Below are 72,089 nucleotides of genomic sequence, written 5' to 3'. Positions count from 1 at the left end.
TCTGACAGTGTTTAGTCAGCCCGTGAACCTGTGTGTTTCAGCTGGTAGAAATCTGAATGAAACAAATTATGTGTGTATTTTCTTTTGCTCTAGCCTACTTGTCTCCACTACCTGATAGAATTCTTCTTCATCTTCTTCTCTATATTTTTTTGTTCAAGCTCGAGGGAAGAAACCTCTGGAGAAAACCAAATATACAGGACTGTCTCAGAAAATTAGAATATTGTGATAAAGTTCTTTATTTTCTGTAATGCAATTAAAAAAACAAAAATGTCATGCATTCTGGATTCATTACAAATCAACTGAAATATTGCAAGCCTTTTATTCTTTTAATATTGCTGATTATGGCTTACAGCTTAAGAAAACTCAAAAATCCTATCTCAAAAAATTAGAATATTTCCTCAGACCAAGTAAAAAAAAGATTTATAACAGCAAAACAAAATCAAACATTTGAAAATGTCCATTAATGCACTCAGTACTTGGTTGGGAATCCTTTTGCACGGATTACTGCATCAATGCGGCGGGGCATGGAGGCAATCAGCCTGTGGCATTGCTTAGGGTTTATGGATGCCCAGGATGCTTCAACAGCGGCCTTTAGCTCATTTGCATTGTTGGGTCTGGTGTCTTTCAGCTTCTTCTTCATAATACCCCACAAATTCTCTATGGGGTTCAGGTCAGGGGAATTGGCAGGCCAATCGAGGACAGTAATGCCATGGTCAGTACACCAGTTACTGGTGGTTTTGGCACTGTGGGCAGGTGCCAGATCATGCTGGAAAATGAAATCCTCATCTCCATAGAGCTTTTCAGCAGACGGAAGCATGTAGTGCTCTAAAATCTCTTGGTACACAGCTGCATTTACTCTGGACTTGATGAAACACAGTGGACCAACACCAGCAGCTGACATGGCTCCCCAAACCATCACTGACTATGGTTGTCTTGAGTTCAGAAGTGGCTTGACCATGGGAATACGGCTATTGTAGCCCATTTCCCGGACACGTCTGTGAAAAGTGGCTTTTGATACCTGGACTCCAGCTTCAGTCCACTGTCTTTGAAGCTCCCCCAAATTCTGGAAGCGACCCTTCTTCACAATGCGGTTAAGGCTGCGGTCATCTCTCTTGGTTGTGCAGCGTTTCCTGCCACATTTCCCCCTTCCAACAGACTTTTTGTGGATGTGCTTTGAAACTGCACTCTGTGAACAGCTTGCTCTTTGAGAAATTTATTTTTGTGTCTTACCCTCCTGATGGAGGGTGTCAATGATGGTCCTCTGGACAGCAGTCAGATCAGCAGTCTTCCCCATACTTGTGATTTAGTTTACTGAACCAAGCTGAGTGTTTTTCAAGGCTCAGGAAACCCTTGCAGGTGTTTCGAGTTAATTAGACGATTCAAGTGATTAGTTGAATACCCTACTAGTATACTTTTTCATGATATTCTAATATTTAGAGATAGGATATTTGAGTTTTCTTAAGCTGTAAGCCATAATCAGCAATATTAAAAGAATAAAAGGCTTGCAATATTTCAGTTGATTTGTAATGAATCCAGAATGCATGACATTTTTGTTTTTTTAATTGCATTACAGAAAATAAAGAACTTTATCACAATATTCTAATTTTCTGAGACAGTCCTGTATCTACCTATCGCTTCCCGTTTCAAATTGTAAAAATAATCACGCCTGAGGCTATTAATTAAATTATGCACTTAATCATTTTTGGATGGAATATTTAATAATGTCACTGAGGGTTGCCCCTAGTTTGATCTCTTGTGCTTTTTCACCAAAGAAAAATAAGAATTTGGGCTCCTCCATAGAACATGTCAGGTCAGCTGTGGTGTTTTCTACAGAAACATGTAGCTGATGTCTGCAGTTCTCTATGACAGTGTGGTTGACAGCTCCATATTTAGAGCCACAGCTCTCAGATCGCCTCAGCTTGAGAAGACCATCAGAACCACACTCTAGGTAGCCATCTCTGCAGCGAGTAAAAAGGAAGGAAAAAAAAAACATCACACATCTCACTTCTGCTTTTGCTGCTGACTGTCGTGACGTTCTGCAGAGGAACCGACAGGAGGGGAAGCTGCTCGCTCAGGTCTGTGCTCCTAAACTTAAACACTTCCATCTGTGTAACAAGATAGCAGAGTGAGTGCAGTGAGGCAACAGCTCCACTCAGCTGGAGCAGGACAGTCAAAGACCTTGAGGAGCACAAAATGGTGGATGGCCAATGCCACTGATACTCCGGCGTGATTGGCTGCGTCTCCTTGGCCACAGTGGGGCTGGCTGTGTGAAATGGAGTCCTCTGTGTGGAGCGTTGGCCCAGCCTCAGCTCTGATGCAGAAGATAATTCTGTCAGCCCCCGAGAGAGAAAGAGAGAGGGAGAGAAGGAGAGAGGGGGAGACGAGGGAGCAGCCAAGTGAGGTGACTACACTGAAAGAAGGTTGAGCTTCCAGAGGACTCATGTCATGCATGTCTGCTTCCTTCCAACACTTCTTCTCTCACACAACTGCTTGGTTTCCTGGATTCTGAATATGGTGCTTTTTTTTTAGTTGCATTGAGGACACACACAGTGGCGAGAGAAAAAAAGACCAGTGAAGATGAAAAGGTTCATTTTGGTATTGTTAACAGGAATGAAGAGAGTGATTTTGTATGAGGATTCATTATCTAATCTTCACACCCAGCAGGCTTTAGCTGAGGGATTTAGCAGCCCCCTGTTTTGTTGGTTTGTGAAAATTTCAGGCTTCAAGGTCAAATAACTATCTCTGAAGGCTCGTGATTAAAAAGTAAATGCAGGAGATGTAAAAGAGCGCACACACTCCACTTTGACAGTATTATTCTTTTTCATGTTGAGTTTTCACCATGACAACCTGAAGACAGTGGCCTCACGGAAGATGGCTGTTAATGCTTGTCTCTTCTTCATCTGCTTGTGCAAAAGAGGCCAAATGTCGCTACTCAGTGCTCCCTGTTGCAGCCGTCCCCCTTTCAGGGGGAATCACAAAGGCTACCCTTGGAGCAAGGTTACTTGTGCCATGATGGTCAGTTTCTCTTTCTTTGGCTTTGCAGCTTAAGAGGGAAACATGGAATTAGAAAGTTGGATGTCTTGGAAATGGGAATATCTTTTCTTTTTTCTTTTGCAAGGAAAGAATATAAAGAGGATAGCGAGTGCACTGATATTAAGTATTAAACGCTGTCTGGGTTGGGGGTGATGTCAGGTAACCATCTGTCGGAAAGAGGCAGGCTGACACAGGCACCGTCTGACCATGCAGTTTGGACGACCCAGACGTAAAGTCAAAAATTATCATCTCTTCCAGGGATTAGTATTGCAACTGAAAGTCCTGCTGGTGGCATTCCTCTCTCCCTTTTTTCTCTTGCTCCGTCTCTCTGTTTGATGTGAGGACTTCCTTGAAGGCCTCTGTCAGCAGAATACTTTGAGGTCCAAAGATCAAAATCCTTCGATCCTCTGGGCTCTGCTTGTTGTCCTTTAAAACTGAGGTGGCACATGGTCAGATCTTGTAATGCATTAACTTTGATGTTGAATCACATTATCTCTCAAGCATGATATGTGAAGTAAACCAGTTCTAAGAGCAGGACTTGTGTGTAAACATTCTCTCAGTTATACATTTTAAAAACAAATTCAGTATATCTCGCTGCCTCACTTTTTTACATCAAACCTGCATTTGGTTAATTTAGTAAGAGCTTAGTAAGCCTTCATAAACTTCCTACGGGTCGTCTTGGCCTGCTGGTGTTGGGTGTTTCTTTTTTCTGACCTCTGAATGTGACACTAGTGAAGGTCAGGCTGCAGACAGATCAGCAAAGCTGGCTGGATTGGAGTGTCTGAAAGGCTCTGTACCTGTATTTACCAGTCCTCTGAGACAATGTGGGATTACTGAGCTGGTTTTACCAAAAGAAAAAACGGCGGTTTCTTTTTGTCATTCATTCAGTTAATATAACAAGTAAAAGGAAACGCAACACAAAAGGTTAATGTTTATTCATATTATGTCTGTGCTAAGAATTGGTACAAATTTCTGTTGTGAAATTCACATTCCTAGTTGATGGGGGCTTTTAATTGTGAGATTCAATTAGTTGCATTCAGAATAGTGAATTACACTTAATTTAATTCACTAAAGCTAGATTTTTAGTGAATCTCAATTGCTAATGTTGAAAGTACAATATTTTTTAGATGTTGATTCTGAAAGTCTCTGATTTGGAAAAGACATAAAATCGGACTTAATACATTTACATTTTCCTGGATTCCTGATCCGCTATATTTGCTATTTTGTGATCAAGTTACAACATCGGTTGGCGGGTTCATCTTTGGAAGATCCTGCATCTCATACAAACTGATAGCACAACCATCAGGGTTAATTTAGGGCTCGAACTCCAACCCTCTGTTTAGTGGACAACCTGTCTTTACCTGCTGATGCGTGGCTGTCCCTCAGCATCTTGTGACAAATTAAGCGACTTTTTGGACAAACCTTTGCCACTCCCCATTAAAAAGAGTCGCCAGTACTGCTCTGTGAGTGACAGCCACACTTCTCTCTGCATCTACTCCCTTCAGTCAGTGACGGAGAGGCGGAGTAGCAGTTTGTTACCCAGACGAAGGCTGTGCACTATGTGACGGACAAAATTTGCTCTCAGACATGCACCGCAACCCTGAACTTTTCTAGCCAGCACCGGGAAGAGCTGTCTGAATGCAAATGTCCAAATCATTTGAACTGGACATTAAATGCTCTTTACCCTGCCAGCTCCCTAGTTCAAAGTCTGATTTAGCTGATGTGCAAACAGATTAAGGGCTGAAACCAGCTGAAATTGACATAATGCAAATACAAAGCAATGACATCATGGATGTGTTAATTAGTGGGTTTTAGTTTCCCAATGCCTTTAACAGCCTCCATTTTGCACATTGACCATACAGGGTTTGACCTAGTCTTGTTTCTTGGACATAGTGAGGACAAACTTCAAGGCACCACCCGGACCTTATCTAGACCACGTCATCTTTTTATGATGGATGCTCATGTGAGGAGGAAGCTCTGAAGGAAAAACTACCAAGAGGCCAACAGAAAGCTAAAAATAACTGAAGGATTGTATAAGAGTCAGTCCACAACATACATTTAACAAGACTTGCATGTTCTACATACTTCTACCCTAAGTGATAAGCAGCAACACAAAGGCAAGTTCTTACCAAAGAGCACATGTTCATTTTGCAAGAATGTGGTTGATTCCCATGACAGGAAATGTAACTTGTGATGTGATGAAACCAAGGTAGAACATTTTGATCTCAATTCCTAAATTCAGAGCAATGGCACATGGAGGATACTTCTTCAAATTAAAGATAGTGTTTTCTGTTATGTAAAGCAAAATAGAAGAATTAAGACATTAAATAAATAAATAGAGAAATTATATAGTGGCTGAAAAGTAGATACAATTTTTACAATGGCAAAACATATTCTTTATAGATCTATCAAAGATCAAAAAATGAAAATATGATTCAATAAGCTGATGTTTAATGGGTAAATACCTACACAGGCAGACTTTCCTCACTGTTCGTTGTTCATTCAAAGCAGCCCTCAAGGAGGTGACTCATGATCCAGAGCTTTAAAAGTTCTGCTTCAGAAATGAGAGAACCTACTGGGAGGATGACCACCTCAGCATCACTCCATCAACCAGGCCTGTATAGGGGTCACTAGACAGAAGCCTTGCTGAGTAAAAAACGTTATTACAGGATAAAGTTCTCCAAATGACCTTTTGAAGGACTGACAGCATGAGGAAACAATCCTCTAGTTTGATGTGCCTGCCCTGGGGTGACTTACCAACACAAGAATGACCAATGAAAGCAAACAGCAAACACAACACATCTCAGACCGTCCTTGAGTATCCTGATCAAAGTCCAGATTCAATCTTCACAGAACATCTGCCCAATATAAAACACAATAAAGTGTGTAAAAAGTGTTGAAATACTTTCTGTAGCCACTTTAGATTAGATTAGATAGAAGTAAAGGTCAAGAAGTTGGTGAACTTCTTCAGTCAAATACAGATCGAAATGTTTCTAATGTTTTCATTGGTCACCATAGGCTACTGGTCATGTTAGAACAAGCGAGGCCTCAACACCCAGATTGACTAGAACTAAACTAAGATGAAAATTGTATCAATTGTTATTTAAAAATGTACATAAGCTCACTTCAATACAGTGTTTTGCTTTACACCAGATGTTTCAGATGGACTTGGGGCTTGAGATGAAGGAAGGCTAGAAGAAGGTTTCTAGTCCAGGCTTTAGCTGGTTAGTGGTTGACCTAGTTTTTCGAATGCCATATGCCTCCTGAAACCGATTTGTTGTCAGATTAACACCAGTGTTTTCTAGTCAGGTGGCTGATAATATCTTATGACAGTGTTTTTGTGCACTCTTAGAGACATTTTGGACTTTTGGATGTATATGGTTGATTCATTACTAACATGACTAAGCCTCAGCGTTACCATGACGAGGATCCATGCGTAGCCACATAGCTAGTGATTTAGCTTAACATATGATTAATTTATGTTACTCAATTTTTGTATTGATTAAATGGACCCCAGAGAAGAAACATTGCACAGAATCTATATACATTATAAACAGAGTTGTAAAGTTTGGGTTTATCTTTACCTCAAAATGTATGCCAACAATCTACATGAAGATGTGGACTAGGAGAGCTGTAGTTTTTTCCAATTTTATTTTAGTTTCTTCTTCTGTCCTATACCTGTTTACCATTCACATCCCTTTCATGCAATTCCAGCAGATGTCTGATGAATGTTATGACAAAACGTTCATACTGAACATTATTGATTCCTAGCATCTCCTCTGAAAAGGCCTGGTCCATTGATCGGCCAGGTGGGATTGATGCCTCATCTCAGTGTATTCACTCTTCCTCAAATGAGCAGCACCATGTGATCATTCAAGGAAGCGTCATGCTCTGATCACAGACGAGAGGGGTGAGGTTAGCGTCTAGCTCACTGCTGTTATCACACAAGACCTGCATCACAGTTGCAACGAAACAGATATGCTCATCAAACCTACAGGATATCAGTCTGTCTGTTTCTGGTGGTTAGATTGTGCCATCATCACTTCCTGTGGCAAACTATTGATTAAAGATAGGTTTAAGCGCCTTTAAGGTTTATATGCATGTGCAAGAGTTAAGCCTTATTGTACCATGTACCTGCAGGTCAAAGTGAATTATCTGAACTCATCTTGTTGCACGATGACTCTGTTTACTGTAAACCTGTGTCTTCTTGAGGCAGGAGAGCGAACTCTTCGGTACAAGGGGACATAGTGTTGGAGTGAGTGTATAAATCAATCTGCTTTTCATGAAAAACCATCAGCATTAGTGATACACAGCACCTACATACCTCCACTTTCCGTGCTAACCCAGTCCCATCCAGTGTTGTGGTTGCATCTGTCAATATGTCATTCTTCAGTGAAGGGATGAGGCAGCAGCACAGTATTAGACGATGAAGGTCAGTCAGGTCAGACCAGCTTTTCCCTTTTGTACCACTGTTGTTATCTGCCACGGTGCCGACAGATAAAAGGGTGAGCCAACCAGAGAGGGAGCTGAGCGCAGGCCAAAGAAACGCTGCAGACTAGACAATGTTAATTTGACCGGCTTGTATTTGAGAGGTCCTTTCCTAATCTGAATCAAAATAACTTCCAAAAACATGCATTTAGAAATACTCGGGAGAGGCTTTTTAGGGGCTAATGCTCTGTGACATATTCACACCCGAAGGCTTTAATGTGTGTTCTGAGACCTTTCAGACGACGCTAAGCCACGGAAAAAGTTGACGCCGTACTTGTGTCCTGTGTGTGTGTGTTTGAGATGGTGATGATGCTTGATGACTGTGTATCTGAAATCTGCCTCAAATGAATGTTGTTTTTGTATGGCAGCAAATGTGGGTACATGCACAAATGGCTGGTTGTTAATTAATAGTACAAATGTTAATTACTTATGCTCACTGGTTACCTTTTAGCTGTGGTTTGTGTGTCCTTTTCACCATAAATAATACAAAAGGATATTACCTTACAAATGTGTCTGCCCCAAATCAACAACAGTTTAATCCTATTTGAGTTTTTGTTTATTATTTTATCTATATAAAGGATGAAAAAACAGTAAAATCCGTATCATTTACACTAAATTTGGTCTCCACCAACCCCTGAGAGAAACATCTGCCTCTTTAGCTGCTAAATGCTCCACTATGTTCACCAGCTAATTGCTATATTGTGTCTTTGTGCCGTTTATTGAAGTCAGTGTGAACCGAAGCAGCTAACCTGAAGTTCCGGTCATTGTCCTGAAATTAGCTGTAAGATTAAATAAAGCTCTGGGGAGCAATAATGGCCACCGAGGAAACCACCTTAAGATTAATCAATAATGAAAATAATTGTTCGTTGCCGTGCTAGATGGAATGAACCTGACACAGAGGTAGTGCAGACTTACTTTACTCAACATTACAAAATTTGGTAGGAAACATTATAATATTTGTGAAAACATTTAAAAAAAATACTTCAAGAAACTCAATGCACATTATTTGAATGCTTGCCATATCTTATCAGTTATTCTAGCCATTACTTTCTCAAGTAATCCATTACTTATTTAGCCTGATAATTGTTAGACAATATTGAATAAAGGCAAATAACAAAACTGAATAATAGAATGTGTAAAGTTTATTTCATTAACTTGAAATGGCCCTGCCTTCTGGTAGCAATAACAGCTTAAACTCTTCTTGGGCATGACCATACAAGCTCTCCACACCTGTATTTGGTCAGTTCATCCCTTTCTTCCTGGCAGATCCTCTCAAGCTCCATCAGAGTTGTTGGGAAGCGCCTAAACCGTCATCTTCAGGCCTCTCCATAGTCAGAGATTTGATTTACCACATGACTTCATTGTTTTGCTGAAAGGTGAACCCTCCAAGTGAACTTGTTTGCACCTTGGAGCAGGTTCTCCCTGTATTTTGCTGCGTTCCTCCGCACCTCTGTGCTGCTGAGGAGCACCGCCATAGCACAATGCTGCCAACACCACACTTCACTGTAATGGCGGTATTAGCCAGGTGGTGAGCCGTGCCTGGAGTTCACCAGAATCAATGTTCGCCAATTAGTTCAGTTTACGCAGGCTCATGGTCTGAACCCTTTTGCGAGAGATTCAGTGGCAGACAATTTCTAATAACATTTGAACGTAGAAACAGAAGAGTTTGTCAAAAGTGTGTCATTTTCAGATCCTCAGTTAGTTGCAGTTGTACAGTAAGTTCATAAAATAGAAACAGTGCATTAACATTTAATGAGCTCTCAATTTGTAGTTCAGTCAAATGTCACAGAGGCCCAAAAATGTACCACAGTCAAAGAGAGACTATGAATGTGTTAACGGGTAATAAATAAAAAAAATAAGAAAACAACCGGAGCTGCTTGAACCAGTATTTAATATTAAGACAAAAGACAAAGGTGAAGTATGTATTTGCACTATAGTAATATGACATCAGATACCTTAAGATCAAGGTTACTATTCAATAAAAAGTAATCCACCATTATCAAGGATGATGCTGCCTAGAGTTTTGTTGTGCTCTGTTGCTCCTCTCAGTTTTTACAGCTTTCTTCTGATTTTGTCTCCTTTTTACTTTTTTTTATCTTGTGATGCTAATGTCTCTCTTGCTTCTTCTCCTCGCTCAAACTCCCTCGTTTTGACCAATTTCATTTTACTCTCCAATAGAATATTTGATTACAGGATACTGTTCTAAGTTTTCGAAAGTTGTTCTTTGAAGGAGAAAGTGTCCCAAATAAACTACAATGAGGAGAATCTAGGGTTTGTGTACACTGAGCCTTTAAAAAAAAACTGTCTGATCACATAATGTGAATATTATTGACCCAGAGAGTCAGTGAACCAGCATGTTAACACTGCTACTGGGTGTTATTAAAGTGGCTTTGTCACAGTGGTGTGCACCAGAAACCCTGTCTCATGTGACTGATTCGGGATAAAATAATCAACCTCAATCCATGTGAGTAAACCTCACAGGCACCGGCCTTGTACCAGAGAGATTTAACACTTATTTCCATCAGCGTGGTTCTTCTGAGCCAAAAATAATAATCAAATACTCTGGACTTTCATAATCTCAGTTAGGTGATTGAGCGTTTTTGATGAATATGATCATCATGTGAGCGTCAACTTTTTTTAAATAGTGGTTCTGGTAGAATGTCATTTGTTGTTTCCTCAAAATGTTCTGCTTTGTAATGCGTCTGTTTATTGTGCTGATATTTTAGTCATTCGCACACTCCCACATGATTGGTGAGAGTAGCTCCACAAACATCTGTTTAGAGCAGGTGGGTACGAGTATCCTTCCACTTTATTCAAGCTTTTTGTTCCATATTTGTTGAGGTTGTGTTGTAAAGGTTTTCTGATCAACTCAATGTTATATTTTGTAGTCTCTTCGTAAAAAGATATATACTACAAATACCAGAATTGGAAATACCTCTGATACTGCCAACAAGTACCATATGCAAGACCTCAGTTTCCAGGGGTAGCTAGATAATAAAATAAGTTCCATGGCATTCATTCTCTGTATGCATTTATTTTTCAAAGGGTTTAATTCGAGCCATGTCATCATAGCAATCATCATAAAGGGTTCGGTGTCTGTAAGGGAAACAAGAATTGGGACATCTTTGGATTGCATGTTGGTGTGTGATATTTGTGCAACTGTTAAGCACACTATCAGATCCGGTGTGTTTAGTTCTCCTCGGCTGCAGACATCAGGGGATGGGAGTAGCCATCTTGATCTCCAGCTCTCTCTCTTTCTCTCTCTCTCTCTCTCTCTCTTTCCATCTCATGTTTGTGCAGGAGGCCAAACACTCACTGGTCCATGTGACGCAGCGTTTTTTCTGTTCATCCGCAGACAGGATGAGATCCTCCTCAGGGCTCTCACAGTTTTTTCTTGTGAACCAGCTGAACACATCTGGCTAAAGAGATCATCAGAATTTGGAGTACGATGCTGATACCTTTTCACTTTCCTCTCTCTTTCTCTCGTAACTTTCTTGAAACAAATTTTTTTTATTGATTTTTCCTCATGATGCTGTCATCTCATATCTGCAAAAATCAATGTCCATGGCTCTGGCTTCCCTGCTGTTATTGCCACTGTATTTTTCCTTTAAAAAGCCGCCTGTCATTTTCAATCGATGGGTCATTAATTATTGAGGGAGCGCCGGTTGACAAGATGCATGTCCTGTCCTGTTTGCCAAATAAATGATCTGGAGCCAGGATGCCGGGCCACGCGATATTCGAACACATCCGAGAATTCTTTGTCTCCCAAACGCCATGAGACGGTAGCGCCGACCAACAGTTAAGGACAAAACCTCTGTACTCCTAATCAGCTTAATACTGGCTTATTCAAAGGCCCTCTTTCAGACAGAGCAGCTGCTGTCAGCCAGTTTGAGTAGAGGGTGTGACTGCTGGCAGCGTTCACCGATGCAGAGAGACCGGTTGGTGATTAACAAATGTCAGTAGACTTTGGAATCTGGGGAGCCCAGTCTGATGGCTTTGTCCTCTGTTGCCTACCACTGAAGGTCTTCCAGGTGGCTCTGTCATGCTCCCTCGCTGCCTCCCTTCTCCTCCCACCCTTCCCCTCGAGGCCTGTTCGCTCTCCCTCTGCTTCTCTCCTGCCCCCCCCCTCTCTCGTCTTCTCCTCGTGGCTCAGGGCTGCAGAGCTCTGAGATAAAGAAGTTCAGACATGCCTCACATTTTTCGACCCCCTTGTGGAGAGCGGTTGGCAGGTCCTACAAAACGCAACTGCTGTGCTTCTCTCCACAAAGTGTTGCAGCTCGCTCCGAACCTATTGCGTCTCTCTTTGGAACAGGGTTTCCTGCCATCCTCTGAAAATCTCTTGATGTCAGGGATAATGTCTGTGAGAAATGAGAGGAGTAGGCAAAATCAGGCTGGCGAGAGTTGGAGATGTTTTCTGCTGAGCGGTGTGGGAAGACGGCCTGGGTACAGCACTGTGCATCTGGCAGATACATTTCTGTCAGCAGCTCTCCAGTGACAGGCTGCCTGCCTTTGAGGAACAGGATCAGATCTGTGGGTCCATGTTGTGTGCTGGCTGAACACCTAAGCACACACACACAGTCAGCTCCTAAAATGGCTGCCCTTGAAGCTCAGCTCAGAGGAGGATCTGAGCAGCTCAGCCGCTGCCTGTTAGAGCCCCAGCTGACTAGATGAAAGCAGTGACACAATCTCACCCATTAACTTGGTGTGGTGTAGAGACCGACTGGCTGAAAAGACACAGCCTACTCTAAGGCAGATTATTGTTGTGTAGGAGGCTTTTTTTTCTCTCCTCGGGCATTCTTCTCCCCTCCTTCTCCAAAAGGATTCTCTTGATATCTATGTCAAGGAACCTGGCATTAGGAGACAACTTTGTTCAAAACTGCTGTGAACAGCCAAGAGCGCAGGGTGGGGCCTCGTGGTGAGGCTGTAACCCGACCCTGGACAACAATGGATCCCCTGGTTGCTCGGGGACATACTGGCGGCTTGGCCGGCTCACATGGAGCTTTCCACTGGCAGGACGGTTGGGTGTGGGAAGCAGGGTGGGATACCCAACCGTCTGAGGCTGGATCACGCTTGAACTTTCTTGGTGTCACCATCCAGAGCAGTGGGCTGAATTACATAGTGGTATTAAAGCTACAGTCTGATTAAAAAAAACATCTCCGCTAATTTTCTGACTAATCCTGTTTCTGTTGTGCACAATTTGTCTCATTGGTTTTTCTAGTGGAAATTAATTACCAACAAATTGTTTAATGTTTTCTTGTTCACATGAGGAATTACTCAAGTAAATACAAGTATTGATTGTCTTTTTTAAACAATGGACAACATCTTTATTTTAGCCAGATTTGCATTGCACTAACACCAATGTGGAGCAAAAGCCTTTTCCCCCCAAATTGATGGTTTTATTCCACATATTCCTCTTCCTGGTAAAAACCGAATGCATATATTTCTCAGAATGCAACTTGCCTGCATGTTACGTGTCCAATGTAGCCATTTTCTAATTCTGTTCCACCAGGATTTATTTCAGTTATATTTGTAGCCTTCACTGACTCTTAGTCAAGTGATATCACCTGATGCACATCTGGAGCACTTTAGAACTCTTTTTACTTGTGCAGACCTGACGTTGAGGTTTAAAGTCAGATTCACCCGAAGTTCACGGAAGCAATGTCAGTACATCACATTATAACAACCATCTTTTTTAGACAAACCAAAAAATATATTGGGCTGAAGAGAAATGTAGCCATTACAGGAGGCCTTTATGGTTTTCTATGTTTCCAGTTAAATCAATGCTTATTCACTTGTTTTGATCTAAATCATTGTGTATAATAATTATATGGATTATTTTCCTGTATAAGTTGCCTTGCTGAAAAAGGATGAACAGGAGTCTGTACATTTTTATCAATTTATTTGACAGCTATTGTTCATTGTAAGTTCACATTTAAATTCAGGAAGAATATGAGGCGACCTGTTAGTTCTAGTTGAGTCATTTAGTTAAGATGAGCCAACATGAGTCATGGTGTGTTGTGGTGCAGTTTCTTTTTTGGATGGATTGAAAAAAGGTCATGCTTCCAGTGTGAACCATTAATCCTCTTTGAATACTTACAAAATACGTTGTTGATTTCCTAATGAAATACTCAAATGTGACCTTGTGATAAACAAACATTACTTACCAAAGTGGCTTTTTAATAATAAATTGTTTTTATTTGGAAAATGTTTTATTGAAAAGGCAGCACCTTTAAAAAAAGGAAATGACATTGGAATTTAAAAAGACATATTTGTTTGGCGCAGGTGTGTGGTTGACTGAGTGCTATTGTAGTTGTTTATTTAGTTTTTAATTGTTTGTCTGCACAGAACTTGGGAAGAACATTTTGGTGCAAATCTGGTGAAAGAAGCAGATTTGGGAATTGTTTATGACATTCCTAAATTTCCTAAAATGGGGCATTTTTCAACATGTTCATTCGGAAAGAATGTACTTAATATTAAAGTGTTGAGTTTTTTGGTAGGAAAATCTGGTGCTCCTCACAGATAATAGTCCAGATCTGCTGGAAGAGGAAGAAAATGCTAAATCTACTTAAAACGCAACGTTGTATTATTTATAGTTAAAGTAAAAAAGCGCATGATGCATTTAGAAATGTTCACAAGAGAAATTCATCACACACTGTACATGAAACTAATACAATTACACAATAACAACAGTGGTTTGCTGATAGCCATGTCATTTTTACAAACCTGAAATAGGTGATTGTTTGCCCTTTGCAGTGTAACTCGCTTTCCTGGTTATGGTCTTGTATTTCAATTTCTTTCTTTACCAACTGATAAGTTTTAGTTTTAGTATGAACAAATGGACAAAGTAAAGGAAGCACCTGACAATTCATCAAGGAGATACTGACGAGAAAAGCCTATTGAAGGTTCAAAACAGCTTAAATCCACATTGGGATGTAATATAGATGAACTGACTGATGGTTTACACCCTATGGAACCATTACAAGGGACCTGTGTTTGCAGGGTCCACCTGTAAAAAGGGTCGGTGATGATGTGGTTTTGAAGTGTGAGCTACAAGTTCTTTTTTTCAAGACAAAAACAACAATTGATTAGAAAGCTGTGATGAAAACGCTAAGAAATGATGGGCCACATGATCAGCTTACATTTTTTCCCTCTGGCCAAATCCGAACTGCCGAGGAGCCCAAAGACGCAAAGCCTTCATCTCTGCGTTGATTCATTCAATCTTATTTCAGAGCAGTTGATACAATCTGATGGAATAGTCTGCTCTAAATACTGAGCTGTGGAGCTGCTCTCCAGCTGTTGCTTATCCCAAGGTAATAAAAATGGGACAAATCAGCCCATAATCCCTCCTCAGGCCCGCCATTGTTCTTTGAATGATGCTACACTGAAAAACTGGGACCTTCTTAGTATTCTGAGCAACATCAGCATCAGTCAAATTCTCCTCTTTTGTCATGTTTTGTGGGGCTTTCTATCAGAGTTTGTGGACAGCTCCGAATTGTAAAATCATTTTGATATCAATTTATGACACTCCACACATGTTGTGCATTGTAATGAGAAGACAGACATTTGTGGCAGTTCTGCATAAATATGTATATCTGCATATGAATATTTTTGCAGTGACAGAGTACCTTAGTACACACAATTTCATATTGCTTTTTTGGAAGGTGTTTCGGTGATATTGGATATGGACTTTTAATTTTCTCGGTTTCCTTCCTAATCAGGCATTTATCAGCATGAATGTATTGATGAAAATTAATGCAAATAATGCATTTCTACCCTATCCTCAAAGTACAATAACAGTATTTTCTATATTTCTTTTTTTTGTTTTATTATTATTTAAACATTTTTAACGTTTTGTTTACAAAATATATCTTTTAAACACATAATCATTACCATAAACATTTAAAAGCATTACTTTTTTCACTGGTAATTGTCTTGTTATGTGGAAAAGGCGGGGACTTCATTATTTTTTGGTTCACAGCAGGAATTGCTATTGGTGATTCTCTAAAATCATCACCAGGCTAATTTGTATGGAAGAGCATGATCACGGCACTGAATAATGAATCATAATAGAATAATATTAGTCCTGAAATGACTGAAACAGCCTTAAAGCTTTGTGATAGCTCTGTATATATGAGTCTCCATGCTCTAGTAAATATACCTTCATTTGCATTGTTAATGGGTTTTAGCCAATGGTACATGTAAACACCTTAACAAGATTCTCATAAACTGCTGTTTTCTTTTCATTCACAACCACGTGAATGAGACTTTTATTCCACCGTTGACTCCTTGGAAAATGATGCATGTCCTCATGATTTCTCTCTTTCTCTCTCTCTCTCTCTCTCTTCTTGCTCTGCAGGTTCCCCTGATTTTCCAGGGAGTGCTCCCTCTCTTTAGTGATGGAGGTATTGCAGTGTGATGGCTGTGACTTCCGTGCCGAGTCATATGACGACTTAAAAACCCACATTCAGGAAGTGCACACTGCTTTCCTGCAGCCTGCAGATGCAGATGAGTCTGACTCCCTGAAAGACGAGGATGAAGACGAGGAAGAAGAGGAGGAATTGCAGGATAAGGATGAGAGGGATTATACACCTTCTAAAGCTGGCACGAGTATGTCTACCACATTAATTCAGTTGTTACAGTTCATTTGCAGAGGATTAGGAAACATTTCTTTTTCACAACCACAGTAGAATGATCATATATGTATTATATATGTTGCTACATGTATTTACAGAGACAGCTCTAATAGATTAAATAATGGCATCAAAATGTTATTGTTTCACTATTTAAATGTCATAATTTCTCTTTTTGTAGGCCCCAACTCTGCTGACAGTTTGAATCAAACACCACAGAAGCAGACAGCTGAAACCCATCTGTCGTTTTATCAGTGCAAGCACTGTGTCCGTTACTTCAGATCAAAATCGTTCTTAAGAAATCACACCAAAAAAGTGCATAATCTTGTAGAGGACGATTCAGATGTGAGCGTCTCCTCACAGTCAGCAAAGCCGCCTAGCTACAACCATTCAAAAGTGTATTCCTGTCAGTATTGCTCGTACAAGTCTCCGCGCAGAGCAAGGACAATGAAACACCAACTCATGTATCACAGGAAAGTACCCTCAGAGAGCGCTGGAGATCCCTCAGAATACGCCGAGGCTCCAGAGGAATCTGACACAGCTAGTGCACTCGTGAAGGGAACGTTTGCCTGTGAGTGGTGTGACTATCAAACAGACCAGAAGGCCAGCTGGACTAGTCATGTGGTGAAGGAGCACAGCGACAAGGTCAAGATAGTTTCCTGCACTGGAGAGCCGGAAGGGGAGGCCAGTGGAAGTTCATCAAAACCAGATTCTCCCTCCTCTTCTTCCCATAGCCCAGCTAGAACAAAGATCAGTTTAGCTGATGTTCATGGAAAGGAGGAAGAGGAGACAGAAGGAAAAATGCCAGAGCACACACTGGAAAAGTCAGTCCCAGAGATCTCATCCTTCCAGCTTGCACAGATTAGTGCTGTAACACCAAACAGCACAGGTACATCTATTTTATCCAAGAGGTTTGCTTCATCCGATGTCTCAAACAGCGTCGTAGAGATGGATGCCAACTTACTCATTGAGGAAGACTCCAGGAGCAGCTTAGAGGATGATGATGACGAAGAGTTGGGTGATATAGATGATCCCAGCTACACTGGAACCCTGTCAGCAGACGCAAAGCAGCTTTTAACGGACGAGGATAACAAATTACTGGAGACGAAAGGAATACCTTTCAGAAAGTACATGAACCGCTTTCAGTGCCCCTTCTGCTCCTTCCTGACCATGCACCGGCGCAGCATCTCCCGCCACATTGAAAACATTCACCTCTCTGGCAAAACCACAGTATATAAATGTGATGAATGCCCGTTCATTTGCACCAGCCCTCTAAAACTCGGCACACACAAGCAGAGCCACAATTCCTCAGATTTAGAGACCATGGACCTGACAAACGATAGCCCAGAACCTCAGAATGGCAGTGAAGGGTCATTAAATGGAGGCAATGTTAGCTCAAAAGTCAATGGAAAAAAGATAACCAGCACACCAAACGACCAGCAGAACCCTCATCGCTGCACGCTCTGCAGCTTTTCCACTACCACTCTGAAAGGCCTGAGGGTTCACCAGCAGCATAAGCATTCCTACTGTGATGACCTAGATCCCTCTGCCTTTGAAAGCCAGCTGACTGACCAGCCAGACACTGAAGTGGATGCTTCTCCTATCTTTCTGCAAAAAACCCAGACCTCCATTTTAGGACTTGCAACCAAAAAGCCCCTAGTAACAGGGAAAAGAGCCAGGAAGTCCATTAACGACTTGCCTTTGGACTTATCCTCAGTCAAGAAGAGAACCAGAATTGATGAAATTGCCAGTAACCTTCAAAGCAAGATAAGCCAAAGCCAACAGGACATGATCATAAATCTGGATGACATGGATGATGAAGAAACCGGAGAAAATCACACCGGTGTTGATGAAGAGGGCCGAAATCATGGCGTCAAAACCCCAGTTTTTGCCTTCAACACACAACAGCTTAATGCAAGAGAATCGATGATCTCTCACGAAAGAGTCAGGATAGGCAAAAGAAAAAGCAACCCCAAGTCGAAACCTAGAAATATTCCAATATCAATGACTCTCTCAGATGATAGTGAGAACATCTCTGCTGATCCCAGCGACAGCACAGTGCAAGAGAACGCTGAATTTTCAGAGGAAACCGGAATTGCACGTTTTTACTGCAAACACTGTGATTACCACAACAAGTCCGCTCGTAGCGTCAGCACTCATTACCAGAGGATGCACCCGTATATCAAGTTCAGCTTTAAGTACATCTTGGACCCAGAAGACCAGAGCGCGGTCTTCCGCTGCTTAGAGTGCTACATAGAATACACAAATTACAACGATCTGCACCAACACTACATGGAACATCACCCGGAGGCCAGCAATGTGCTCAACTTTAACCAACCACATCTGTTATACTTGTGCCGCTTTTGTTCGTATACAAGCCCAAATGTCAGGAGCCTGATGCCCCACTACCAAAGAATGCACCCCACAGTGAAAATCAACAACGCCATGATCTTCTCTAGCTATATGGTGGAGCAGCCACACAAAACGAGTGAATCGCAAACTCTGAGGGAAATATTGAACTCTGGCCCCAAGACGTTCAACTCAGCCACTTCAACGCCCAGGTCCTCCTCCAGCCCGGTGCCGAAAACTGTTTCCAAGACACCTGAAACTAGCACAGAAGCTGACCCCCTTAAAGAAGCAATGAGTGGTAATGTTGTTGTGTACGATTGTGACGTGTGTTCCTTTGCTAGCCCCAACATGCACTCTGTTTTGGTCCACTATCAGAAGAAACACCCGGAGCAGAAGGCATCGTATTTCCGTATACAGAAAACTATGAAGGTCGTGTCAGTCGATCAGTCACAACCTGCAGCCAACTCATCGTTTAACCTCAGCATGTCCACATCTCAAAAACAGTCCAGCGCAGCACTATATGGGTCAGATGAAGAAATGTTCTACTGTAAACATTGTGTGTACAGCAACAAATCTGTTGTTGGTGTGTTAGTCCATTATCAAAAAAGACACCCGGAAGTGAAGGTGACGTCAAAATATATCAAACATGGCCCTCCCACTCCTGCTTTGATGAAATTAATGGATGAATTACAAATAGCGACTCCCAAACAATTTTTGAAGCAGTTTCAAAATAACGGTCACGATGGATCCAACAATTCAAGCCCTAAACCTGGAAGTTGTGATAAAGGTGAGGATGAGCTGTTCTTTTGTCAGCACTGTGATTATGGCAACCGCACAGTGAAAGGAGTACTTATTCATTACCAGAAGAAGCACAAAGAAACCAAGGCCAATGCTGACCTTGTACGTCGCCACACTGCAGTTGTCCGGAGTGAGCGTGAGCGTGCACAGATGGTTCAGTCAGGCAGTGTCTCTACTGCTGCCATTCCAGCACCTCCTGACCCTGAAACTACTACAACCCTGCGATCCCTCAAGTGCAGACACTGTACCTACACATCCCCCTACGTATATGCCCTGAAGAAGCATCTGAAGAGGGAGCACCCCACTGTGAAAGCCACGGCCATGACAATTTTACACTGGGCTTACCAAGATGGCATCCTGGAGGCTGGCTATCACTGTGAATGGTGCATTTACTCCCATGCTGAACCCCAGGGCCTGCTGCTCCATTACCAAAGACGCCATCCTGAGCACAATGTTGATTACACGTACATGGCCAGCAAGCTATGGGCCGGGCCAGAAACCTCCCAGCAACCAGGGGGCAATATGGAAACTAAACATTACAAATGCAGAGACTGTGCCTTTGAGGCCTGTACAATATGGGATATCACCAGTCACTACCAGGCGGTCCATCCCTGGGCCGTCAAAGGGGATGAATCTGTGCTCTTGGATATCATCAAAGGGGATGACTCAGCTGAAAAGATCCACCTGCAGGTTGCCGAAGAACACGCGTCTTTCATTTGTGAGTCTGTAGAGGATGATGGAGCGCTGGCCATTGCCACACAACATCAAGAAAGCAGTCCCCATCCTCCCCACCCACGTCTTAACATCTCAAACAATACTTATCAGTGTACTGTATGTCTGTCAGAGTACAACAGTCTCCATGGCCTCCTCACTCATTATGGAAAGAAGCACCCAGGCATGAAAGTAAAAGCTGCCGATTTTGCACAGGAGGCTGACATCAACCCTAGTTCTGTGTATAAATGTCGCCACTGTCCTTATGTGAACTCTCGCATCCATGGTGTCCTAACTCACTATCAGAAAAGACACCCTTTAGTGAAAGTCACTGCAGAAGATTTTGCAGATGACATAGAGCAACTAACGGACGGAACTGAAGGAGAGGACAAGTGCAAAACCCAAAGGCAGGGCTACGGCGCGTACAGATGCAAAATGTGTCCGTACACGCACGGTACACTGGAGAAACTTAAAATTCATTACGAGAAGTATCACAATCAGTCGGCCTCTAATATGTTCACGCCGTCGCTGACACACTTCTCTTCTGGTAAGGACACAGAGCCAGTAGCAGAATGCAGCGCTAGTAATATATCAAGTTCTGCAAAAGTCCAGGAGGTCAGTGAATTGGACCTTGCCCTCTCCCAGTTACCCATCAACAAGACAGAAAAACATGCTATATTCAAGTGTCAGCTCTGCAAATACTTCTGCTCCACCAGGAAAGGCATTGCTCGACACTACCGAATCAAACACAACAACGTCCGCGCTCAGCCAGAGGGTAAAAACAATGTCTTCAAATGTGCTCTATGTGCATACACAAATCCTATACGCAAAGGCCTGGCAGCACACTATCAGAAGCGCCATGACATTGATGCTTATTACACCCATTGTCTGGCTGCGTCCAAGACCTTAAGTGAAAGCCCTAGCAAAGTGATTGCACCCCCAGTAGCAGAGCCAGAGAATTCAGAAATGAGTGAAGACCTGCGTTTGGCTGTGGAGAGTCGACGGTGTTCTCTTTGTGCCTTCCAGGCCGTCAGCAGGAAGAGCATTGTCTCACATTACATCAAACGCCATCCAGGTGTCTTCCCCAAGAAGCAGCATGCTAGCAAGCTTGGTCGCTACTTCACCGTTATCTATGCCAAAGAACCGGAGAAGATTCCTGACATTGCAGTGGAAGAGGAATACAAGGAGGTGCTGGACGTTCCGCTGGAGCCAGAGCAGGACGAAGACGCTGAATGGCTGCCATTCAAGTGTCTAACATGTTTCCGGCTGTCCTTCAGCACGGGCCAGCTGCTCTCTATGCACTACAACGACCACCACAGCACAGACCTTAAGAGGGACTTTATGATGTCACCGGGCCCTGGGGACGAGGACTCTGAGTTGTACCAATGTTCTCACTGCGAGCTGAAGTTCCTGGCTCTCCCGGCCCTGGCCAGACATCTGCTGGATCACAACGAGGACTTTCATAAGAGGGCCATGAGGATGGAGAGGAGGAAGCAGCTTGTCTGCAAACAGAAGAGCACAGATCTACCTGACACCAAACCTGAGAAGGTGAGTGAAGATACCACTCTCAACATTCATGTCTGTGAAAGCAGACATGAGGTTGTCACATGCTACTAAAGTCTGTTCCTTTTTCCCTCGAGGTCAAACGTGGACATGTTTATAAATCTGAATCAGCTCATAGACATAATACATCTCTTAAAGAATAGGTTCAAATTATCTCAACTTGAAATTGTAAACATGTAGTTGTATATGTACCAAACACTGTTCACTAATACCAAAGTGAAGAATCCATTAAAGACAACATTTGATATTTTCATTTGCCTCTTCGCAGTCACCAGGAGTGCATAATAATGAGTTGTGATATTACTTTCATAATTATTTTATTAAAACTGCTATTGATCTCATTTAATATTTTGTATATTTTGGAACATTTGAAGTTTATAAAATCAAGGAGTCAGGGAGAGAAGTTGTGTTGTCTTACTGTATGAAGATGTTAAAGGTTAAACAAAAATCACCTTCAAGTACAAGCTGTCAATCAAAAAGAAAATAGTATCTGTGACTTTAACTGATTTTTTATTTATTTTTTTTGAACAGGAGAGTCCTGTAAATAAAGCCCCTGTAGGATTCAGGTGTAACTTCTGCGTTGAAGTGCACTCCACCCTCCGAGCCATCTGCAACCACCTTAGGAAGCACGTGCAGTATGGAGAGGTCAAAGAAGGACACTTCAAGGTAAATGGAGTTGGATTTCGTTTTTAAATTTTGTAATATGTGACTGTATAGTAGCCTCTGTGACCTGTAGGATTTTAAATGTCTAAAGGCATGTCTACTTGCATGTAAGAAGTATTAAAGTAAAAGTAGGGATGATAGAAGATGATTTTTGAAACACTGATTAGATTTTTTGCTGAGAGTTAATAATAATAACTTTGATTTATGTAGCACCTTTCATGGGACCCAAGACTGCTTCACAGGGTTAGGAAATAAGGATAGAATTAAAAAATAAAATACAAATTACGAGAACAACCACAGAAAAGTAATAGTTGAAATGCTAGTTGAGGATAAAAAAAACTTGTGGTCAAAAGCTTTTATCAACAGGTAGGTTTTAAGTTATTTTTAAAAGTGTCCAGACAGAAAACCAACAGACAGCAAGAAAATAACTCCTCATTGTTATCTGTAAACACTAAACAAGTAGTGACTTAAATGTGTACCTTACTGCATCAAGAGCTGTGCACTGATGTTAGACATGTGATTTGCCCCCTAGTGGCCCTTGATTTAGAGAAATACTAGATTCGCCATTGCATGACTGTGGTGTCTATCTCCTCATCTCTCTCTCAGCAAGTAGGAAAATAAGCATGTTTCCCAAAAATGTAGAACCAATTATTTTCCTAATCATGTAGCTGCTTCATTGAGGATCAAACAAATGCTCAGTATCTATTATTCACTCCCGTTTTAACATTAACGCTCTGAAAGATCCACTATTTGGAGCCCAGTGTCCTACAAGCCAACTCCTCCGAGCTCTGCAGCGACGTGTTTTACTGAGCTCGGGCTCTGTTTCCCATTTTGTTTATTACTGACAGAGGCTTCTGGGTAGACAGTCTGTCAGCTCCCCCCCCCCAGGGAAAACAAGCAACGCTGTCCCATTGCAGCAGAGTATCAGAGGGGGTGGTGAGCCATAACTTTTAGGGCAGCGGCGGGTAACCATTCGAACATTAGTATTCCGCTGAGGCTGCCAGCGAGGGGAACAAGCCAAGGGATCCAACGCCTCACCCCAGCGGAGGCCTGCTCCTTCCCTCAGACACTCACTCTGTTTTTTATGTATTTAAGATGAGCCCCTGAGAGTGAAGACTTACTTAACTCATTGTGGCAACTGAGATCTGCCAATAAAATTTTACTCAAAGTTTTCAGAATGGTAACCCTGTGAAGATTTGTGTTACCTGTGAGCAGTTATGGCCTATGACATAATGACCACATACAACATCTTCATCAGATACAAATATATCATTTGTTTTACACATTTGCAGAGGATAAAAATAAACGTTGCTTATTATAGCATCACAAGCACAGTTTGAATTCTGGAGCTGCTATGGGTTCTGATGGAGCTCTTTAAAGAACAAGCCCACGGTGGAGTCAGGGCAGACTGGGAGGCAAGGTTGGGTCTGTGGATGCCACATCTTATTTATGGCTTACGCAAAGTGCAGGGTCAGGTCCCTCTGCAGAAAGAATGATCTTCCTCTGGGCAATAAAAAAGTCACGGGTGATCCGTCTGTCTGCTCGGGACGACTGCAGGAGCCGCTCTGAACTCCAGCACATGGACAGGAAGAGATGGTCGAGTTTGGTTTTGCAGTCGGCTCGTGTCGCTGTTGGCAGATATTAAGGTGTTCTACTCTGTAGCTTTTTTTATGTTGTTTGACTTGAAGCCTTGATTTTATTACCATCATCGGGTGTAGCAGTTAAAGAAATTGTATTAGTCACTCAGAATAAATGCTTGTGGTTTGGTATACAGATTTATTATGATTATTATTCGTAGTAGTAGTAAGAGTCATATGGCTTGAGAGAACTATGTGCGGGCCACTAGAAAAGCTTGTGCTTGTGTTTCACTTCTCTTCCGAGAGGCTTCTTCAGTTCCAACTGCCTGCTTCCAGGTATTCAACCTCTGTGGGACGCTCCCTATTTTGACAGTTGTTATGTAAAACATGCAGGTCGTTGTGGTGAGTGAAGGTTTGAATGGCTGTTGAAACCTATACGTCATAAACCCACTTTTCAGTGGTTCCTCTTTCACAACAAAATGAATGGATATACTGTACATGAGTTTTCTAAACGTAGGTAAACGTGATTGACTCCTTTCCCATTGTCAGTAGACGAGCATTGTTTTGACCAGTGGGAAATGGGCTCTAGATACCATGATGACTAAGAATCATCAAAGATGGGCTGAGAGATATATGAGAAGATATGAATAGATTTAGATTTAATATGTACAAATGCTCCTGGTCAGATTTAAAGATTTGGGTTTGAATCTTCTCGTCCCAATCTTTTGTATAAAACAATCAAATCATTATTATCAAGTAAGTAAGGTGTATCCGGAAATACTGTCAGAACACTGTCGTGTTGGCTAACTCTACAATTTAGTCTTGTCCGTTCCGCTCATGTTTATCATCCCATTATTTGTTCATTGACGAGAGACACTTCATCCAAGCATTTCAGAAAAATGTCTTTCATATGAAGGTCCTGTTGAAAGAGAGGCGTAACTAAAATTTAAAAGAGAACCATTTTGCCAATACAGTAGAGATAGAGCCATACTGCAGGTGTGGTTAAATGTGTCAGACTCAAAATAATATTTAAGTCATCTGTGTCCTACTATCAAGATCAAATATTTACTCCTTACAATCTTTCTCTTTGTGTTATTGTAGAAAAAGACTTACTGAGACTTGTGCTCTTTGTTTTTCAGCAGGAGGTCGCTGACGTCCCCCTGACCCTGCCCACAGAGAGCCTAACTAATGGCGACCTGGAGGCCGATGAAGCCGCTGAAGCGGACGACCTCGAGAGACCCGAGGCTGCGACGATGAGCCCATCTTTGATTTCCGCTGCCTGTGGTGGTGTTGCTGCTACCACGGAGATGGTTGATCCGGAAACAGATGCCGTTGAAGGAAGCGAGGCGGCAGCCCTCGCTGCCGTGGTGACTGAGGACCAACTGAAGCAGCAGTTGACAGCGGGGGTGGGTCACCCGTGTTCCCAGTGCGACCGAGTCTTCATGTCCATGCAGGGACTGAGGTCCCACGAGAGGAGCCACTCAGCCATGGCAATGTTCAGCAGAGAGGACAAATACACCTGCCAGTACTGCCAGTTCGTCTCCCCCTTCAGGCACAAGTAAGTAGAGAGGAGCAGTGAATGACCACTGTTTATATTTTAGGAAATAATTACACAATAAATGGACTTTATCCAAAAATGGGTTTTTCAGTCTTATGCACCACTCAAAAGGCTTTACAGCACCCATTCACATAAAGCCCCTCAACTGTCACACACCATTTACACGCTGTTGGCAAAACCGTCAGGGACAATTTAGGTTTCAGTGTCTTGCCCAAGGACACTTCAAAATGCAGACGTATTCATCTTTTCTGTCTTTCTTATATTCTTTTCCTGGTTGAGTTGGTGACACCCAAACACGTTTTTGTTGTTTTAACAAAAAACGTCCAGGTAAATTTTTGACTGTTGTCAGAATTATTTTTGCCCAAGGGACGATAAACTCTCCGCTGCTGCTGTTCAGCCGACTGTGCTGCTCCTTGCAGACATAAAAAATGATCCACTGATGGAAAAACATTTAACAAACAGTGTGGCTATTTATTACTAACTTTATTACATCACCTCATCCCTGAACATGATTTTCACCTAAAAAATACTCGTCAAAACAAAAACTCCCATGATCCCACGCTGCCTAACAATGTCAACAAACTCGGTCATTATTATTTTACAGATAAAACAGCTGATTGAAGCTGAGGATGTGTCTGTTCCTGCCTGATTTAGATCCAGATTAAAATAGTGTAATGTATTGGCAGCACAAAGATAAACATAAACTATGTAGTTTTTTCATTAGTGCTAGATCTTTATACCCACACTCTTACAATATGTGATTTTGAGCAGTTTTACACCTTGTTCTGTTTACCCTGTTGCATTCGCTTCTTTAATCTCCTCGAAGATTTCCTGCCTCCGAGGAGAACAAGACAAACATTAGAAGCAGAAGACATGTAGGACGCGTGATTTGTTTTATCCATCACACAGACTCAGACCAAAAAGAGAAAGAGAGAGAGAGAGAGAGAGTCCTCATCACCTTTGAGCTCCCAGGTGTAATCCTTCTCTACTGTATGTGCCCTGACCCAGAAAGGAGCCGAATTCCCATGCCACCGAGGAGACCCGGCATTAAAAACCACAGCCACCGTCCCCACAGGCACTCGCACACTCACTCCCACCAGGGGATTGTGGGTAGATGAGTTCACCCCATGGCTCCCTTGTTCAGTAGTCATTGGAAATGTGCAGCTGTTGTTTGTGAGCCAAACAGAATGAAGAGCTTCAGACGCCGCAGAAAATATGCACTTTTGAAAATCATCAAAGTGGATGCTGCGGAGTAGAACTCCCTCCTATACCCTATTCTTATCAGTTTCTCTCTATCTGCTATCTCTTAGTCCTGATTTCATTTATTTCTTTTGATTCCATCCTCTTATCTCGTATCCTTCCCTCTTTTTTCCCGCAGTCTGGACAGACATGTGCAGTCTCACCACGGCCACCACAAGCCCTTCAAGTGCAAACTCTGCCCCTTTAAATCTGCCTACGTGAGTCGCTTGAAGAGCCACCTGCATAAGGCACACACAGGTAAACGCACACACACACACACACACACACACACACACATACATACATATGTTAAATCACATCTTACAGCTGTGTCCATGACGAGAATAGCAGCCTCCTGTTTTTATCATCTTCCACATAACGACGCTGTGCTTGATTTAGCTTCTCCTGCACAATACAACCAGTGGATTAGCTTGAGGAGCAGCTTCACTGCATTCACTGAGTACATTAGACACACCTAATTAAGCCCACCCAAAGGAATCAAATTTATATTCAAAGATTTTAGCACAAAAAGACCACAGATGAGTCTATTGCTAATGTTGTTTGTTTGGGAATGCGATGAGAAATCCTCAGCATGCTCCATGCAGGTGTCTTCAGTCAGACGCAGTTCTCTGCCTGTGGTGTTTCTTGTTTTTGAGCGAGCCAGACGGCAACATTGATCCAAAGACATTCAAGAAATGCTAAAAAGAAAAAGCTGCACCTGAGAGATCAATACACGAGCAAAAGGAACAATCGGGAAACTGGCAAACTAGAAAGACCAATTTTCAATCGGCGTTTGAGTGCTCTCAACACTGTCTGCTCCGAGAGAACAAGCAGCGTTACGAGTTTACAGCTGCTGTGGAAAATTGACACATACCAATTTTTTGTTGCAATTACAATTGAAAAGCAGAGTTGCTTGTAGTTCCAGCTAAACTAAAGAAAGATTTTACTCAAAAGTGACACGTCCACGTCCAGCAGCTGCCAAACCGTTGGTTCTCACTAGGGACAGTTGAACAAAGCAGAAGCTTATTAAAACCCCTTCTGGATAACAACACGTTACAGTCACATCAGATTCACTCTGCAGGACACTGCTTGTATTATGTTGTCGAGCAAACATATTAAAGTAACATGCTGTAAAACACCTGTGGAAAAATTCAAATTTCAAGCCAAGAAACAGACATTAGTCAAAACAGCTCGAGCAAAGTCATACAGGGGAGCAGCATAATAATAATAGTATTTTTGTCCTGTGTTCTCAAACAACCTACACGAAACGCCCTTTAATCTTTAGTATTTGTATCAAATCTCTCAACAACAGCAACTTAGATTCAAGACCTTCCAAATTATTGCAGTAGTTTTCTAACATGCTATTGTTTTTGTTGGAAAATACCAAAAATAAATTTCAGAAATTAGGAAAAATAGCTGATGAAGAATTGTCTTGGCCACTCCTAACTGCTGATAGTAGTATTCTTATTTAATATTTATATATTGGCCGATATATTGGTATCTGAAGGTTTTTACGACCTAATGTTGGTGTCCTCATTGGCTCCCAAAAATCTTTTTCGGTTAGGCTCTATTTACTGCAGTAAAGTTTACATGTGACACCTTAAGATGCTTCGTTTGAGTTTCGATTAAACGTTGATTAAAAGAAAACTATCAAAATGACACTAATTAGTCCGAGGGGAGCACCGGTCCGTACGAGGTGAGTATTTGTGAGAGCTGGATTCAAAGGGGAACTTTGTTTGTGGTGGAGACTGTGTTTATTATCATCATGTTTACTCCTCAGTCTCAACGATTTATAGGTTTCTTTAATCCTCATCTAATACTGCATTTGTGTATTTGATAAAGTTGCTGACTTGTGATTCCTGTTTATATTTGTTTATCTTCCAGGCGAGCAGCACACATACAAATGCCTGTCGTGCCCCTTCTCCTCCATGACCATCAGCCAACTGAAGGAGCACTCTCTGAGAGACCACGGCGAGGCCCTGACCCTCCCCAAACTGAGGGCTGCTACCCAGGCTGCTCATGCCGCCCTCAGGGCCTCCCGGCTGGCCAGTTCCACAGAGCAGACTCCGCTGGCCTCAGATGGTATGAGATCATGTGTAATATGATTTTGATGTAATGTCATACGATGGACTCGTCAGGCCAAATTTTGGGAAATCTAATTCGAGTATTGCAGCAGAATCCACTGTAATGCAGGAGAAACAAACTGTTTGAGGTGAAATGAAGGTACTTTAAAACCTATTTGCCTGATTGCCACAATTTGCATCAAAATACATGCTTGCCCCAAAGCCACATCACACACACATGATGCACACACTCTGTGATTCAGTGCGATTATCTGATCATTTTCTTTGAGGTCCATCACAAATTAAATCCATAAATGCTTTTACATCTATGGAAACCTCAGTAGCAAGGTATTTCTATCCCCCAATCAAAGTAAAACAAAGAAACAGCGACGTGATGTGATGCAGCCGCTGCTTTAGCTCGCAGACTGTTCTTGGCAGCAGCTGTTACCTTGCTGCTGGAGCTGTGGAATCTTCCCTGGAGCTGGAGCAGGGCAACATTCCTCAATGCACCAACCACCACTGTCAGCTGTGCCTCACCAAGACAAATGAAGCATTGAGAGAGAGCGGAGCTGACACATATTGAATGTCTCTCCACCACGCCACAGTCGCTACCTTCAGTTGAATGTCTGAAATTCAGATGTTTGCAGTGGAATGTGTTTGAGGATTAGCATTTGATTGCTTCTCATCACTAGGAAGTTAACTTCAACTTCTTGAAGGTGGTTTGAATATAGTCACTGCAGTTTGTTTTAACATTTACACCCACACCTCCCCCAAACTATTAAAATAATTACTACAAGTCTCATATGGGGTCAATGTGACCATTGACCTTTGACCTTTCAAATGTAATCCGTTAATCTTTGAGTCCAAGTGACAAGTGGGTAAAGTTCGAAGACATTTTCTCAAAGCAGACTTGAGATTTCACGTTCAAGAGGCCAAAAGCATGTTTGGCTTCTTGTCCTTTGACCTTTGACCCCTCTGTGAGTCCAAGTGAACATTGATGCCAAATACAAAAAGATTTTTCAAGGCATTCTTGAAATAACATGACCGCGAGGCCAAACAGGGTTATCTGAGGTCACAGCGACCTTGACATTCCACCACCAAATTTTAATCTCTTCATCTTTGAGTCCAGCTACCAAATTAAAAAAGGAAATCCCCGTGTTCCAGAGATATCGTGTTCACAAGAAAAAGAAATGTATTTTGTGATGTCACAGTGACTTTAATCTTGAACCACCAAATTGAATCAATTCATCCTTTAGTCCAACTGAATGTTTATGCCAAATTTGAAGAAATTCCATCAAAGGATTTCTTGCGATATCGTGTTCACAAGAATGAGACGGATAAGTGGACACGCAAAAAATATGATGCTTCTGGCTGTTGCCAGCGCAGAGGCATGACAACCCCTATAATCTTTGGAATCCATTCCCAATTTTAATACTGCTTCGAGTTTATTCTTAAAAAAATGTTCAGACATTCAGTTCCTCCTCTGTCTTCAATTCCTCATGAAATTTGGTAAATAAACATTAATTAATTTAAGCAGACACATCATTACAATATTTGCTCTCTGGCTGCCATCTCATCTCCTCAATGACAGGGATATTAATTAGTCAACTGTTCCATTGTTGGATCCGTATGAATTCCTCTGTTTCTAATGAAAAAGTGGCAAATCAAATCTCAGGCAAGTCAAACTTATAAAATATATTTCCCCCCTCCATGTTTCCTCATCCTGTGAGTGCTGAATGAAGCATTTTTCACAGATATTCTATTAGTGTCACTGTGCTTTATTTATTAATGTGTTGGAGGCTCAAAGTAGGACGAGAAGATGAGCTGCTTCACCGATATTATAGACTCGTGAGAGGTGGAGGATGAGAAGGGAAAAAGGTGGTGGGCAAATGATGACAGTCTCATTTACACTTCAGTGTCTGGGAGGTGGGGAGGAGACATTGAGTGTGAATGGAACTCAATTCTGGAAAATCATGTCTCCTTTGGAAAGGACAATCTCCTCTGCTGTCTGCTGATAGCGTTCCATAACTATTAAGAACGTGCATTTCATTTTTTCAGGAATATAATAAACAACACCTTTTCTTAATCTCTCAGTCCCTCTCTCAGATCCGTCCTACCTGGAGACGGCCGATGTTCGTCAGCAGCTGAGTCATTACCAGTTGGCCTCTCGCAGTCTCATGTCCTCTGGCTCAACCCCTGGCGGCTCGACGTTTGCCGACAATCGACCAGAGGCCATCCTCACTTGTGAGTTCTGCGAGTTCAGCTCCGGATACATGCAGAGCCTTCGCCGGCACTACAGGGACCGTCACGGCGGCAAGAAGCTCTTCAAGTGCAAAGACTGTTCCTTCTTCACCTGCTACAAGTAAGGAAGGAAACAAGGAAAACAGTGTTTATGAAAATGCGGACGCTGATATCTAAAGCTTAAGAGCGATGCACAATATTTTTCCAAGAATATTCACACATGGCAAAACACTAGACCCTCCTTCTTTCTATCTCAGGAATAACTTCACAATGCACGTGGAGTCTGGACACAACAACATCGTACCTGAAGAGATCCCCAAAGACCTGCGCTGCCCTCTCTGCCTCTACCACACCAAACACAAGAGCAATATGATCGACCACATCGTCCTGCACAGAGGTACGAGTCACACTGGTTAATGAAGGGGATTGACATTTGTGAATTTCTATTATGGAGTCAGATGAGAAGAGTTTTAGGGTTGAAATTGAGAAAATCACAAAAGCCACTGCCACTGGGATCACTTTTTTCTTTATGTGTGTGTTACAAATGACATTCGACATCTCTCCTGCGTCCCAACATCTCTTTTTCCTATTATGTCGTCAGTGTTGGGGAGTAACGGAATACATGTAACGGCGTTACGTATTTAGAATACAAATTATGAGTAACTGTATTCCGTTACAGTTACAAAATAAATAGATGGTATTCAGAATACAGTTACATTGTTGAAATCAGTGGATTACATGATGGTACTTCTCGAGTTTATTCACTCTCTCGTAAATCCACCGGCGGCAAAGCCCCCAGGAAGCAGCTGGAGACCAGGGCTGCCGTAAGAGCGCCCGGGCCCCCGGCGGCGTGAAAGAGCCTCACCGCGACCGGCTCGGGACACAGGCCCGGGACCGAGGCTCTGAGAGAGTTCCGTCGCTACCAGAAATCTACGGAGCTGCTGATCGGCAAGCTGCCCTTCCAGCGCCTGGTGAGAGAAGACCGACCTGCGCTTCCAGAGCTCCGCTGTCATGGCTCTGCAGGAGGCCAGCGAGGCACGCCGGGTTCACGACGGACGCTGAAGCGCCGGGCAGCGCTAATAATATCACCCGTTGACCCAGAAGTATAAAAGCATATGGTCACTTGTTGCTCCAACATTAACTGCAACAGCGTCCCAATTTAATGTCATCTATCTTCAAGAACTTCTCCGCTGTTTGCTCCGTTCAATGTCGGGTGTCGAGGGTAAATTACGTATTCTCCCTGCTTGTGTGTCTGTAGTGGATGGGCAGAGGGGGGCATTTAATAATGTGATCGTTAAAATATTAAAATTAAAACTCAGAAGGGGAATACAAACTATGGGATGCATACTTTATCATTTATATCATATAAAATGTCATCAATATCGTTTAAAATCATTTTTCAGTGTGTTTCCTAGAGCGATACGCTCGCGTCAAGCGCAAAAAATAGACTCGACGCCGAAGCGATCGCCGCATCGGCGGAGAGAGAGAACAACGCCGCAATCATACACTTAAAAAATGCAATACAAACCGGAAGTATTCCAAGTATTCAGAATACGTTACTCAGATTAGTTAATGTAATGGAATACGTTACAGATTACATTTTTGGGCATGTATTCTGTATTCTGTAACGGAATACGTTTTGAAAGTATCCTTCCCAACACTGTATGTCGTTAGCTCTCACTGTTCTTTGCTCCACCATTTTTCCCTTTCCCTCCATTTCCTCCGACCTAATAATCCACATCGCATCTTCTCCTCTCCCTCCGCCAGAGGAGCGCGTGGCTCCGCTGGAGGTCAGCCGCTCCAAGCTGTCGCGCCACCTCCAGGGCCTGGTGTTCCGCTGCCACAAATGCACCTTCACATGCTCCAGTGACCAGGCCCTGCAGCTGCACCTGCAGAAGCACGCTGAGATCAAGCCTTACCAGTGCCAGCTCTGCTATTATGACAGCAGTCGCCGGAGTCTGCTGGAGGAGCATCTCCGCCTCGAGCACAAGGTCAGCTGGGGTCTGGATACGATGCACATGAAGTTGTCTGTAACTAAGTTTGAATTCTTAGAACTTACGTAAAAGTATGAAGTAAGAGGAATGTGGCCAGAAACAGCGGTCAGCGGTTTACTGATAAGATTGGGTTTTAATCATCAGTGTGTTTAATGGCTGTAACCCCAGTTGTTTACAGCTTATGCACTCTGTAGCTTCAAACTGTTCAATTAATCCTAAATGACCTTTGCTTATTTACTGGAGGTAATATTCAAGCCTGCAGCAGTCAACTGTCTGTATTTCCCCTGTGTTGAAAGATCACATAATACAGCATATCCAATGTGAAACCCCTAAATCAAACAAATCCTGAGTAATCAGCTGCAGGAACAGTAACAAAGTCCCGTTGGTGCACGTGCTCGACCAATCAGGAGTCTCAGCTGCCAATCATGACATTGTAAATAAGTAATTAAAACCGAACAGAAGTTTAGCGAAGTTTATGATCTGTACTGCAGCCAGCCACCAGGTGGCGATCAAGACGCTTTTTGCTGCACTTTAGTGGCGTCATCATGTCGTCCATCATAATATAAAGTCTTTGCTTGAATCCAAGACACACAGATCATTTAATAATATAATAGTTTCATCTGTGTCCAACAAACCTACATGAATAAAAGTGTCAAAAGTTTTTATAATCAAATCAAACCTCATCATCCATGTATACTTTTTCTTTTTTCTTGAAGTACATTGATATCAGAGAAATGTAAATAAGCTACACCCAGTAACTCTACCTCGACATTAACATCCCAATCAGAGCGCTTTAAAATTAAGCAGAGAAAACAAAATTAATGAGTTGATTGCTGCACAACATTTTTTGTGTGTGTGTGTGTGGTATTTGTATTTTTAGCATGTGTCATAAAACTTTATTAGGGGGAAAATCATCAGAAGTATCCAATTACAATGGACCATAAAGTCAGTCACGAGAATGAGAGGATATAAACTTTACGCCGTATTTAATTTGACCCAATAACACCTCTGCTCATCCCTGTCTCACTTTTACATTAAACTTCTGTCCTCTTCAAGACACACAAACCAATAACTCCAAAATAACAAAATATCAGTGAAGTGATGCAACAGAATAAGATGAGTGGGTGGAAAAATATCAGATTGTTCAAGCTTCGGTATATACCCATCACATCCAGGAGAGAAAAGACTTCAGAGGGTCATGAGCTCTGCGAAATAGATTGTTAGAAAACCAAAAAAAAGGGACAGACAAAGGAGAAAAGAAAGCATCTTGTAGTAATGCATTCCCTGAACCCTTCTTATTATATTTAGCTTGACACTTTCGAATCAGGTTTTCAGCACCGTCCTCATTGATATCATCATTTTGTAAAGATGCTTGGTAGATGAAGGTCAAACAGCAGCAGCCTTTAGATATTTCTTATCGGCCTTGAGCATGACCGTTAACTTCAAGGAGCCAGGCCATAATTTATAAGCCTTGAATCATTCATCATCCATACACACGGCAATCATTTAACAACTTCTTCAGCCACTCAGCAAGATGTGAGTTTTAATTGCACACGAGGCAGTAAAATCCTTTTATTTTCTTGCCATTGGAATATGATGAATGTATGGCTCCATCGTGGACACTTAAATAGCTGATGTGGACCCTGGGAGTCTGAGTATATGCTTTTAATAGGAAGAATGATGGAGATAGAGGGAAAGAGCTTATTCGTGGCAGGAGAGTTGTGATGATTTATTGACGTGCTTGACCAATTAGAGGAGCAAGATATGTAACAAAACCTTCCATTTATGTTGGTGTTAATAATTTCAGGTCGTTCTGATACACTCATCCCCTCAATATACAAATACACATCTTGTTTGAGAGAAATTCACTTTTTGAAGTTGATTTTATTAAAGGCGAAAACTTTTGTTACTAGGAACATACTTTACCGGTGACAATGGACTGGCCCTCTCACTCAACAGACTGCTGACTCAGTTCTTTTGGTAGTTTGGAGAAATAAAATCATCCAGAAACTTTGAATGCAGTTTCTTTGCCTCAAAATATATAGTTACTGTTGAAGAGTGTGCTTCTGAAAAAAACCTTCACTTATTATTTACTATACTTTAACGTTAAATCAAGTTTTAAAATGTATATAAATTATAAAGCTAATCTGACAGTTGATGTATAAAGAAACAAACAACCAGAGAGAAATCAAGTGTGTCCACCCAGTTGTTAAAATCTGAATTAATCAGCTAAAGAATTTAATATAGTTAATCACAAATCAGGATTTCATTTTTCAGTTTCTCTGGTAATTGTTACGAAGGGTCACGCCAAAGGTCGGGGGTTTGATGCCAGGCTCCTCTAGTCTTCTGCACTCTAGGGTTTGCAGACAGTGTTTGAATGGTGTGTGATAGAAGAATTCCTTCATATTGAAGCGCTCTATGAATGCGTGTGTGTGTGAATGGGTGAATCTGAGTTTATATTATAGTCGACAAGACTTGAAAAACTTACAGACTATATATTATTAATTATTTTTAATTCTTTAACAAGCTGCTTTAGAAAAGAAAAATCCCCAAATGAAATGAAAGCGAGTTCTCAAAGACAGACATGGCTCCAATCACACTGCACCAAACTGATAAATGACCTCCTGTTCCTGATCAGGTTATCCGCAACTTTGAGCTGATGGGCCGCGTCAACCTGGACCAGCTGGAGATGATGAAGGAACAAGGGAGCAGCGCGGAGGAGGACGAGGAGAGAGATATGATGCAGATGGTCGTAGACGGACACTTGGCTGCAGAGGAGGAGTACGAGCTTTATGATGACGAAGGATTGGAAATTATGGAAAACTTTATGGATGAGCAGAGAGTGATGGATGATGACGAGATGGAGGACAACATCAAAGAGGAAGAGGAGGAGAAGGAAGAAGAGGACATTAAGGGGGTGGAGGAAGAAAGGACTGGCCTACAAGGTAAATACTAAAGACAATCAATGCAAATCTTCTATAGATATTATTTCACTTATTATTCACTCATACAGACACGGATCATTTCCAGAACTTCTGTAAATAAAGTTGTACCATTTTATTTAAGAAAAAAAATCTGAAACGTACCATAGACTAGGGCTGCTTAATTAATCGAAATATAATCGTGATTACGATTATTGGGTCAAACGATCTCCAAACTACTATAATCGAGTTGAAACGATTATTTGGCATTTTTTTCTAAAGAGACGCGCATGCGCAATTCAGTCCCTCCCCCGGAGCATTCAGCGCGGCCCCGCTGACTGGCACTCACTCTCATCTGTGAAGTGAAGGAGGCGAGTTGTGTGCGTGGGGACCGGAGGTATTTAAAAAACAGCGCGAGTGGAAAACGGCAGAGAGAGGGCAGCCCCCGTCTGATCGACTCTTCGAATCCGACGAGCAGCACCACACAGTGTAGCGGCCGCGCCGCGTCCACTCTCCAGCGCGCAGCCGCCGGCTGTTCTCACCGGACCAGCGCGGGTCAGCTCGCGATTCTCCGCTTGTTGTTGTATGGAACCCGTTCAATGTCGGGGTTCGGGGGTAAATTATGATGGTCCTCATAGCCCCCCCCCCCCCCCCAACCCTCTCTTTCTCTCTGTCTGTGTGCTTGTAGTGGGGGGGCAGATGGGGACATTTAATATTGAGAGGAAATTTCAAAGTTCTCAGTTACAAAGTGTTTTTATGGAGAGTGTTAATGTTGCCATCATTAAGGGTTTGAATAACCAGGCACCAATATTCTGCATGGTTTCACGGAGGAATGAGACACGCAGCCGTAATCGGTGTTTACCGGAACCGGAAGTGACTTGTACTTCCGGTTAGTCATTTAGAAAAATAAGGGCACCTTTAATAATCGTCTGAATAATCGTGATTTCGTTTTTGTCCAAAATAATCGTGATTATGATTTTTTCCATAATCGAGCAGCCCTACCATAGACTGTACGTAAAGATGGATGACCCACATTAATTTTTAAATTTAACTTTGTGATTTTTGTATTACTTATAATTACATCAAAATGAATAAACTCTACCCATAAGTATGTCTATTGTTTTCAAGTACTGTATGAATAGGAAATAAACAAGTGAGACTAACCAATCATTCAAACTCTGTTTCCCAGACGTCCTTGCCTCTCCCTCCAGCAGCAGCAGCAGCAGCTGTGGGCCGAGCGGTGTCGAGAAGCGTCTTCCCTGTGAGTTCTGTGGCCGTTGTTTCACCGACAGCCTCGAGTGGGAACGACACGTCCTTCGACACGGCATGTTAGTATTTTTCCTCTTTTCTTTTTCCCTGTCTCTCTGCTTTGTTTGGGTGAGAGCTGTGTGTTGGATTGCCATTAGACTTGGCACAGGTGTTCATTCAGTCCCCCTCAGGTTGAAATTTAACAACTTTGGGTCAAGTTTTGGATTTGTACAGAACTTTTAGTATCAACCAAATATCTGCTAAACCAGCCTCTTTCTTATCAGTTTTAGCTGTGCTTTGTTTTTAGCGGAATTTATTAAACCTGAAGATTCTAAAAACGAATCAGCCTAACGTGGTGACCCTGGTAAGCATCATTACATTTAAACATTGTGACTATTTTGGCATGGTCGCTTTAACATTTAGCTCAAAGCACCACTGTGTCTACAGCTTGGTGCTTGCCAGTCACGAGCATGGCGGTAGACTCTTAGTTTTATTTTATTAGTGTATCTGTGTATTCCAAATTTCCGCCATCTCTGTCATTTTATTCATATCTTTACCAATCACTGTAAATACAGATCGATGACGCATGTCCCCTTTCTCCCACTTTGCAAAACTGAAGCCAAAATATCTTGGATATGGGTGCTGCCATCTATGACTGTTGACATCATATGAAGTCTGCGCAACAGAAATCATCTTTGAAAAAGAAAACAAATATATATATACTGCAGCCAGCCATTAGAGAGCGATCAAGAGGATTTGGCTTCACTTTTGGCAACACTTATGTCGTCCTTCCTCTGTCATTGATGTTTCTGTGAGCTATGCAAACTTATTTTTCCTCTGTGTATTTTTAGGACGGTTAACAGTCAGATGGACACCAGCGCCACCTCAGCAATAGAGGCCTCCGCTTCATCTTCCACTGGCTCTTCTGTCCTGATGGACACAGGACTGGACCTTTCCGGCAACAGAACAGAGGAAGGAAACCCTGGTGATCTATCACTGAGAAGTCAAAGCCTGTTTATGGAAGACAATGAAATGCTTGACACCAAAAAGGATCAACAGTTTGCTTGAACAGATTGTGGCCTCTTGGGATATTGTTCTAGAAAATGAAAACGTTGGGGAGGACCAACACTGAGGAAACAAAAAAAGATTGAAATGGAAAAAAAAAGTGACTTCTTATGAGTTGGAGCATTATTAGATCTTAGACGTTGCATATATACGTATTAGGTTGTGCTGCATTAAAATGACTGAGCTCTTTAAGTGAGCGGTCCCCTAGGACAGATCTTAATATATTGGTAACCAATAGTGAACAGAACTCTTTATTGCTGACATTCTGGTCAAATCTACAGTGAACGATCCCACCTAGATAAAAAATCAAGCTATTTATAAATAACTTTGTCAAAAATGATAAAACTAAATTTAAGCATTTTATTATTGAAAGCACCTTTTACACTCCCCCTGCCCATCCAAAACGGGGTTACTGTAAAATTGACCTAGAAAAAACGAACAAGACGATGAAAGCATTTACAGCCGTGGCCCCACTGTCTTTGTTTCTTGTTGAAAATGTTAAACTTATTTCATCTTAGCCTTGTGTTAAATGTGTAGAAGTATTCCTTGAGGAAGAGTCGCACCTTATCTATTTTAGCAAAATGCTTTATTCATTCGTAAAATTATCGACACTTTCCCCTGATGTTTGTAGCAAATTGCTATATTTTCGGTCCCTTAATATTATACTGCGTATAAGCCTTCAGCCTGTGGCACCTTTAGTATGTTTTTGTCTCGTAATTTCACTTAAAACGAAATATTGGAAATACTGTTAATACTGTAAAATGTAATTTTCCTTGTTCGATACCATGTTGTTTGTGATCCAGGATACCGGATGTGTGACTCTGCAGATCAAAATAACGACAGAGATATGTTGTATCATGACTGCAGCCGTATGAGGTATCCGTTATGAGGTGTCCTGGAACATAAACGCAGGTTTAAACAGTAGTGGCATCTTGACCAAGAGACAGAGATTAGCCTTGTCTTTTCAGAGCATAACACTGGATGTGATGGGATGTGCCAGAATCAAGTTCATCTAGTTTATCCACACACTTTTAAAGGTTCAGTGTGTATAATTTAGTGACATCTAGGGGCAAAGGGTCATGTTGCAGCTGAATAACCCTCGCATCCCTCTCCCCCTCCAAACAGGAGGTAGCCTTCATTTGTCCAGTTTGGACCACTGTCAAAAACATGGCGGCCTCTGTAGAGAGGACCCGCTCCCGGTGTAAATGTACAAATACTTAAATATAAAGGGCCCATTCTAGGGTAAAAAAAACCACAATTCGTACAATTTAGATGATCACACACTAGCAAACACATCAGGACTATTTTATATTAAATTTCCGCCCAATACAGTCCTTTCATCTAAATTTTATACACTGAACCTTTAATACATTTTAATGGTTAAGAGCGATCTGAGATCCATATGGTGTATACCTCTGGGTGTGGGATCAGACCATGTCTGAGTGCTGAAGCCAGCATGCAAGTGCCTTAAAATGCAGTTCCACTAATGGCCACATGATGGTTTTATTTGCTTTAAGAAAACTCCCAAATTTTGTCAGGTAACAAGGAAAATACCCATCTTTTCTCTCAAAAATAAAAAGTCAAGATTTATACTCACAAGAATTGATGGCCTCAACAAATGGTTTCTTAAATTAAGATCTGCTCAGATCGGTTAGCTCAGACTTAATTGTATCAACAAAATGTGGTGTCCAATCTACTCAAATCAAAGCAAGAAAATGTGCCGAAAATAACATACATGATATTATGTACATCTAGAGGTAAATACGCGGCATGGTGGTGCAGTGGTTTACACTGGCGCCTCACAGCATGGAGGTTTCGAATCCCAGCTTCCTCTCACTGTCCAAAAAGATGTCGCTTAGGTGAATTGGAGACTTTAAATTGACTGTGGGAGTGAATGGTTGTTTGTCTCTGGAAATTGAGCCTGTGATACACTGGCAACCTGTCCATGGTGTCCCCATCCCCCCCACTCACCCAATGTCGGATGAGATAAGCTCCAGTTCCCCTCCGTCCCTCAAAGAAAAAATGCTAAAGACAATGAATGGATGGATGGTGGAAAAATGTAATGCCAGTGAAAGTGAATAGAAATGAATTTGTTTAACTCCAAAAATGTTAAGATGTATTGACTTTTATTGGAACTCTCTTTTACCAAATGAAAATCCATGTGACAATGAGTTGATGTTTATAGCCATGTTTGCTTCCACAGTCAGCTTTCCAAAAAGTAATGATGCTGCAGACATGGTCACGTTTTTATCCACGAGTGATAGGTTACACTGAAAAGACAAGTCTGACTCGGTCAAAAGGCCAATAAAAGCATTGGTTTCCACATATATTGAGTATATGTGCCACTTGGACACTCTGTTGATGATTGACTTTTCTAAAGGTGTCAAATCCCCCGAACGTAAACCCCTTTTAAATTCTCACCCTGTACTGACACGGGTGTCCCAGCCTGCGTTCTTGTGCACTTCTTTTGAGACAAATGTCATCATGTTAGTGTTAATATTGACAAAAGGCAGAGATTGTATTTGCTGGAATTTGCTGCTTGAACGCCCTTAAGCCTTATAAGAAGTGAAGAGAAATTAAGTCAAATTCATACCCAATTCCAATATGACCAATTAGCCACGTTTAAATGATAGATAGTCTAAAACTTGTAGAGGAGCACGGTTGATCTAGTCGTGTTCTTGGTACCAAAATATTTACCAAGCCTGCTGTGTTTGCTGCTGTGATTGTCTTTCCTGAGCATTAGATGGAAATGGGAAATCTGGGTTTGGGCCATGGAGTTTTAGAATTAGAGTTCTATGCGTGGAACCCAGGTAAACTACATGTTTGCAGCCATGTATAGAAAAACAGAAACTACTCGTTAAGTGTTTGAACTGTGGTGTTTCAGAAAGGATACTTAAACCCTTTTTTTCCTTTAGGTGTTCTTGCTTTTAAAAAAAGAGAAAAAAAAGAAATCTTAAAGATGATAGATAACCCTCCGGGGCTTTTTGAGTCCCCAATCCAACATTATTAAGCTGTTGTACAATGTCTGGTTACAATGAAAAATATCTCCTTTTTTGTACTGTTATGGAAATGAGCAGATGGGAAGAGAAGTGTGGTTGTAGGATATTTAAACACATGAAGGAAAATGATGCAGTTCTCTGAAAACTAATAGCCAGGGATTTTATTTTGAAAAAGAAATGCATGGTGATGTAAGAGACGAGAAAAAATGAGTTCCTCTGGGAGCATTTTCTTCAACTGCTTGGACTTTTTCTGTGCTCGACCAACATCTGAGTCGACGTGGACCTATAGATTCCTCTGAAATCTAGCGTACTCTTGTCTAATCTCAAATCTGACGCTCCAGTCTCTTTTATCCACGGCCTGTGAGGGCATCAGCTCGTTCAAAGGAGGCCGACCCTTAAGTCTACACTGTCAACAAAAAGAGGGAGTGCAGCAGCCACAATCTGCTCCTCAATCCTGTTTATTACCTTAAAAACCAGTTCAGTTGGTGCTGAATCTCAAAGACCCTTTCTTTCTGTTTTACAGGACCAGCTTGTAGCTCTTTGAAAGTAAAACTGTTTGAAACTGTTGTTGTAGTAATAAGCTTTGTACGGCAGCTTGAAAACCCGGCGTAAACCAGATGTTAAACTGGTTCGGTCTGGGTAATGAAGCTGTCATCCCAAAATTATTTGTCGTTCTGTGATCATTTTAATAGAACATGGCTATGAATCCCTCACTGTGTGCAGTCCATAGACTGTGATACCCCCAGTTTACCCAAAGTTAAACCCCTGCTGACAACACACTGGATACTTGTATATATGTTTAGTTTCTTTCTGATGCATTTCTCTTTTCAGACTGTTGTCTCCATAGTTTGACACTAGAATCTCTCCTTCTTGCCTTTCTTCCCATATAAATCTGATTACCTGATGGTGGGTTGTGATGTTGCCTAGAATGATTGTTTACAATTTTATTCCATTTATCTCTGGATATTCTGTAAATATTGTAATTCATTGTCTTTTTTTAACTTGATAATAAAGTTATCAGATAATGGTTGATTGGATTTTGATTGTGTGCTACATGATGTCACAATGTAAGATTGTGCATTATAATTTATAAATATACTATATATATCTTTATACTGTATATATGAATTCCCCACTCTTCCCATGTGGACGAGCTTGTGTTTCTTCTACCAGAAGTTTGGGGGCCTGAGGGTTCTGCACAGTATCTTAGTTGTCCTTCTGGACACAGATCCCAGATGTTGTTCCTGGAGTCTGCTGCAGTTTCTCTCCCAGTTTAGGGGTTAGAGCTCCGAGTCCTCCCTTTACCAAAGGCACCGATGTTGCCTTCACTTTCCACATCTTCTCTAGCTCCTCCTTAAGCCCAAGGTATTTTTCATGCTTCTCATGTTGCTTGACGTTGCTGTTGGTTGGGATCGCTACATCTAACATCTGCCGTGTTGATCAACATTTGTTATAACATTTTCTCAGTTGATAGCATCACTTTCTTTGTAGCATGAGGTGCATGAGGCTGGAATTGGATTCCTGCATGGCAAGGCCCTTAAACCTCAAGTGTAACGGCAAATAGGAGAGTCATACTGTCTGACGTTGCCCGGGTCAACAAGGTCTGCATCTGTTGTTGGGGAACCAGGGCAACCCTAATGAGAAGTGGGCTACTGAAACTAGGGCAGGGAGCAGGAACTCCACATGTAAATGTATGTGGATTCTACAAAGTTGGTATTCTTTATCACTCATATCACTTCCTAATAAACTACACTCTAAATCTGTGAAATATGCAAATCAGAACAGATGTGTTAGTATTAAAAATCCCTGATAATCAAGCTTTTTGAAAAGTAAAATGAAAATATGTCGTATATTGACTGCAATATGTTTCCAGGGCAAAGTGATCCCAAATTAACTATTGTGGAAAATGCCACTACATTTGTTGGTCAAGTTTCAACCTTCATAGCGTCTGTCAAAAGAAACGTTCACAAGTATGACTAAATCACGTCATTGAAGTATTTTATTTGCAGTATGCACAAGTTAGTATTTAGCTGAAGGCCTCACCAGCTGCACCATGTGACCGTGTATGGCTCTGGACTCTGTGCTGGTGATTTTTAGTCACTGGTTTAATCATGCATGGTTATCCATTCTAGCTTTCTTGCAACATGTTTCCAATTCCCTGTGACATATACGATTTTCTTTGCAACATTTCCACAGAGACCTTGGAGCAACCAATAATAGCCGGCAGCTCGTCCACAGGAAATAGCTCCGGGGCTGAGAAGGCATCTCAGCAGCCTTCTCTCTGTGTCACACCCTTCTGTCTTTCTCTCTACTCCACTACACACCCTGCAAGAGCTGTGCTGACCAGAACCACGAACCCTGCAAATGGCAGTGGTGTAGTGTTTTGTGTACATGCATGAAGTGCTGAGCTTCCCACACCCTACATACCACAAGTCATTTAGGTCAGCTATGCTTCCATGTGTCACTGCTCCTTTGTTTTGCTTACTGCATCACTAAAAAAAGATAAAAGCAGCCCTTGGGGTGGTCTTTCTCTCTGGCGTCTTCCTATTGAAGGTCTCACACACACACCCTCTGCGCCTCTTCTTCTTCTCCTCCTCCTCCTCTTCCAGCCTATTTTAGAAGGGGCCAAGTCTCTGTTTTACATGTCTAACATCGTCACTTAAAAATATCTCCAAGTCACCTGAGAGCAGACTGCAATCTCTGTGGCTCGCCACTTCAGTGGGGCCCGATGGCAGACTGACGACCCCTGGAGACGAGAGCAAGAGGCACAGCCACCGGTGGGGAGAGGGGAAAGGAGGACACTGCTGCTGCTGAGAGAAGCCACATAAGGAACGCCTGGTGAGTGTGAGCTCAGGCTGAGGCAGGCGAGGGCACAACGTAATAACTGGATGACACACACACACACACACACGATGAAGGACAGGGTGGTAGTTGGAAAGAAAGATGAATCGACTCATAAACAGTCACAGTCTCAGCAGCATCCAGATGTCAGATTTGTCAAATAATTCCCAACACCCACACTGAAGGTACTGCAGTGCACTGACTTGCATGGTTGAGTTGTTGCTCCGTCATGTCCTCAGCTGAATTGGAGTCTGCTTCAGGGCAGAGTGTGTTCCTGAGTGTGTTCGTAAGAGTAATTATGATGATGAATATTTTTGTTATTATTATTATACATTTGATTTACATAGCAATTTGAACAATGCTGTACAAAGAGATACATAGTTTAAACAAACTGAGAAAGCTGATAAAAGCAAGTAATGAATATAAATTGCATATAATAATCACCTTAAAATCAGTACATTTTATATTAAAAGTAGATTTTATTAATGAATGTGATATTAAAACAATGGAAGAAAGTATATTAGTATTGTATTTTACTGCCATTCCAAAGCATTTGTGTAATGTGGATTTAGAAATTATACAATTATTATCACAACTTTTATCATTATTTACACAAATACTGCACTTAACTTTACTTGGGTGTTTCTATTATCTGCGACTTCTTGCGTCATCTAAAATCTGGTATTAATTTTGTAGATTAATACAAAATATATGATCAGCACATACAATATGATGCAGTGCTAAATAATAATAAACATTTAACAGTATATTAAACACACTGAACAAATTATTCACAATGTTAATGCATCAGTGATTTAAAACAATATGAACAAATTTATAATAGCATAATATTACAACACTCCTCTCCTGCGTGACACGAGATGCAATGCTGAAGTGGAACCGGCGGGGGCGCTGTGGCCCGCCCGAGTCACGCGAAAGAAGAAGAAAGACGTGAAGTCATGGCGGCTGACAGTTTCTAATGAGCCAACAAAAACACACAAGACTCCTGCAAGTTAGACCCACAACGTTGAAACCAGACGCGGGGATACAAACTCGGTGGACAAGATGTTGATAACTTTGAAAACCCTCCAGCAGCTGACGTTCAAAATCGACATTGACGAGGAGGAGACGGTAACGAGTTGAACCCATGCATCTGTCTGTGGGGAAGGGGGTGGAGTGGGAGCGGGCTATGTCCTGGAAGCGAGTCATTCATGGTTATGGCCCGTTATGGACTCATAGATAAGTCTGCGTTAAAAAAAACAATATCTTCGATTTCCCAACTGTTCGAGTCAACATGGCTGATGTTTGACGACGAGCCTGAGAGGGAACCTCGCTTTTTATTATGTCTTGAGGATGAAAATAGTTTGCATCGTCAGCACTTAGCCGTAGCCCACTTCATGCTCCAGATGGGGTAATGAAAAGATGACAGGTTAAGTTAGCATTAGCTGTAGCCTTTAGTGTTCGTGAAGGGTTACGTTTCCTGATCATTTTCTGTCAAAAACGTCCAAATTAGCGAGTTAGCAGCACTTAATTAACGCCATTTACTGCAATGAGTCAGGTATTATCTTAAAGCTAAGAGTGAACCAGCACTAAACTTAATGTTGATATCATATAAGACCTTTACTGACTGAGGTCTGATGGTAACTTCAGTTTATTAATAAAACTCACATTTTTCTTTTTGTTCATTTACATTGAGCCTTCATATCAACATGAAAGATGCATATTATGAACTTGGATTCAGGTTTAAAGCTTCAATATGATTTCAGTGTGTCACTAGCATATCCTATACTGCAGTTTTATGACGCTGCCAGTAGTTAACCCTCTGCACACTTTGTACTTTAATTTTTTAATGGGTTCTAAAGTTGTGTAACCAGCGCTGCACCAATGTCCTACAGTATAAAACTGATTATTTGTTTTATCTTCTAACAGGTGAAGACTTTAAAAGAGAGGATTGAACAGGAGAAGGGAAAGGAAATATTTTCCATTGCCGGACAGAAGCTGATCTATGCCGGTACGTTACCGCTCTCTGCTGTGGTTATATTATTTATTCATTATTCAGATTATTGTCCTGATAGGGAAATGATGCCATGCACAATTTGCTATTTACAAAATCTGCCCTTGGGAAACAGACAGGAAGCATCTTCTGGCTCAAGGTTTATCTTTGCAAATATGTTTTTTCGATGACTGATCAGACCGTGTAAAGGAGATTGCACAAAGTCGGCAGCTATGGATGGCCTCCAAGAATTCTAAATGAAAATTTGCCAAGGAACATGAAGAGAAGTCGGATAAATATTGGCAGCACATTCTTTGGTCACATGAAGATAGATTTGTTTGGCTCAGCCATGAGTTCTACAGCGACTGCCTGGTACCGACAGTGAAAGCTGGAGGCGGGACTGTGCTGATAGAACTGTAGGGGAGGTTACATTTGTAGATTAAAAACATGAATGCTAGTATGTGTAACCAAATATTGACTAAAAAGATGTGACGAGAGGAGAGGATTTGGTATCAAATGCGTAATTGGCAATATTTTGGACTTGGACCACATTCTGTGAGGTTTAACACTAACAACTTGGATACTACTGAAACCCAATATTAGCAAGAAGTGCTTTCAGATCAGATGACAATTATTTGAGACAAAATTACATTCTGTTTGTTTTTGACAATTTTACTTGGTCTGCTGCTCAAAGTGGCAACATAGATCCTTCACAAATTGTCCTCCTGGATGAGGTTTCAGCATATTAGCTGGAAATCAGGCAGCCCTACAGCTTTCCCCTGTTGACAAATTAGCATCTTGGTGCCACGGCCAATATTTTGGGGCTTCTGGTGCAGACAGTAGATATCAGGGCCAAAACAGTCCGGTTAGATGCTCTGTGTTTACAGTCCGACTTGTTTATTTTATCACATATGTCAAAAGTTTTCTCACACAAAACGCAATCAGCGATACTTTTTGTAGGTGTAAGACAACGTTTTGGCTTATCTTTATTAACATCTATCTGCTTATCAATGCAGACATGACAATAAATGCATTTTGGTCAATGTGTTTGGCCTCTTTTGCTCTGCACATCATGGACTGTTTACCTGCGAGCAACCAAAGCCTACTTAGTGAAACTAGAAATGGAAACCAGAAGGATTCCAAGCCTTAAATCTTATCCCTCACCTACACATTCAAATGCAGAATGTGTTCATAGAAATTACTTAGGTGGTAACTTTGAAACCACAAAACTTACCTGCATAACTGTGTCTGTCTTCGGCTTCAACAACACAATTATCTTTTGTCAGTTTCTCTTGGAAGCATGACCTTCTGCATCTACGTTTCTTGACAATCGCCAAGATGCCTCTCAGTGATTGTGCACAACGGTTACATGCGTGTTGCGTCACCCTGACTGTGACCTGAGAAGGGTGTTAATCTACCGTTTTATGTTATTTTCTTTTATCACATAAAAATATACATTTCTGTCATGGGAATTGTTTTTTGTATTTGAGATGTTTCTTTTGTATTTATGAATTGTGGTGCAGGACAGATCAAGCTGTCTTGTGGGCTGCATATATACGACCCGGAAGCCAAACGTTCCCCGCCCCTGCAATAGAACAAAAAGAACCATATGTGGTGACAAAAGCAGGCGACATATCAGCTCAGAAATCTTCTATTCAATGATACAACATGATACTGTCTTTTGTTACGTCCCCACGTGTTGTTTCAGAGTTCATGGCGGGTCAACCCAACAGAGGTGTGACTCCTTTTTCTGTCTCTTCGCAGGTAAAATCCTCAACGATGACACGGCCCTCAAGGAGTATAAGATCGATGAGAAGAACTTTGTGGTCATCATGGTGACAAAGGTTCAGAAATTTAAAAAGTTTTGTTTTCCTAAACGGCAGATCATTCTATTGTAAAGTGCTTTTATCATCTCTGTATTAATTTATATATTTTGTATAATCATGCTTAGTTTTTGTAGCTCATATTGTTCTTGAATGAAATGGGTAGGGCAACTATAGAACTATGAATAGGGGTTGTAACCTTCTCTTCCCACTATCAGCCGCTGCAGTTTGTCTGTTGAACAAGCGTTTTTGTTCACATGAACAGAAAGACTCAAGAAGCTCTGACACTGAGTGGGGTCAGTGTAGTCCATGCCCCTGCTCTGGTTTACTCCTTTGTATCACACTGCACATAACTCCACAAAGATCAGAACATCTTTACATATTGTCTTGTTTCTAGCTGCACTCAGAAAGAAAGAAGCAATTTACATCAATCCTTTCTCCTCAAAATGGCTGTATTTAAGCTCGGCTATTGTTAGTATTTTCTCATTCTGAAGGTATAGAAAACGTTCTTGTCCAAATCTTCATTCTGTGTATATTACTTATGTACGATACAGGGCTTAAAGTTCTCCAGAACTCTGCTAGAATTACGGTGCATAGCCGTATATAGACTACAATCAACATTTACATGTCCCCTAACCCAATGATGACATATTTTCATATTTAAAATGTTGTTTTACAGCCTAAAACAGCTGCGTCCACCCCACAGCCTTCACCCTCGCCTTCCACTTCAGCTCCCAGCACCACAACTCCCGCAGCACCTGCCGCCTCATCGTCCGTCTCGGGAAACACGATCGAGCGCCCCTCTGCAGACGAGAAACCAGAGGAGAGGCGGTCCTCCACTGCTGAACCGGCTTCCTCCCCAGTCGGGTAAAGATCGGTCCATGTTTGTCTGAAACCAAAAAGCTCTTATCTGTGTGTCAAGAAGTTTTGCAATACAGGTTTCAATCAAATTCTTTTTTTCTTCTCCTGCAGAAGCTCTGAGGCATCAACAAACACAAACCTACTTGATGAGGCCGTTTCAAATCTAGGTAAGGCTGCATTTGTAAACCTAAGACTTTTTATTGGTGCTCGCTCTGACAGATGTGTAATTATGGGTCTGATATTTAGCTGCCTCAAATAATTTCTTGTTGATCCCCATTGCACACGGATATTGACGTGTCTTAATCAGTAAAAGGTCTGATACTGCTGCTCAGCCGAAACATAATCCTACAATTCCTTATGGTCACATGCTCTGAACTTTGCAAATATTTTTTTCAGAGCAAATCCTTTAGTTGTCAATTATTTTAGTTCATGTGAATATTCAGTGTGTGATGTTGTTAAAGGTAGGTATGACGATGAGCGGCTGAGCGCGTTGGAAATCACTCTCAGGAGTACTTGGAGATGGCGTTTGTAAGAGGGTATTTTATTATTACCAAAATAATGCTTACAAGGCAGTAAAATATAAAATAAAACAAAAAAAGCAAAAAAAACTAACACTTGAAAATAAGAAAACAAATAAGCACTATGGCCCAAATAAATGATTACAATAGCAATATACTTTCCGTGAAAAAACTTCTAGGGAGCTCGCAGACTCACGTCCTCTCAGTTGCAGCTCTCTCAGACTTACGTCCTTCCATGTCTCCTCCTCGACTCAATGAACAGCCCGGCTTAAATAGACCTAGCCACACCCCGTACAATTGGAACATTCCAATATTCATTAGCTACAGGGGTGTCCCAGGTAAAGCCCTCTACATAGCTTCAGCAGCTGATACAATAAAACTACATATGGCTGGTAACATAACCAGCCACATATATACACACCATTGTTCCAAGAAGCCATAGCCTACTAATACTAGAACATAGGGACACAAAATTGGAACACCGCGGGTTCACGGGTCCACAACAGACAGGTAACACACATAGAAAACATTTATACAGCACAACACGTGTCAACGGGCAGTTTATTGCAGGCCGCGACGGTCGCCATGCGCACCCGCACACACGGGTACACGGAGCAGTGGACTACTGCAGTGACGAGCGCCGTGCGCTCCGTCGCAGATGTTGGTTGTTTATTTTTGTGGGACACAGAAGAGGGATAAATCTTTATGTTTACTCCTTTAATTATCTTCCCATGTTATGTTTTCAATTTGTGCTCAACCAGGGTGGCCGCTCATTCTTAAGAAATCTTAAAATCTCTTAAATTCAATTTTACAAATAAAAGGCCTTAAAAAGTATTAATTGTCTCAAATATAGACCGGATGGGTTTACATTGTTTTAGGCCCATCGCCGCCTCGGGATACCACTGAAATCGCATTATTCTGGTTAGGTTCATGCCTTTTATGAAAGCTAATGACTTTCTAACAAGCCTTCTAACTAGTTTATGAGCACAGGAAAATGCAAGTTTAACGATAAGTGGCTTGAGAACGAGTACTCTTGATTAAAGCCAGTTTCTGGAAGTTGTTATGAAGCAAAACACATTGTGTCTTTTTTAACATGGGATTGTATGAATCAACGGCGTGGAATATAACACACATAAATACCCATATATTTACTTTTGCTGTGTTTTCTAACACAAGTTTGGTTTTAAATTACATTTTAAGTGGTTTCAAAAAGGTCCTAAAGATTTTGAGTTTCATCTTGTTTATAGCCACAGACACAGCTCACGTTATTGGGTCAAATGTTAGTCGTGTTATTTGTGTTACGTTACTTTAAAATGTGGACGCAAAACATATTTCTTACAGTATGTTGATATTTTTACATTTTATTCAATTCCTCGTGGCATTTGTGTTTGGTGATTATTCATATTTTCACATTATACTTATTTTTCCTCAAGATTTGACAGCTTCTTATGTTTTAAAGTTATTTATAAATCCACATTTATATTTTGTCAATAATAATTAGGATGGGATTTCACTTGCACTCTCTGGTGCCACTACTGACATGTGTTTGCTGTGTTGGTGTGTGTGTTGCTTTAGTAACTGGCCCGTCATATGATGCCATGGTGAACGAGATGATGCTCATGGGCTACGAGAGGGAGAAGGTGGTGGCAGCTTTGAGAGCGAGCTTCAACAACCCAGACAGAGCTGTGGAGTACCTGCTTACCGTAAGAGCCTGTGCCTATAACAAGTGTGTCTGTGCAATATTCCAGCAATGTGCGTTTAAATGTAATTATGAATATGTTGGATCCTACCCTCCTCAGTGTATGTGAAATGTTTTAATCTCTGACAGGGGATCCCGGGCAGAGATCAGGGCAATGTGACCGGTTCTGATGCGGTGGTGCCTCCAGTCAGCGGAATTTCAGCTGCATCGACAGGCGGAATCATCGTCCCAGCCAACACTGGCTCTTCAGGTGCTGGAGGTAAATGGCCCACACTGTTCTGCACACGCCATCAGCTTCAGTGAGCAAGGGCTAAGTGTCTGTTCTAACTTTTCTATGTCTGTCTTGTTGCGTCTTGCTGCTCATCTGTTATCTGACTCATACTTTATCTTCTCAGCCAATCCCCTGAGTTTCCTGAGAAGTCAGCCCCAGTTTCATGTGATGCGACAGCTGATCCAACAGAATGCCGCCCTGCTCCCGGCGTTGCTGCAGGAGATCGGCAGAGAAAACCCTGAGCTGTTACAGGTGAAGTCCTGACAGATGACTGATCTCGTTCTAAATTATTATTGGATTATTATTAGAGATTGTTGAAGAAAGGCAAAGGCATTATGATTTTGGGGAGTCCCTTCTGTCCTATCCTTGTGAACGTTATATATCCAGAATGTCTCGAGGGAAGGACAAAAGCTACCTCATAGGGTCCAGGCAACTGTGAATAGTTTCCATGCCTCCATAGTCATGATTCAACTGCTTATTTGCACTGTAGGAGATCAGCAGCCACCAAGAGCAATTCATCCAGATGCTGAATGAGCCCAGTACAGAGACTGTGCCAGTCGGTGGAGAAGGTGGAACCGGAGGTGGATCTGGAGGAGCCGGAGGAATGGGGGTTAGTTCACCTGGCGGAAGTCACACCAGCTACATTCAGGTCACGCCGCAGGAGAAGGAGGCCATCGAGAGGGTGAGCAGGAACATAATAAGACCTCTATCTGTCCAAGAAGTGCAAAAGTGATGCTGTTCAAATCCTCTTTCCTTTTTCTTTTTTGCTTTATTCCCACTTAGTACGAACTGTTATTTGCTTATTTAAATGTTTTGGGTCTAACTTGCAACATGTCTCTTTACTTCCAGCTAAAAGCCTTAGGCTTTCCAGAAGGACTTGTTATACAAGCGTACTTTGCTTGTGAGAAGAACGAGGACTTGGCCGCCAACTTCCTTTTACAACAGACCTTTGATGATTGAAAGAGCCGTCCTCATCTTCGATTTATTTTCCTTATTTCTTCCTCTACTTTTTGTGTACAACAAAGCCTTTTGCGTTTCCAAAAGTTTTATTCACCACTTCCATACTTTCTATTAATAACACTGGATGATTATCACATTTTGACGAGCTGTTGTTCGTGATCAGTTTGAAGTGGACGAACAATTAAGGGACAGTGACTGTGCATCAGAAATCACCTGCATGCTATTGATTTCTTTAACACTAGTTAAGTCAATATTGTTTGCAATGCCAGTATGTTTCATAAGTGAGGCGGGGTCAGGGTAGATCTGAAAGGTATCCATGCACTATTGTTAGTTTTTCTTTTTTTAATTGAGGAGTAATGGAAATGTAAAAAAATTAAAGCTGTGGATATCAAACATTTACGGCACTGGTTCTTTTTTTCTGTTCGGCACCCTGATTCTGCACGTAAATCAACAGGAGCTGTGTCCTGAACTCTGGACTGCAGCACGTATATGAAGGCATTTAAACATGTGTATAGTTTACATGTGATTGGGTTGAGTTGCAGCGACTGTCATTTTTACAGAAAAGAAATAAAGTTTTCAAGATAAATGAAAGCTGTGCCTGTTTTGCTGTGTTTGAGTCAGATGGCAGAAAACTGAATGTGGTCTTAAAAGAAAACTTTACCCTAAACATCTTTCAGTGTTAGTAAATGGCTTACAATCACTTCTTGGTCCCATTCTAGTAATTTCATACAATAGATTGTAAAAACAGATTTTGCTTGCTTCACCATGCACCAAAGAAACTCGACTAATTTAGTGACTGTTTTTCTCTAAGAAAACGTGTATTTAGGACATTTTTTATTTCTTTGTTGTCATCCAACCAACACCTAATATCTGGTGTTCTTACCCCACAGTTTTTAGCAAGTTGGATTATTTACAAGGTACCTTAGGGGCAGTTTCCACAAGGATTTAAGAAATGAACGACAAACCCTGAGTGTGTTTAATACTGATTTGACCTATAGGGGGCAACATAGACCATGGCATTTTCCTTAAGTCAATACCAAGCTCTGTTTGCCATCCTGAAGATGTGTTAACTTGAATAACACAAACTTCGTCAAATTCTCAAACTTTAACAGCATTTGAATAAATTTGTGAAAGGTTTAAATATATACACATATAATTACCACTGCAAACACAAACTCATCTATCATTTGACTCTTCTACTATTGATAGGATGTAAATTATTCTATTTCTGCTGGTTTTTATTCTTGATTAAATTAGTTGCTTGTTTTTCAAGTATTTGACCTCGCAAAACATGCAATTACTTTAATTTGAATAGATAAAGCTATAGATGTCACCACACTCTATAGTCAACATATATATATAAATGAATTCAGAACTAACCCTTTATCCTATCATACACTCAATAAAATTAGGAGGGTATAAGGAAAAACCAAGAAGGACGGTAACTTGAAAAGAAAAGATTAACATTTTTGTACAAGTAACGATGTTTGCAGTATATATATCTTAAAAGTTAAATTTAAAGATGTGCATATATATCATTTCTATATTATAATATAACCACACAACTTTGCTGTAACTCAATACATGTAGATAAATACAGTACGCACATACCCTGCAAAGAAATTATGCATTGTGATTATAATCATTCAGCAGAAACAGATCAAGCCACTATCTCACTGCAGCATCTTCACAGGTTTCATTCATATTGTGCTCCCTTAGCTTAGTGCCAGTCAGATCTGGTGTCACCGTTGAATGTCAGCCGGGAACTCAGTTGTCCTCCCCATTCTTCCCAGTGACAGGTGGAAAGAGAAACCCATGGAAACAGGACATTGAAGGAGTGTATTTTCTGAAAATCTTTTTTTAACGGCAACATTGTGTTAGTTTGCCCCGCGGCAATCTCCTGATTATCAGGGGGATATTCTGTGTGAGCTGGCTGTGAGCTATCGGTGCCATTTAAACGTGCTTCTCCATTACACAAGCAGGGAAATATACGATTACTAAAACTAAAACTAACTTATCATGCATGTCATTTCTATGCAGCTAATGTTGTTTATTTCAAGGCGTAAACATGTATGTTTGTTTGCTTTCCTTGCAATGAAGTGAATAATAATGGCATAAGACTCATAAAAGTGTATAAAGACCATCTTTGTTTTCTTATTTCAAATACATTTTTATTTTACTATACTGTAAAATACAAAAACAATAACAAAGCAATTTTATTTACAAATGTACAAAATTCAAGATTATATTACATATTTAGGCTATAAACAAAAAAATCTTTGTTCAGAGTTACTCATTCCATACAAAAATATGAATGTCTCATATAAATTATTGCACTTTGCAATTGCAGTGCATTGAAGATTGCCATCACCGTTTCAAAAGTGAAGTGTTCACCTGATTCATGTCAGATTGTGGAAGAGGTTTCCGAGAAACGCACAAACAACAATATGGCACTTTTTCATAGTTTTCACCTATTTGTATACTTTTCCTTTTATCTTTGGTACCTTTTTTCTTTAAAGAAAACCATCTCCAGAGTCGCTGAGCACCATTCTGTATAAATTAACATTGTACCTGAAATTAATGGCATTGCAGGTGAAATGTGTATATAAATATAGATGTATTTATTAATACAGTATTTAGAACAGTGTGTAGCTGATCCTATAAATGGCATGTTGCTGGTAGAAGGCCTCTGATGATGTGTGTCAGCTGCTTCTGGCTTCCCTGACTAAAGAATACATTTCCAGTTAAAAGTCGTTGGCACCTGGTCCTTCCAAGTTTTGTCGGTTAAATAAGAGGAATTCCAGTTTGGTCCCTTTCGTAGGCTTTAACAACCCTGGCTGAGAGGTCTCGTCGAGTCACCGGCACAACGTGAGAAGACGGGATCAGTCTTGAGAGAAATTCTAGGCTGTTATAGGCGAGTAATGGTCTTTGCCGTGAACACCACAGCTTGTCCTGCTGCTTGACAATAGCTTGAAGGAAATTTAAAGTTTTAAAAAAAAGTGTAGGTCACAAGCCTGTTGGGTTTGTGCCAATGTTTTAGTTTGAGTTTTTCAGGAGCCTTCATCCATCGCCATCCAGTCTGCTCCGCCAACCGGATCTCATAGGTGTCTCTTCATATGCAGAGCCAGGTGGTCTGACCTCGAGAAGGCCCGGTCGCACTTGGCACACTGAAACGGCCGGTGGCCCGTGTGCTTCCTGTAATGGCGCGTGAGCTCGTCCGAACGTGCAAACTTCCAGCCGCAGCCCTCCCAGTCGCAGTGGTAAGGCTTCTCCCCTTTGATGGAAACACAATACACACATGGAGCGGTTAACACCGGCCCTGAGGTTAAACTGGCCCAACCCTCCCCACCTCCAGGAGGAAAAAGAGGTCCATCCTGTCCTGCAGCTCGAGCACAAAGGTCAAACCGCTCTGGCCTGGAGTTTGCATTGGAGCAGGGATCAGTATCAACCTGTTTCACTCCACCTGCTCAACAACTCCCCCCCCCCTCTCCTCTCACCCACCCCACACCAATATATCCCCCGTGCAACAGACAAGGTTGTTTGACTATCTAGCTCTGAACAATTAAAGCGGTACAAATGAATTAAAGCTGTGTTAGAGAGCTCTCCTACATTAAAACCATATCAGCTGTGAGAATATAAACTTCATGTGAAAAATCTAAAACAAGAAACATAGATGACAGAGCGTGAACATGCAGTTACATACCTGTGTGTGTGCGGTGATGTGCTTTGAGGTGGGAGCTCTTTGTGTATGTTTTCCCACAGCCAACGTAGTCACACGTGTGCGTGGCGACTCTCTTCCTCGGCCAGGAGCGCCTGCCGCGTTTTGGCTTTGGTTCCTCCGGCAAGCAGTCCCCGCTGGAGATCATGAGGGGGTCTGTGGGGGTCAAAAGATCACAGACAAGGTCAATATTTTACCTGATCATACGGAGAAATGATATAAGTTATAACACAGAGGAATTAGGTCACAGATTCGGATTTTGGGCTTTCAAAAAAGGAAAGCTACATTTGCGAGAGAATTCACTGAATGCACCTTTAAGATGCTTTAGAAAACAGCAGCTTTCTTCTTAAACAACCAAATTAGCTTGTAACTTCATAGCACTATTGTGTAAAAAGGCATAAAAGTGGCATAACCAAGAACAACAACACATAAGTGATATTTTGTGTCTGTAAGCAATGAAGGCATCACTGATCTAATGAATATTAAATACAAACTATCTTTATGTGGCCTTGTCTTTATGGTGACGGGATGATTTTCTGTCCAATGCCATTGGATGTAGGTTTACAACATCTTTATGGTCTTATTGTATTGGTTATAATTAAACACCTTCAGGTTGTATAAGATGTCCCTGTTACTCTGCTTTATATGTATCCGTTCATTTAAAATGTTCATCACATTTAAATGACTGAATTCTGTAGCCCCATTAGATTAAAAGAAAGAACAGAAAGTAAAAAAAGGAAACGTGCCCTCACCTTGGTACTGCATGGGGGATTGCTGAGGGTAGGAGGTGTAGCCCTGTGGGGAGCTATGGTGGTATCCCTGGGGAGCTAGAGGGATCTGAGAGTGGGGATGCCCCAACACCTGGTGCTCCCGGCTCAGAGGATGGTCCGGGGAGACGGATGAGGATGAGGATAACCTGCCGCCCGTCATGGGCCGCCCTCCGCCAGGGAACCTGTGTAGGTCCAAGTGGCTGGGGCGCTGCTGCTGGCCCCCTCTGCCGTGAGAGTTTACCCCACCCAGGTGGAGGTCGATTGGCTGTGAGATGGTGCAGTTGCCGGGGTTCTCCTGCTTTATCCTGTGGCATAGAAAGGACGGCGAGACACGCGCAGGAGTTGGGTCTGACACGGCGCTGACGCAGGCCTTGCTCACGGTCAGGCCTTGGGCGTACTCTCCCATGTCTAATGTTGTCTTGACCACGAACTTGCCATGGAGGCTAGTGGGGTGCAGGTACGCCTGGTCCAACTCCGGCCTCATCAGCTCCGCAACGAAGCCTCCAGAGGGCGAAACATCACAGATGTCTGGGATGGTGTAGAGCAGCTCACTGGAATTGCCCTGAGGGGAGGGGAGAGGGTAAGAAGAGGAGAAGGAGCCTGGGGAGGGAGACGAGGCCTGGCCAGAGGAGCACGCCATGGTCTCCTCCTGCTGTTGCTGCTGCTGCTGTTGTTGCTGTTGCTGCTGCTGCTGCTGCTGCTGAAGAATGGAGTTGGACAGTATAAAATCATAGTCCAAGTCCAGGTCTAGCTCTAAGTCTTTCTTGGACATGCTGGGGCTTGTTGTGCTGGTGGCAGTGGGATGGTCTGGGTCGGTGCAGTTGCTTCCGGTTGGCACGCTGGGTCTCTTAAGATGGGACAACTCCTCCTTCCATCTCTAGAGGAAAGTTACAGAGGCGTTAATGACTGAACTACTGTCATTGTTTATAAGCCACAGACAGTAGTCAAGGAAATAACATTGGAGTTTGTCCTGCCTCCTTATAAATTACCGTTTCCTCTAAATAGTTAAAAATATCAGATAAAAAAAGAGAGATTACTGCTTCAAGGAGGAAGGAACCTGGATCTATACTCTATAGGGGGATTATATTGCCAGCTCAGCTACAGAGGTAGGTCTCCTTGGCACTCCTTGGAATACAGATTTGTCGTATTCAAACAAACCTGCATTGTAGAGCCCTAGGAGTGGCATCTAGCAGGTAAATAACACTTGTCCTGAAAGCCAACCGTGTAGAAAAGTCATCAGGAGTGTCCTGCAAGCGCCTTTTACACCAGTCAACCACTTATTGTGACTGTGCGACAGGATGTTTTCTCTGCAGACGTTAACCCTAACGGATAAGGTTGTGTAAACCGGTGCACGCCCCAGCAGAGCCTGCATGTGTCAAGCCCTGACCGTGCACACAACAACACAAAACAACAAAAACAGCTCCACTCTAGGCTCCACAAACCTGAGGAGGAGGAGGATGCGCCACCGCTTTTACGCACGAAAATAAGGCGCTATACTCACTGAATTGGCACTTCCTATGGATGTGCTCTTGACGGAGGGGCCGCTGGCGAACGTGGAGATGGAGGGTAGAAGCGTTCCGCCTAAAGCCATCTCGACGTCATTGGGAGGTTGCCTGAAATTGAATAAAATAGAGAAACATGGTAAATCCCCGTGGAGTTGGAGCGATCCTGGCGCAGCATGGGGCGCGCGGTCCCTGGGTGCAAAACATGGTGTGAGGATAAAAGTTCCTCCAGGTTCCTCGCACCTCATCGGTGAGAATCTGGATGTGGAGTCCCGTCCTCGGTGTCACCTTGCGGGCTGCGTGGTTAAAGATCCCCGGTGCGTAAAAGTTTCTGCTCCGCGTCTCAAACCAGGATCCAGGACATGTTGCAATGGATGGGCGCGCCGGGCATCGGCCGCCTGAACGCTGAAGTGTTTCTCTTTTTAATTATGATATTTGAATGTGAAGACAGAGAGGCGACGGACCGGGAGAGGGGGAATCCCTCGCTCCTGTTGCCATGCAGGGAACCGGCAGCCTGAACTGAGACAACCGCGTGAGAGAGGTATCCTTAAATCACTGGAGATGGACCAGTCTGCGCACTGGACACGCCCACGTCGCCCCGGCAACCAGCGAGAAAAACACATCACGTGGGGGGAGCGAGAGAAAAAAGAGAGGGAGAGAAAAAAGAGAGGGAGAGTGTGTGTGAGAGAAGGCGAGAGGTTTGTTTGTATTCATAGCAACGGCACCTTTCCTCACTGTTATTCCTGTGGAGATGTGGGTGAAGGAGCGCATCTCTCCTCGGAGCCTGACGTGGGAAGAACTCTCCCACTTTTATTTCATTGTGTCTGGAGGGGTCACCTGCAGGCACCTGGGTGGGAATAAAGAACCCTTTATTAGTCTGTGTGTGTTAGCTGCAGCAGTGGAAGAAGTGAATATCAGGACAAAATACTTTAGTACAAGTGCCTACAAGAGTAAAAGCATGGCCAGATGAACCCTTTTGGGGGGCAAGGACCAGGCGTTTATTGTTGGGCACCGATATCCCCCCCGCTCAGCCCGGCTAAAGAGAGCAACCAGTTATCTGATACACAGATATATACAGCTATTACCAGTTTATCAGCCAATAGTCTATTGACATTTTTTTCAAACAAAAATGACTAAATGTCCCTTTTACAAGCTTCTCAAACTTGAATGTATTACCCCCCAGCCCCCTTGTTTCTAAATATTAAGTGGTTACTTTAAATGTCAACTAAATGTAGTAGAGTAACCCGTTGATTATTTCAGTGGATAGAAATTTGCAACAGTATATGATTACATTTATGTTAATTAGAAATATTTAACTCAAAATTTTGCTTATGTACAGAACCTGAGGAAATGTGCTTCTTAGCTTTTCAGCATAGATTAGCTACCACTGAAATGTGACACCGAGAGGGTGATTAATTATTTATCCAATAATAACACGTATTCACTTCTTATTGCTCAACCTGTTTCACAACACACACTGTAAGTGGATTTGGTTTCAGATGAAGATAAAAATGCAAGATTTTTTTTTTTACCACATAGGTTGTCTATGTGTAATTATGCAAAGCTTTATGGGCACTCCCATGTCGGGTTTAAAATTACATCTCTGCGTTGCAATATAAGCAGCCAACCCACAACACACGCATGCACCCACAAGGCAATGTTTCATTTCATGTCTTTACAAATATAACGTACACTTGCAAATCCTAAAAGATGTGTTTATTCTCATGTTTATAGGCTTAAACAATTGAATAGGGGATTCAAAGGAAATCCCAGGGGGGGTGTTAATACTCTGATATTGTGCGTCTAAGTTTCAGAGTTATGTTTCTTTAAAAAGAGATGTTAGGGATGACAGTTTTTTTTTTGGTTGTTGCTGTAATTTAGTCTCTCTTTGTCAAACAACATTTATTGGCTTTATATGCAAATCTTGGATGCTGCCAAACCAGTCCAGCACATACCAGAAAAAACAACACACCACGTGCACCCATGAAAACACTGTACGGCAAATAAAATACCCGGCAACACTACCGAGAACAGCTCGCCCTGGAGTTTGAGTTGGGTTCAGGCCGTGTTTGCGCAGAGGCAGCGAGCTAACACAAACCTCTCTATCCAAGATAATTAGACACATTGACTCAAGAGTTCAGTGCGAGAGCAAACAAAGCTCTTGCTGCTGATCCTGCTGCATCAGGATCTTGTCCGTTAGGCAAGTCAACAAACACAGAGTCACTCCACCAGGACACATCCAGTGGCGGCGTCTGCTGGTGTCTTCATTCACAGGTGGAAGTTGAATGGATGCACGCTGCTTTTGGTTGATCAAACATTAGCTGATGGGAGAGTATCGGCTTCAGTGACATGGGAACTTTGCAAATAGAAATCGCATCCTGTTGGGCAACCTATGATTTATTGTTCAATTATTGTTCACAGTGGGATGTTTAATAGGCTTTGTGTCCAAACAGTTATATGTGTGATGTCTTCGAATCAGCTCTGCTATTGCATGGTGCGGAGTGATGGCACGAAACCGCAGTGTTTGCGCTACGTGTCTTGCTCTGGAAGACCTGCTTCCTACAGCAGGTTTGAACACAATGGAAGCTGTGTCATTATAGCCATATTCTTTATGATGGAAGAGAATAGTTTTGAAAATGATCCGATAAACAAAAGGTTTGACTCCGACAGCTGAGGAGCTCTGCATCACAATAATGACAGAGCAAGCAGGGACAGAGGGAAGAGATAAAGGAAGGGAACATGACACCACTGTGAGCTTTTCCTGACACAATTAAGTCATGGTGATTTAGTAAGTCACACCACACATATGTTGATGTGCGGGATCTGTTAATGCAGCGTTTAAATGAAAGCAGGGCCCGGAATATGAACGAGCAGACCGCAGTACCCGGCTCACAGTGAATCAGTTAATCTCTAATGCAATTCCAGATATCGTAATTACATTAAAGGCATTGGCGACGTATCACCGAGAACCGGATGTGGAGAGACTGAGGTAATGTTGTTGTATTAGCAACGATAACTGCTGAGTGCTAACGTGAGACTTCAGAGGGGTCATACTTTCCCCTCATCAATGTCAACAAGTGTCCCGATGTTGTTGCTCCGGGCTCGCATGAGTGCAGATCAAGTTTGGATGTCAAGACACCGAGCCCGAAGAAGCACCTTCAAAAACAATGTTTTCAAAAATGACCTCAGGTGTTGTGCTTGGCTGCGGCGCGAGTTTTGACCGATCAGACCTGTAGTGTTTTTCAAACAGCCACGGCAACAGCTGGCATGATCTGTGGTTTTGCTGATATTCAAATACAGATCAAACACAGTTGATAATCGAGTCACATAGTCGTGAACATTGATATTATGTAAATAGAGTGTGAATGGCCCAATAACTCGGCTGCTCAACTCCTGAGAGTTTTGGATTCCCTTCCCTCGATGAGCATGTGACTGACATGGTTTCCACCGGTGTGCCTCAAGTCAAGTCCCCCCCCCCCCCCCCCTCCTGGAATGATCCCAAGTGAATATGAGCACCAGCAAATCATAACTCCAGATATTGAGGTTTTCAGTGCTCTCTTCCAGATGCTGTTCAGTAATTAAAAAATAGCTTTCATTCTTTCCTTAACTCTTAAAGGGGAATCAAGCTTTTTTTTGATTCTCAGCGCTGCACTCCTCTCCCCTCCACTTCACATTAGCTCTAATACAATTAGATTGTATACGTAGGAACTTTACATCTGTTTATTTTTTCACCCGTTGCAAAGCCAAAGATCCTTTGAGCAGCTCAGGCAGCACAGCGCCGACTACAGGGCCTGAAAGTCACGGTCATCCCTGTTTAACTGCACGTTCTAAGACCTCAATGTTTTTACTTTGGAGTCGTCATTCCCTGTCTCAAATTGAATTAAAAGACTTCACTGGTACTGAACAAAGAGAGCACATCATGTTTTATTGTGTCATTGCATGTTGATGATCTGCATGACTTAACTCATAAGCTACCATTCAGGCATGACGGATTCATCAGAAACAACGACGAAAGCCATGCTATTAATCAGGGATTTGAAAAAACGAGTGCAGTTCTAAACGTGTCTGTTTGTAATGGGCTGTTTGTTTGTCCCCTGGTGACGCTGGTTGCAGTTTTCTTTTTGAAACTGTCAAAGTGACCTGGAGTAATTGAATTGCGTCAAGTAAAGACCAGCCGTGGGACTCAGTCCACAGAACAGCCACCTGCACAAAGAGCTGTTCACCTTTCGAAGTTCAGGAAGCTCGACTCACTACGATGAACTGGAGAACCTGTTGTCGTGAACATGCTGCTGTTGTGAGGGTCATTTCCGATGAAGAGTCCCAGAACATATTGAACCTACGGCACACGATTCAACACTGCACTTCTTTGGACCCTTAACAACACACATGCTAAGTGTGAAGCTGATGAGATGAGCCGTCCTCGAGATAAACAATATATGTCACATACAGACTGACAGACAATCTATCTTGCAATGTAAAAAACAAACATTAAAAGAAAATCCTGGACCCACATCAAAATGTAAATGATGGGTTCTTTCTTGGCCCACGTCAACTTTTGTGGAACTCTGCTCAGCAGTTTCTGACAAACAGACATAGGGTGAAAACAAAACCTCAGATCAGCTGTTCTGGAATGAGCCACGACACACACTCAACTTTTTACTTAAAATTAAAAAAAATCTAAGAAGCTTTGTGATATAAAACCACCTGATGGATCCAGAACTGATGTTCATCTCAACACACTGTTCACCACAACAGCAACAGCAAATGTGATTTGTAGGAAATGTATTTGTGACCGTTGTAATGAGGATATGTTGGCAAATCACAGACTAATAAATAATTAAAAAATATATATTCTAACAATTTAAATTTACAAGGTTACGAAGCTCTGTACATTTACAAACAATGTGTTTCCATACAGAACAGTAGATCTTGGAGAACGATATCCACCAAAACAATATTGGACTTTATAATTTATGTCTTATTGGTACCAGATCAGACCAATTTATCTTCAAGCACCTCTTGAAACATGTATCTGTGGGAGCACCTCCTCTCCCGACACCTTCAACACCATTAACCTGCCTCACCAGCACTTACTGTGCATTGTCAGCTCGACCTGAACTCCTGCACACATGTAGTTCTTTTACTGTACTACATCTTTAGTGCTGTGTTGTTTAAGGAATGATCGTGCCCAGGTTTAATACAGTAAGCATGTTTACGGACATTTTACCCAAACCACAATTTCTCCCTAACTTTAACCAAAGCGCCTTTGTTGCCTAAACCTCACCACAGACGGGACTCATGCATGCGAACCCCGGGGTCTGGAGTTGCTGATGATTTAAACACCCACCATACTTGCAAATTCACTGCCGTTAATAATTTTATTGCTTAATTTTTTTAAAAACACATTGTCTCTGAACATCAGCCAGCTGGTGGTTACATTTCCTACAAAACAAATTTGCTGTTGCAGTTTAGTTGTGTGTAAACAGGGTTGCACAGTGTTAGAAATTGTTAGTTTTTAGTACAAAAATAATTGTGTATTTGTTTTCCATAGGGCCTTGACAGGGATTGCTGTGTGATGTGATGCATATGGATGAGTTCTGAGTCAGTGCAGTTTGTTTGGACAATGACGGCCGAGCCTTTATAGCTGGACAGGCCAGGCTGGGATGAAACCAACCAACCAACACGGAGCTCTAACCACGTCATATAGTGTGGTGGTGGGTTTCCACTGGTGTAGGAAAATGTGATTGAGGGACAGGGTGGTGGTCGTGGTCATGTTACGGTTCTTGTGTTAAGCGAAAGGGGTTTATAGGTGGAAGCGGAGAGAAGGAGAAGTCGGCGAGAAGGAGACCGAGAGGAGAGGAGAGAGAGAGCTCCTGCCGGGCGGCAGGCTGTCCAGCCTTTGCCTGCCCTGGGATTCCTCAGCAGCCTTAAATATGCCAGTTATTTTTAACCAGCGACGTAACAGAGCCCAGCGCCGGCCCCCTCTGTTACAATATTTCCTTTCTGTCAGGAGGGGAAATGGATGGGAGCCACACTTCCTGGTCACATGATGCAAGTGAGGCAGACGAATGAGAGATGTACAGGAGGGGAAGTGGGGAAGAGCAAATGCAGGGAGGAGAGGGTACCCACACCGGCCCACATATTCACTCAGCACCTCCCTTCTCCAAAGTTTAACCCCCTCAGCCACATGAGGCCTCAGATGAGGCAGTTTGCTTCAATCTGATACTCGGACCTGAGCAGAGGTTGGTGTTCGTGAGCTTTGGAGGAAATGAGAGTGTGCGCGCAGCACATCGACAGACTGGAGGCGTGGGGGGAGGTGCCCTGTGATGTCAGGCCCCGGACCCGCCAGGATTAGAAGCCTCTAAAAAGAAAAAGCCTGGGACTGGTTCGCCAGAGCTGGAGAGAATGTGTTTCTCTGTCTGTCTGACACGGGAGAATCAGGGACTTCCCATGAGCTCAACTTGTTGACATGCAGAGAACTTGGACTGGTTTATGTCTCAGTCTACACTAACCTCACGACACCAGCAAAATGAGTACCAGTCTCACGTCATAAACTGTAATGTGTGACTGGTTTATGTTTTTTCACATCCTCAGTGGACAGGTCAGTTAAATGCATCAGCATGCAGAATATGTCGGTCGTAATTACCTTTGCCAAGGAGTGTTCACCCTTGTCTGCTGTTTGCTAGCTAGCAGGATTACGCACGATCAATTGGACGGATTAACACGAAACTCGGTTGAAGGTTGCGATATGGGTCATGAAAAGAAATTCATTAATCTGGATCAGGAGGCAGATCCAATTAATTTTGATCACTTTCTTTAACATTGCAGGATAAATTCTATTCTAGACATTTTCACTGATTTCCCAGGGAATAATTAATCTTTAGGGAACTTATAAGTGTGTGTTATTTGATGCAGCTTTATTGAATTTAAGGGGCCTTTTGGGCCTTGGCAGATGTTTGTTCTGTCCTGTCATTCTAGTTTAGTTTAGTTAAGTTAACAGAAAAAAACTTGAAATTTGCTATGAACACATTTAATCTAGTTATAAATTAACTTCCCCCTTGTTGCTACAAATGTACTTTTTTCAGTTTTGTGTGTCATATGCACCCATTGGGTTATTTTAGGGGACTGGTTAAAGTTAACCCAGTGCTGTTACCCAATTCTGACTCAGTGATTTTTAGAGTAGGGATTAAAACACTGCATTGTTGTGAAACAAGCCGTGGTTGACAGAAAATGAGGGATTGACACTCTGGGATGACACAGGTCTTTTTTGTTCTATGATACAATAAAAGGCAAATCCACAGAATATAAAATACTACTCTTGCAAACAATTACATTATCTTGAAACCAATCCAACCTTTATTTAGTGTAAAGGTTTAGGCATGGAAGAAAATCCAAAACCTGTCATAGTGTATGAGCTGAGCATTACCGGACCCCCCCCAGCCTGATTTTTAATCCTGTGTACTTATTGTTTATTCAAGTGTGCCTCACTGTCCAAACCGAACCATCTGCACAAACAACGCAGTGTCCCTAGTAAAATAGATGCTACATATAATATTTATCCGCAGGATGTTGACGTAATGCAAACACATAAATTATGCTGCTTCAAAAATGGGTCATCTAAAGTTGAATACCATTAGTGTTGTCAAAAAGAGACAATGAACTAGACTTTAAAGAGGCTGAGCCATCTGTTGCTGAACTGGATGGAATGTAAATGAAATGGAAATCAGAGAAAATGTAAATAAAAAAAAATAAACATTCACCATTTTGAAGAAAGTAAAAAAATAAATACTCCTGGATCCCCCTCCTGATCCGGAACCACACCAAAATTTAAATGGGTTCTTCCCTGAATTATACCACATCATCCCAACAAATATCATGGTGCTCCGTCAGTTTTTTTTGTAATCTTGTTACTTAACAAACAAAGGCAGATGCAAACATAATCTCTCCATGTGGTGAGTGAAAAACATTCAAGCAGGGGCTGACTTATGAGGATTTAGCATGTTGGACATTTACAGAACATTTTTCCATATAGTTCTGCTAAGCAGCAACTTGATATGACCCACAGCTTTGGCCATGAAGAAGTAGTTATCTTTCTTAAATTGTTTCCATTTTATTTTTGCCCACCCCTGTATCTGTGGTTCATAAAGCATTTTCCAGATGAACACGAGCTATGCAGAACAATCTAATTTAAAACGAAGCCCTTCAGTCACATTTGTGCCATAAAACCTAAGTGCACGTGCTGTCACTAAACCAAGACCACATCTTTAAAGTGTTAGAGAGGTTCCTATAGAAACATACAAGTATTAAACTTTTTTATTTCTGCGTTTGAGTCTGAAACAGACCCCTGTTGCACAGCAATTACAGCAATCACCAGCGTTCTTAAACCTAAGAGTGCTCTGGCATTGATTCAGAGGGAGCTAATAGGTTGTCTCTCCACTCGATGCTCTGCTGTTAAACCATGGCTGTCAGATTTTCACAAACACTTGATTAAATCTTTATGTTGCACGAGGCACATTGGAATTTGAGATGCGATGCGATCAGGGCTCAGTGGTTCAGCGACATACACGTATGTAGCCTAAGAGTTGGTGATTTGCAGGACTTTGAGCCTTGTACCGTTTCACTTTAACATTTAAGCATATGTAACGTGAATGTGGAGCTCTCCAACTGATTTAAACTAAGCCTTTAAATGGATACAGTTAAATCTATCGACACATTCTCCGCTGATGATCTCCAAACTGGCTTAAGCTCAACACCAATGAGCGCAGGTCTGCAGATAAGGTGTTTGGCATTACAAACTTTCAAAATTCATCCGGTAATTGATGTCAGATTGCAGGGAAGTATAGGCCTCTGCGTTCCTGAGAAGGTGTGGACTCTCCTGTTTTCCCCGTGGGAGCGGTTGGGAATGTGTGTCACCTTTTCCACGGATCACCGCTTTTCAGGCCCTGGACTGACTTTGAAAACATGCCTGCAATTGGTGCAAAGAACTATTCAGGGATGTAAAATTACAATAATAATCCTGAATACCAGCGCGTAGGCCCTGCACGATCCATGGCTCGTAGCAGAGAGGAGATGGTCTTACTGGGAAACTCCCGTCACTAAAATCAAGGAAATCCTAATAAATTGGCTGTGCAGTAAGAGAGGAGAAACATAAATATCAGCCTTCCTACGCTGTGAAGTTTAACATTCAAGCATAAATCTCAGTTAGATGGTAAAAGCGTAGTATAAAAAAGGGATTGTTCTTCAAGAAGGAAAAATAGAGAGAATTAAAGGTTGAAACTTTTTTGGACCAGGAGTGATTCATTTACTTTGTACCAATCTTTCTATACGATGGAAACCAGATAGTTCCTACTCGTGTTGCAGGTTTCTTAGTTTCAGCGTCTGTCCAGTTCATCCCAAACCAGCTTACAGAGGTTTAGTCTGTAGACTGGACTGGTTTTACACCATTTGAAGCCACATTCTTGTTCTTTTCTTTTGATGTTTTGGGTCATTATCTTGCTGTAGGAGGAATCCCTGGAGCCAGTGTTCAGGTGAGGGGTGGCGCAGCATGCAATGGAAGGACGTAACGTATTTATTCTGTTGCGTGTGTTTGTCTCCAGCCGGCGTCAACCCTTCGAAGATGTGTTCTTCATGTATTGCACTGCTTTTCACCCTGAGATGTCTGTATTCTATTACAAACATTATCTTCCATTTTTGTGTCTGTCACATGTTAGAAATGTCATCATCATCATCATCATCAACACCCCAACTTGCTCACAGCTAATCCTCCGGAGGATCTCCTGCTGTGCTCTCACATCGGCTCATTTGGAAGTTATCCAGATATTTTGCTGGTGGTCTGACCAGAGAAACTCTGGATAAAGTCCAAAGCCTCTCACCCCAGGAGAATGGAGAATGTCAGGAGATTATCGGATCCAAGCGTGTCTTGAAGCAGACAAACAACTATTCACAATCACATGCACACCTACAGTCAAAGTATGGTCCCAATCATCCTAACTCCAATATGCATGTCTCTGGATTGTGTAAAAAAGCTGGAGTACCCAGCTAAAACCCACATAGACACAGGGAGAGAACTTGCAAAGTCTTTTGGCTTAACTGGGATTTGACCCAATAAGAACCTTCTTGCTGTGAGGCGACAGTGCTAACCACTTCCATGCTGCCCTTGTTTTCTCACCATTCAGATCACTGTAACGCTTCCTGCAGTACAGTGTTGTCCTATAAATGCATCAGAGGGTGTAACACTGTTTGTTCCGACTCTCTTTGTACAGACAAACATTGGGACACCTGTGAGAATCAACTTTCAAATCTTCATTTACTTCCACTACTGCTGGAGAGCTGCAAATGAACTGTAATTTCATAATCCCTGGTCTGTTTTCCAAAATGTATGTTTTTTTTGGGTGACCTAAACCTTTATACCCTAAACAGTTTAATTGAATTTTATATATTCTGTATATATATACTTTTACAGCAATGTTTCTGAGGCAAGTGCCCAAATCAAATCAGAAATGGCACATTGTGGTAACCTTAATCAAACTACAAATCATTTCAGACTGATTCTCCCCGCTGGAATGCTGAGGAAAGAACAATACTTGACAGGCCCAATTTAGCTAAGTGATAGCTTCTCCAGTCTGACGTTTTATTGACATCATGCTGGGTCTAATTGAGGAGGGGGTTTCAGTAACTCGAACCAGATGGGCCACCGGCTCATGAACCAAAACCCCTGCTCTCTCCACGCCGTCTCACTTTCTCTTACACTCTGCTGTTTTGGCTCAATGAAATACTTAACTATGAAATAAAAGTGGCCCTTTTCTTCGTCAAATTTATATTTATTGTATGAATTTGATACCGTGCCATTTATCATAGATACTTAAAGCTGACATGGGAAAGCAAGTTGTAACACTATTATCTCACCAACTGGATGGATTTTTATCTATAAATGCTCTTTCGGGGACAGCTGAGATAGACGCTTGAAGGTGAATTTTGACATTATATGAAATATGCTTGTTGGTTTCTCGCCAAGATGAAGAGATTGATACGATAAGCTAAGATAAACTAAGATTGAAAAAAAAGCTACCATGGCACTGTTACAAAATACACCTGTAGTGCTTCCACTTAGCAAATGATGTCTGTTTTGGTGTAATCCACAAAAAAAAACATGAAAACAATGGTTAACTGTCTTACAGTGGATTAATGTGCTAGCTTGGCGTTTTTGAGGGCCAGGAACATTCAAGAAACAACAAAAAAGATGTGCATGCCCATAGATCACACCTCCTCCGTGTTAGTGGATGGGACATGGATCCAACTAAAAAGTCAAAGTACATGTCATATGAACTTTTCTCAAAAGTGCTTTAAATAATTTTAGATACTTCTTATCACATGATGTTTCTTCCCATTTTCCTGTGGTTTTGATTAGTTATTTTAATGCTCCAAATACAGGTTGACATATCATGATTGACAGGTGGGACTGTCGAGTGTGTTAATCAGCAGGACATCAATACCACGGCTCTGATCACTGCTGTGCAGCCACTCACACTAAAGGACGTCATCGGTGCAACATGGCAGCTTACGTGTCCGAGATGTTTTGGCTTCATTTCTGGATAGTGGGAGTAAGTGAAGACACATTGTCTATCTTTATGTACATTGTATGGGCAACCTTTCTTGTACTTGTCTTAATGCTATGCTATGCTAACCTAACTGACTGCTGACTTTAGCTGCTGAGATATTGGGCAGATATGAGAAAGGTATCAGTCTTTCACCAAGATAGCAAATAAGCTCCCACAACGTCAAACAAAGTCCCAGTGATGAACTTTAACATGACACACACGTGCACACAAAAGAGAGGGAGAGCTACGCAGGCTGTTCATTAGACACATGGATTTAATGAGGCTGAAAAAGGAAAGCTGGCTGTTAGAAGGGAACTAAATTAGTAGGTTCACATGGACTTTCTTCTTTAGAACCGAAACGGGAAATTTGCCACATCAGCAAAACACCCCTCATTTGCAGTTGTTTTTGAAAATACATCAGAGACTGTCTGATTTCATACCAACTGCACTTTTGCAATGCTGCACATGGCCATAAAGCCGCTTTAAACAACTGTTAATGACGTTCGTGATGCAACTTGTAAGCAATGGTTCTGCAATCAAACAGGTTTTTAGAAAAATAAAGAGAAAAGAAACACTGAACTGTTCTAAAGAATTAAATAAGGATTTCCTTGGCAAAGCTTTCCACATAAATGCCCATAAACATTACAAAAGCATGGTAATCATTATAGCTTGGTCATCAGAGGAAAAACATGCACGTCTGTTGTTGCTCTCTGAATGGTGTGTTTGCTGCCCACAGATTTCATTGATTTTGGTGCGAAAGTGTCTAAAGTATATATTAAAAAAAATAAAAGTATAGGAGAAACTGAGTCGAATTCAATTTATCATTACATATTGTAAAAAATCATAAGTCCACTGGAGCTGATGCCTGTTACATCAGTTGTCTCGATGTTTAGCTCCTGGCACAGGAACACTGTTATATGGACATGATACCCATAGAGACCACAGAGCTATTGGCCAACAGTGATCGTTCACAGCAGCGGAACAACATTTAACAGCATCAACACCTATCAAGTTCACTACATTTTCATTTGCTGTGAATTAAACCAGTTTTATTTCACCGCCTGCTTTTGAATTTGCACACAGGAGACAATAGTCATTCTGTAGGTCTGTTCATTTATTACCTCCACAAAGGAGGTTATGTTTCAATTTCTTTAACATTGCGGTTGTTGAAGTTTTCACATATTTCCCAGGGAAAAACTTCATGGATCTGGATGTAAAACTGGCGTATTCAGGGGACTAATTTCCATGAGTGTGTGCAATTTGGTGCGGCTTGATTGAACTTAAGAGGACCATTGGGCCTTGACTGAGGTATGCTCTCTAAGTGCCATTCTACTTGGCATATTTGCCACGAGGGGAAATTGTGAGCTGTAGGTATTATATCACCGTCACTTACTTTAGCTAGGTAGAACAGAGTAGAAGACTAGAATAGGCTCAATCCCAAAGAAATATGAACCTCAATCTGACATTTGTACCCAAAAACCTGCATAAAAGGTGGTTAATCAGATGTTAATGGCAGATTTCTGTTTGGGTGCATGGGGAGATGGTGACATCAAATTGGAACTTCAGGAGATGCCAGTTAAGTTGCATGGCTCCACTGTTTCTACAGTCGTTTTTTATGAAAGCTTTCATGAGCTACAAGATTAAAATAATTTGGATAATTATCTTGAAATATATATACGATTTCTTGACTTCATTATAATATGAATGTCTTCTGGGCTTTTCCAACAATACCTCAAGCCACCAGATGTTTTAAGAGAACACAGTTAACTGTGTGACTCACACAGCGGTCGTGTGTAAGTACGTGACCTCGCTGCCCTGCGTTGGTTTATAGACCTTACAGCCAAAGTGGAACCTGTCCAGCTTGTTGACCGAGTGAGTGTGTGCGTGTGTGCGTGTGTGTGTGTGTGTGTGTGTGTATTTGTTCCATTACCACACAATGCCCAGCTACAGTATGTATGCCTGCTCACATACATAGCAGACATGAGCTAGCCGCATCTGTAACAGGGAAAATGTGATGCTGGATACTGTGCCATGGTGAAATGTCGACATATTATGGAACTACACAAAAAGCCAGTAAGACATGGCGATGCAAACAGCATCTAAGCATATGCACATGCATGCTCACACTCCCCTCCAGTCTGCAGACTGAGGGGAAAACACAACCTTTTGTTTGTCTTGGTGGCTTCAGCAGCCAGTGTCCCCACATTCGCACAGAGCAAGACAAAGTCGTTTTGCTATTTAAAGCACTAGCCATGCTAACAATAAAGGGCCCATTCAGCTGCTCTTGTGTTTGTATTTTCTTGTCAAATAAGTCAGGGGCTCCTTCCTGCACATAGAGCAAACAAGAGCATGAGTTGGCTTTGCCGTTTGCGGGATGACGTGAAACGGGAGAACAA

At 41.9% G+C, this 72,089-nt stretch overlaps 3 protein-coding genes across 3 annotated transcripts; 2 read left to right on the top strand and 1 right to left on the bottom strand.

The window, feature by feature from the left end:
• The first annotated feature begins 15,917 nt into the window (after nt 1–15,917).
• znf462 (zinc finger protein 462) lies at nt 15,918–38,876 on the top strand. The gene is made up of 12 exons (XM_061081915.1): nt 15,918–16,128; nt 16,333–21,557; nt 22,104–22,238; nt 24,952–25,370; nt 26,749–26,867; nt 28,494–28,691; nt 30,779–31,034; nt 31,171–31,310; nt 32,681–32,904; nt 35,546–35,852; nt 37,018–37,156; nt 37,928–38,876. The coding sequence occupies exons 1-12, from the start codon at nt 15,918–15,920 to the stop codon at nt 38,142–38,144; spliced, it is 7,590 nt and encodes a 2,529-aa protein (XP_060937898.1). The 3' UTR covers nt 38,145–38,876.
• Nucleotides 38,877–44,922: 6,046 nt separating this feature from the next.
• Nucleotides 44,923–52,505, top strand: rad23b (RAD23 homolog B, nucleotide excision repair protein). Its single transcript, XM_061068073.1, has 10 exons — nt 44,923–45,112; nt 45,911–45,992; nt 47,739–47,818; nt 48,477–48,664; nt 48,770–48,825; nt 50,752–50,879; nt 51,005–51,134; nt 51,271–51,398; nt 51,637–51,828; nt 51,996–52,505. Exons 1-10 carry the CDS (start codon nt 45,047–45,049, stop codon nt 52,104–52,106), a joined length of 1,161 nt encoding a protein of 386 aa, XP_060924056.1. The 5' UTR covers nt 44,923–45,046; the 3' UTR covers nt 52,107–52,505.
• A 1,865-nt stretch (nt 52,506–54,370) lies between these two features.
• klf4 (Kruppel like factor 4) lies at nt 54,371–58,597 on the bottom strand. The gene is made up of 5 exons (XM_061074173.1): nt 58,340–58,597; nt 58,096–58,207; nt 56,577–57,471; nt 55,810–55,980; nt 54,371–55,380 (listed from the first exon to the last, which is right to left on the bottom strand). The coding sequence occupies exons 1-5, from the start codon at nt 58,342–58,344 to the stop codon at nt 55,205–55,207; spliced, it is 1,359 nt and encodes a 452-aa protein (XP_060930156.1). The 5' UTR covers nt 58,345–58,597; the 3' UTR covers nt 54,371–55,204.
• Nucleotides 58,598–72,089: the final 13,492 nt, after the last annotated feature.

Source organism: Limanda limanda, chromosome 1 (genome assembly GCF_963576545.1).
Source record: "Limanda limanda chromosome 1, fLimLim1.1, whole genome shotgun sequence".
In the NCBI taxonomy this organism is placed as follows: Eukaryota; Metazoa; Chordata; class Actinopteri; order Pleuronectiformes; family Pleuronectidae; genus Limanda; species Limanda limanda.
Note: the sequence above shows the minus strand (reverse complement) of the source record. Positions and strands in the feature narration are given on the sequence as shown.

Coding starts and splice junctions, on each gene's coding strand:
- znf462 (XM_061081915.1), top strand. CDS start 15,918: ATGGAGGTATTGCAGTGTGATGGCTGTGACTTCCGTGCCGAGTCATAT. Junction 28,692..30,778: donor GACTCCGCTGGCCTCAGATG/GTATGAGATCAT, acceptor TCCCTCTCTCAG/ATCCGTCCTACCTGGAGACG. Junction 35,853..37,017: donor AGAAAGGACTGGCCTACAAG/GTAAATACTAAA, acceptor TCTGTTTCCCAG/ACGTCCTTGCCTCTCCCTCC.
- rad23b (XM_061068073.1), top strand. CDS start 45,047: ATGTTGATAACTTTGAAAACCCTCCAGCAGCTGACGTTCAAAATCGAC. Junction 51,135..51,270: donor TGGCTCTTCAGGTGCTGGAG/GTAAATGGCCCA, acceptor TTATCTTCTCAG/CCAATCCCCTGAGTTTCCTG. Junction 51,829..51,995: donor AGAAGGAGGCCATCGAGAGG/GTGAGCAGGAAC, acceptor CTTTACTTCCAG/CTAAAAGCCTTAGGCTTTCC.
- klf4 (XM_061074173.1), bottom strand. Junction 55,981..56,576: donor ATCCCCCATGCAGTACCAAG/GTGAGGGCACGT, acceptor TGACCCCCACAG/ACCCCCTCATGATCTCCAGC. Junction 55,381..55,809: donor ACATCACCGCACACACACAG/GTATGTAACTGC, acceptor TTTCCATCAAAG/GGGAGAAGCCTTACCACTGC.